Here is a 72,089-nt window from a genome sequence, read left to right on the forward strand (position 1 = left end):
ACGCCCCCTTTTTGGCATTTTTCAGCGCTCTTTGAAAAACTATTCCCCTTTTCCTTTGCTAAAGTTCCTTCGCTTGCCCGCATGGGTTGGCTCAGTAGCACTGTGCCATCATCCCGTTCACTGGGCGGCCCCTGATGGGGTCACCAGTGGGACCAATCTGAGAAGGAGGAAGCCACTGCCCCACCAAGGAGAACAGCTTCAACAGACAGGACGGAGGGAAAAGGCGAATATTCACCCAAACAAAGTGGGTTTGGATGAGGGGAGAGATTCTTCCCCACCGAAAGGCTAGCTCCTACCCCAAAGTCAAAACCGGAGGAGGTTTGGGTGCAGCTCTGCTTCTCTTGTGCTGACCACAGAAGAGAGAGAACTACAAGGAGGTGACCAGAAAACACCAGAAAAAGAGCGCTCTTCTGCATCTTGATGTTTGCTCTCCATCCACCCCACAGACAACAAGAGAGGAGAGGAGAAAGGGAAGGTTTCAGGTAGGGATGTTGCAGGAGTCTGAGAGGGGGGTGGAATTCAGTGCTCGCCCCCCGGGCCTATAAAGGGGGCATTTATGCCTGTGATCTTGTGCAAATGCCCCTTCGCAGCTGCCATTTATGCAACATTATTTTTACGGAGAAACCCAGGCCACGGTTTGCAAAACCGGCTCCAAAAAGGATGGGCAGCCCTGCGCTCACCAGGCTCTCGCCAAGCCGTCCAGGGGCTTGCGTGGTGTGGCAAGAGGACGCGGGCTGCAGCAGCGGCTCAGCAAGAGCCCAGCGGCCGTGGACAGGTGGAGGTGATTCTGTCAACCCCCGTTTCGGGTTGGCCACCATTCTTCAGAGCCAGATGCCAAACAGGCTGTGGAAGCCTGCCTGGAGGCTTCCCCTCACTCCAGTAAGGCTGGGCACGAAAGGAACTTGGCACAGCTGAGCTTCACTGATCAATTTGCTGCTTGCCCCAAACAGTGCCCCCCCCGGCACTGTTCCAAAGCTTCTGGACTGTGCCCCACGGGACTCAACAGATTCTGCTTCATCAACAAACCTCCAAGTTTTATTTATCTCCCATCCAGGCAGTCGGGGGGGGGGCACAAGGTTTGAGGGAGCCCTGCACAAGGTGCTGTCTTTCATAGAATCATAGAATAGTAGGGTTGGAAGGGGCCTACAAGGCCATCAAGTCTAACCCCCTGCTCAGTGCAGGAATCCAAGTCAGAGCATCCCTGACAGATGGCTGTCTCATTGTTAAGCACTCTTTGAGTCCAATTCTGTAGCCAACTGTGGATCCACCAGATCGTTGTTTCATCTAGCCCACTTTGAGCTAGTTTGCTCATCAGGAGATCATGGGGCACTTAGTCGAAAGCTTTGCTGAAGTTGAGGTATATTATGTCCACAGCATTCCCACGCTCCACAAGGGAGGTGACTTGATCAAAAAATGAGATCAGATTCGTCTGGCAGGATTTGTTCTTGACAACACCATGTTGGTTTCGAGTAATCACTGCATTGTTTTCAAGGTGCTTCCAGATGGATTGCTTTATCATCTGCTCCAGAATTTTCCCTGGGATTGATGTCAGACTGACTGGTCTGTAGTTCCCAGGTTCCTCCTTTTTACCCTTTTTGAAGATAGGGCCAACATTAGCCCTCGTCCAGTCATCTGGCACTTCCCCCGTCCTCCGTGATTTCTCAAAGAGAATAGACAGCGGTTCTGAGAGTTCTTCTGCCAGTTCCTTTATGACTCTAGGATGCAGTTCATCTGGCCCTGGAGATCTGAACTCATTCAAAGTAATGAGGTGTTCCTTGACCATATGCCTATCGATCTCAAGCTGCAATCCTGCCCCTTCAGCCTGTACTTCGCCTTTGCCAGGGGGGTCATAGACCCTCTTTTGGGAGAAGACTGAGCCAAAGTAGGAATCGAGCACCTCTGCCTTTACTTGGTCATCTGTTATCATTTTGCCATCCTCATTTAATAGCTGAACCACCATTTCTTTCCTCTGCCTTTTACTATGCACGTAGCTGAAGAAAGCTTTTTTGTTGTTTTTAACATCCCTCGCTGACCTCAGCTCGTTCTCCGCTTTAGCCTTCCTGACGCCATCCCTGCAATTCTGTGCTTCCTGCCTGTACTCTTCCTTTGTTACTTGGCCTTCTTTCCACTTCCTATATGTGTCCTTTTTTGTTTTCAGGTCATCCCTAAGCTTTTTGTGAAGCCGCATTGGCTGCTTCTGTTGTCTTCCACCTTTTCTTCTTGTTGGAATTGCTTGTGATTGTGCCTTGAGAATTTCCTTTTTTTAAAGCTCCCACCCATCTTGGACTCCTTTTCTCGTTAGCGTCGCTTGCCATGGGACCTTCCTGATCATTGTTCTGAGTTTATGAAAATCAGCTTTCCCTGATTTTCATAAACTGGACCCTGGACCAGCTGGTCCCTGGTAGTCCCTGGACCAGCTGGAGCAGCTTGCTCTGCTCTGCTCTGCTCTGCTCTGCTCAGCTGGGAGGCGGGAAACAGACTGAACCTTCCCGCCCAGTCAGCTGCTGGGAGTACTCAGGCCACACCCCTCCAATTCAGTTGGAGCTCTCAGAAGCTCCTGGTGAGCTCACAGCCAGTCAGAAGGATGAAGGGCAGCGCCCTGGGCTTCCTGCAGCCCACTTACCTCTTAGCCTCTGTCTCCTTTGTCTCCTTTGTCTCTTCAACCACTGCAACTCCCCTGGCCAAGACTTTCTTGGGATGGCGGAGAAATCCGCTGCGGATTCAAATAAGGCCCAATTCTCAAGAATCCAACCTGCGAAGTCTGCAGCAGACTGACTCCACTCACCTCTGGGTCTCTCAGATTTCCCACGGTGTGGCTCTCCTCTATTCTGAATGGTATGATCGGCTAATGGCGGCCACCATTAGCCAATCTTGGGGAAATGCAGTTGCATATTGTGTAGTTTATGGCATTTTTAACCATATAGCACTTCCTTCTATGTAAACTGCGGTGTAAATGGCCACAAATGGCACAGAAGGAAGTGCTTTTTGGCTGCAAATGCCATAAACAATGCAAGTTATGGCCTTTTTCCCCGTGAGTGGCTAATAGTGGCTGCCATTAGCCAATGGTGCCTTTTAGAGTGGAGGAGAGCTGCCCCGTGGGAAATCGGATGGACGCCGCAAGGCTGCAGGGAAATCGGCGGGGTCCCAAGCAGCCTGGATTTCCCCGCTGCAAACCTCCACCCGGACCAGACGTTGCACGGTTTGTACATCCCTGTGTCTGCACCCTACAGCTCCCTGGTGCTCCCCGAAGTCAGAATACCAGGAGCCATGGGCTGGACAGGTGCCATCCTCTGGGGGCAGGACCAGAGGAAGGCGCCTGGCAGTGGTACTTGGCTCAGAACCTAGAGCTGGGTGAAAAGGCTGCCGCTGCCACCAGCCGCATCTTCTGAGGACACGTCCGGGCTTCCATGCAGAGCATGTTGACGGCAGCGCCCAGGGGTGCTGGAGGAGCACAACGGGCGGTGGCTGCAGTGCTTGGCCTGGTGCCTCTTCACAGCAGCAGGGGGCCCTTCGTGGACCCGGCGTTGGCCCGCCACGCAGGGCACCCATGCCTAGCCTTCAGGCAACGCCCCCATGGCCAGGTCTCTGGCCGCCTTCTGCTGTGCGCTAGCAACTGGGGGTGGAGGCTGCTGCTGGCAGGGCCTGCATGCCAGTGTCCCAGAGACGTCCGGCTGGCCCTCGTCTGTGAGGAGGCTGCAGGGCTGGGTGGACCACTCGGCAAAGCTCCGACGTCCTTAGCCCAGTGGGAGTGCTGTGTGCCCCGAATTCCTTCCAGGCAGAAGTGCACAGAAGGTGATGCCTCCTGTGCTGGCAGCTGCAATTGCTGAGTTCAAGCACACCCACCTCAGGATGAAGGACGGGATTCCCTGACACTTTGGTGATGAGGCTCGACGTTGCGTCCCACCGTCACCATTCCTGCACTCTGCAGAAGCAGGGCGGTGACGTCTCAAGGGAGGCCCTGGCCAAATCTTGCCCAGCGGCTTGATGCTCTCGATCACAGTGATCTGCGCTGGCCTGGCGCCCTTGACATCATGGCAGAGCCTCACCCTGGGGGCGTGCAGGGGCAGGGAGCTGACTCCCCTCCTCCTTCAGGCTCCCTTGGCTGAAGTGCATCCTGGGAAGCAGGCACTGCCTCCTTCCGTCCCACGGGTGCTGAGGGCCACGGGGGGGGGGGGGTTTGCAGGAGTGGGCGAGGTCACCCTCTTAGGTGGCAGGACCCACCCTCCACACACACACCCCCACCCAGAGGCCAGCAGGAATCGTTCCTTGGTCGCCAGAGCTCGGCAGCGCTGCAGCCGGGCCCAGCAGGCGATGACGGCCCCGTGCAACGCACACAGCGAGGGGATCTGGCTGAAGTGGGAGGGGGCTCACTGGCCAGGCTTCAGGCAGGATCCTTTCCAAGCCCAGAGAGCTTCGGCTATTGGGCGGTATAGAAATGAAATAAATAAAATAAAAAAGCCCTCCCTGGAGCCCTGCTGCATGCAAAGTGGGGGCTCTGCCACTAAGCCACGGCCTCTTCTTCTGCATCATTTCAGAACCACGCTTGTGAGGTCAATGCCGTGTGTGTGTGTGTGTTTCCTGCCCCCTGCTCAGCAGTGGTAAAAGCACAAGCATGTTGGGAGCCTTAACAAAATGCCCATCGCTTAGAGCAGGGTTGGGGAACCTCCGGCCCAGGGGCCAAACTTGGCCCAACAGTCTGGCCCCTCCAGGCTGTGGGCTGCAGGTGGGCCCCCCGCCCTCCCTCTTCCCAAAGCCCTTTCCCCTCAGAGGAAGAAGGTGATGCTGCAGGCATGGGGGAGGCGGCGGAGCAGCAAAGATGGTGCCCCGCTGGGTTTTGCTGTTCCTGAACGAGGCTGGGGGGTGCAAAGACATCAGGGGGCAGGCCCCGCCCTGACCTCACAGGCAGCGCCCTGCCTCCTGGCAGCATCTGGGCCCAAAGGGTTGCCCTGCCCTGTCAAAGGATACATCAGTGCCAGTTTCTTTTGTGCAGTGAAATTGCAAAGGCAAGTGATGTGTGCATGTGTGATGGGGAATAGTTTCCCATTCTGTGTGGCAAGGCTGAGAAGAAGTGCAGCATGTTTGTTTGTTTATTAAATTTTTTAAACAGCCCAATAACTGCAGTTCTCTGGGCAGTATACAAATAAATTAAAACCATAAAACACAAATAGAAAACAGTAATAGACCAAACAGCACAGGATAAAATCAGAGTAAGACCAACAGCCAAGGATAAAATGGTGCAAAGATCTAAAAGAAAGGGTTAAACAGTTTTCCGAAGAGCCTGGGATCATAAGAAGGTCTTTCCCTGGCCTCAAAAGGACCGCCGCGGGGAGCACCGGGGCAGCCTCTCCAGGAAGAGCCTCCCACCCCCTCAGAAAGGCCTTCTTCTCCCCACTCACCACACTGGGTGGGGGCACCCAGAAGAGGGCATCCGATGGTGACCTTAGGGCCCAGGCAAGTGAACGTGGGAGGAGAGCCTGCTTGATGGATGGATACCATATTTCTTGTTGTCTTTTAACGTTTTGATATTTTATACAATTTCAATACTATTGACGATTTAATTATATTTTTTACTTCTGTATACTTCTATTTATAGGTTTTAACTGTACAAGTTTTAATATTGTAAATCTGCCTTGAGTCCCAGTATTGGGGAAAAGGCGGGATGGTGATGATGGTGATGATGGTCCCCAGGCCCCTTAGGGATCTGACGCCCTTTGGCAGGTATCCCAGGAGCGGAGTGGAGGAGCTCTCCTCTCCAGCTGGTGCCCCCCCTTTCCCAGGTCTCACCCGGCGGGCAAGAGGGAAGGGAGGCGTCTGTTTTGCAGGTTTGGTGGAAGCAGGCCTATCACCAGGCCCCCAGGAAAGGACAGCCATCCCTGCCCCCCCGCCCCGCTTGAGGGGGCTCCGGAGCGCTCGTCCTCTGTGAACCATCTGTGGAGAGGGTGGCTTGCGGGCGGCGCACAGCGCTGCACTCTAACCCAGCTCCTGTCTCAGAAAGACGGTCCATTTTTCTCAGTCTCTGGTCTTAACTGGGTTTCCCCATGTCCCAACAATGCAGAATTAGTTGAGAAGCCAGCAAAAGTGATTCAGCCAGAAGGAACAATTGCCGCTCACGCCCTTCGTTTTTCTGTTTGGCAGCTCACCAGAGGCTTGTCTGCTTGCTTCTGGCTACGGCTCCTTCATGCAAACCAACCACGCTAGCAACACCGATGGCGGCGGAGAAGGCGACTCTGCTTCCAGTCCAGCTAACGAAGCCAGAGGGCTGCAAGGGCAACGAGTCTGCCGTGCTGTCGCCAGCCTCTCGCTCTGTCCCTCGCTCTCGGCAGATGTGTGTCACACAGTGTGTGTCCCTAGGCAAGAACCCCGACTTCCTCCTGCTTCTCCTTGCGCATGGAAAGCTAGCGCGTCTGAGAGAAGGGCGGGCAGGGCCCTCCCGCTGCTGGCAGGAGACCCCACCCATTCCTTAGCCACCTGGGCATTTGTAAATCGGGGGGGCAGGAGGGGAGGGGGGCGTCCCACCCCGAGTCTCTATTCTCCTCTTCCTCGAAGGAAAGCAACTGTGCAAAGACTTCTGTACAGGCCCCACCACTTGGCCAAGGTGGCGTGAAAGTCTTCTGAAATGAGCCGTTTTGCAGGTAACACGTTTGCTTAAAAAACAAAACAAAAACACAAGCCAACCCCAAGGGCTCTTTGCCAAGAATATTAGTGCTTTGCTTGAAAAAAGTTCTCAAAGCAAGAAGACGTTAATTACCCAACAATTAGGAGCAGATTGAAAAGAAGCAGAAGAACAGTGTGAAATGTCAGCATTTGCAGGGCTCATGATTTCCTGTTTACTCATCATACACCTGGCCTATTATTCTAAATGTTCCTCCCCCATTAATTATGATAAAACCTTTGCAGGCAGAGCAGGAGTATTTGTGGCTTCCAAAAATAAGTGTTTTGAAAATATTTAGCTTCCGTGCATCAGGTGCAATTGTGTTGGCAGGCGTTCCCAGGTGGTTCTGTTGTGGCCGCCTTCCATCACAGACATGAGCGAAAGCTTGGATTCCAGGGGAGACAAATCACTCTTCCAGTAGACGTGATCTGGAACTGCCTTACACCCAGTCCAGTCAGTGCTCCGGTCTAGCCAAGCCCTGCTTGCATCAGCAGCCACTCCAAGGCTCCTGCTGCTCCCAGGAAGTCGACCTGGAGAGGACGCCAGGCGTCAAGCTGGGGTTCTGCCCCGGACTGCCCCCCCGCCACTGTCTTGTTGGTTTCTCTTGGTTGTGACTGTGGAGTAGGGATGTATGGATTTTGCAAAATCCATTCTGTCTGTGTTTTGCAGAATGTAAGCTGCCGTTCGTTCCATCATCTGCTCATTGGCAGAATTGGATATCTTCCCATTTCCTGAAGGTGCACAAATTTGCATTTCCACAAATTCGCAAATTCCCCCCCCCCCGGCTCAGCTCCCCCCAAAATGTGCATTTTCACGCTTTAGCCTTTGTGGAATTTGTACAGTTTTGGCTATCATTTTTTTAAATGTATTTTTCTACAACAAAATTTGTGTAAAATTCCAGAAAGTAAAAAACAAGAACTGGGCATGTTTCACCTTGAGAAGTTGGAGGGGAGATAGGATAGCGCTCTTCAAGTCCTTTAAAGGTTGTCACACAGAGGAAGGCCAGGATCTCTTCTCCATCATCCCAGAGTGCAGGACATGGAGTAATGGGCTCAGGTTACAGGAAGCCAGATTCCGGCTGAAGATCAGGAAAAACCTCCTGACTGTAAGAGCAATACGACAATGGAACCCATTCACTAGGGAGGTGGTGGGCTCTCCCAAGTTGGAGGCATTCAAGATGATGCTGGACAGCCATCTGTCAGGGATGCTGTGACTTGGATTCCTGCACTGAGCAGGGGGTTGGACTTGATGGTCTTATAGGCCCCTTTCAGCCCTACTATTCTATGATTCTAAGTGCATACTCCTTTGCCTTGTAGCCTGGAGACTGGCTTGCTTCTTTGAGCGACCTGGAGCTATTTCCCCTGGTGGTACTGTTATGGAGTGAACTAGCTCCCTCTTTGTCCTTGGAGATTGGTCAGTCTGGAACTGGCCTTCCCAGATCAGAGCATATGATCAGAGCATATGGACTGTAGAGTCCACCATCCTGTTTGCAGCATTGGCCAAATGGTCCTTGGAAGCCCACCAGGAGGACATGGAGGCAGGAACCTTCACCTGTTGTTTGACCCTGGCATCTGGCATGATCTCTGAAGAGGGAAGGTCCTTTTTTTGTTGCTATGGCTGGCAGACATTGACACTTCTACCTTTAATTCATTGAAATCTGTTTTCAGAGACATTGGAGCTTGTGACCTTCGCCATATCTTATGGCAGCAATTGGAATCCATTCCATGTTCCGTGAGGAAAGGCTTCCTTCTGTTTCTTCTGAGCCTATTGACAATCTGGTACATGAAATGAAGGTTCAAGTTTAGATAGTAGGTCTACCAGATTTCCTCTATCTGCATATTTGTTGGCTCACTCAAAGAATTAAAAAGGGCTAGTGATTCAGGAATCCACTTTGCAGAAGCCTTGCTAAGTCTTCTCCAGCAAGTCTTGTTCTTCTCTGAAGTTGACAGGTGTAGCCTTAATAACACTGTCTCTCAGTATGCCTGGGACAGATGTTAGGATGGTGGGATTTTGTGGGTCTCCTGGTCTTGGTGCTAGATAAGCCTTCTTCCATTAGCCTTCTTCCTCACTACTAACAAGGTTGATTTTAGTGCTAAACTACATATGTTGTGCTTACAAGAGCGATACTCTAGCTCACATATTCTCTTTAAGAATGCTGAAGTGATGTGAATGCCATCTGGCCTCAGCAACTCATTATTTTTTCATTTGCCAGTAAGTTCTAAAATGTCATCCTTTTGTCACCTCTACTTGAGATGTGCTCTCCAAAAATAACATTTCAAGTGAGGCAGTCCTTTCAACGTCTTCTGCAGCGAAGCCTCATTTGGCTCCCCTGCAGCTCCCCTGAATTCTTCCTTCAGTTTTCTTTTTCTACTTTGTCCATCTAATGCCCCCCCCCCCCCCGACTCTCTGGCTAGTTTCCTTCTTTGGCTATTTTCATATTAGCTTTTATTATTAGTTTTTGTATCTTTAGCCATCTTAGCCTGCCTTATGGTGAATTTAGATTTGGTTTGCTAGAGTCTGTGCTGAGATATTCTTAATTTCCTTCTTTCTTCTGTTGTTGCCTGAAGTCTGCCTTTTACGTAGAATGTAAGAAGAGTCTGAAGACCAAAGGTCCATTGAGCCCAACATCTTTTTTCAACAGCCGCATCCAGACCTCCACAAGGAGGGCATGATGAAGGTGCCGTTTAATTAAAGTGGTTGCAATTTGGACAAAGTGAGGTTAATGCATCCCTCTGGATAGACTGACCTCTTGCCCTGCCCTTTCCAGTTCTCTGCTTCTGTGATTTCACAAATATAAAAGCATTACCACAAGGAGTCTCCTTGGAGCATTTTGACAGTTTTTGCTAGTTTTGCTAGCCAGAGCAGAATCCTCCATACCTCATCACAAACAGCTATTTCAAAAGGAACTTGGCAAAGCAGGGCTCTCTATCTGAGAAAAATTACCACTGGAGGTGTTGGGCTAGCTTCTCTGGCTGCCCGGGGGCATTTATTTCCACAAAGAAAGGTTTCCAGCAAAATCTTTCCAGTTTCAGGGAGCAAATTGGTTGCTAAACAGCAAGAACTCTCCTGGGCCACAATTACACCCTGGCACTGTTGCAGCCCGGTCATTATTTCTCTCCTGGGTGTATTAAGAAATAAATATCTTTAAATGAGGTTGTCACCACCGCAATCATTTTCTGCCTTGCAGAGCCTGAAATAACAAGATTGCCCTTTAAGCGTCTGCAAAATTCTAGCATGGAGTTGTGATGCTTTTGAAACAACAGTGTAAAAACTACTTCTCTAGTAAAATGAGCCAAAATAGTTTGGAAAGTTTCAGGCCTGAAGAAGAGTGAAATGGCATCCAAAAACTGTATAGGGATATGTGAAGGGGGGGGGCTGGGGGGAGCAATTTAAAAAGCGAGCTTTCTGTTGCATTCCTAAGGGGACTTTTATTAGAAGGCTTCATTTATGCCCCTTTTGTGCATTGCTAAGGTGCAGTCTAATTCACCAAGTACTGGATGCCTGCTGAAATATAGCCACTGTGTTAGTGGCTCAGTCATACCTTCACCATACCCCAGTTCCTCCAAATCTACATCAGGACAGGATGTTTCCCACTTGCTGTGGATGCAAGAGGAGTAGGCTGAGGTTCCAAATAGCCTCCAGAGTCTCCCTGAACAGGCCTCCTGGTTTCCTGGGCCTGCTAGGAACTTGTCACGTGCCGCACTCACAAAAGGCCTGATCCACATTGTAAATCAGAGGATGAGTGGTTTCCTTCCACTGCTTTTTGTTCCTGATGTGTGTTTGCAGCATATGAGATTTCGCCAAAGCCGCTTGACCCTGTTAATAATACGGGGGTGGGGGTACAAATGTACGGTCCCCTCCCACACACAGACTGTGGTTCCATCCCATACACTCATGAGTCTCATGAGTCATGAAAGGAAAGTTTCTATTTTAATTCTGAATTCTGTTTTCAGCTTTTCTGAAATGGCACCATGGCCCCTCACCCTGGTTCTGACATTTTTCTTCAACCTAGCAAGCAGCCTAAAGAAGAGTTCTGCGAAGCTTGAGTACTATTTTCTAACTTTGAGGTTGATCCTCATAAAGGTATTATCCTGTTGGTGTTATTTTATTTATGTATTTTTATTCCAGTGAACCAACACAGCTGCAAACGTTTGATAAATAGACCAGTCCATTGAAAAGCTCTGCTTTTCTGGCCTTCTTCTGGCCCCTGGACCGCCTGCAGTTCTACCGGAGTGGTTGCCATCTGAAACGGCATTCAGTTTCTGCCACAGCCACTGGCAGCTTGCAAAACATCCAGAGGGCTGTAATACACTTCAGCAAAAATTAGTGGCAGGTGTTTATTTATTTATTTATTTATTTATTATTATTATTATTATTATTATTATTTTGTAAATCTCAATAAACTGTGGGGAGTTTGGACTCTTTTCAAAAAGGAGAGCTGATTTTTTTTTCTTCCAGAAACAACATTTGAAAAGGGAAATCCTCAGGAAGATCCATAGGATACTTGTGAACAAGACATTTACTCACATCTCTTAGGGACCTGTGAATTTTAGAAGCAGCACTGGCTCCCACTGTCCCTGGGATCAATTTCTCCCTCCTACCAGCCACCCCTCCTTCCCTCCCACTTATGCACAAGGAACTCCAGGGCTGGTAGTTCTTGGGGAAGCAAGTCACACAGGGAAGCATAAGTATCTCTGCCTCCCAGATCACAAGTCCTAGTTTAACTGTGCAAGCAGCTCTCTCTCTCTCTCTCTCTCTCTCTCTCATCTCGACAGAGAGCAGATCTCATCCTGACCTGCTTCTAATTGCTTCTTCTCTGAGCCAACAATGTGATGTGGCTGCAAAAAAGGCAATGTGCCTCATAGTCTGGCTTTCTTCCTACATGTGTCTGAAGACTATTATTGGGTGCTATTAGAGCTGTTCCCTCTGTTGCAGTGCATGAGGTCCACGTCCATTGTTACCCCCAACTTTACATCATCCTTCCCCGTCGGATTCAGTTTAAAGCCCTCCTGATGAAGTTCTTCATGCTGTGTCCAAACACATTCTTCCCATCCTTTGTGAGGTGCAACCCGTCCCTTGCCAACAGCCCATCTTCCAGGAAGTATAGCCCGTGGTCCCAGAATCCAAATCTCTGTCGTCGGCACCACCTTCGTAGCCAGTCATTCACCCAGAGTATTTTTCATTCCCTTTCTATTCCTCTTCTAACTACTGGAAGGATGGATGAGAAATCTATCTGGGCCCGAAAGTTCTTGAGATTCCTTCCCAAAGCTTCAAAGTCTGATGTAATCTATTCATAGCTCCGCTTGGCAGTAGCATTTGTTCCTGCATGGATGAGAAGAAAGGGATACCTGTCAGTGGGCTTTATGAGTGCAGGCAACCTTTCAGTCACGTCTCTAATCCGTCCTCCCTGGAGAACATATCTGGCGAGTCCACGGGCCTTCGCAACATGCTTGGGTCTCGATCCCACGCAGCAAGGAGTCTCCCACTACTACCACTCTTCTTGTTGTAGGCCTGGGTTTCATCGCCTCTGTTTGACTGACCTTCAGCCTCTTGCTCACTCTCATGTAGGTTCCCCTGTGATTCGTCCTCTGCAGGCTGTCCTCCAGTCTCATCTGCAAGTACCTGGAATCGGTTCCACAGCTGCACTGCTTCCACTGGTGCAGAGTGGTGTCTAGTTCTTCTTCTCCTGTCACCCTTGTCCAAGGAGTATCCTCTACTCCATTTTTCTTCACCTCAGCATTTCCCACTGCCTCATCTAGCTGTTGCTCTTCAAGCTTCTGGTCTGCCCTTTGCTGCTGTAGTTCCTCCATTCTGTCCAAGAACTCTTCATGTTCTCTTATTCCCCAGAGCATCGACAGTCGCCACTCCAGTCCACTTACTTTTTCTTCCAGCAGCGTGATCTACTTGCACTTGTTGCAGGTGTGGGCCATGTTGTTCTCCGGCAAGAAAACAAACATTGCACACACCTTGCAGGTCACCACCACTGGAGAGTCTTGTCCTTCCATTGCCTCTTTTCCCTTTTTGTGTCTAGCTCTGTTATTGTTCTAGACTAGCTTGAGCTTGCTCCTCTACTCACTAGAGGTTAAAAGCAGAGTCCCACTGGTGTGAAAGTGTGTGTTGCAAGACAAATAAATGGGGAAAAAGTTAGTTAAAAAAGAAAAAAAATGTTAGGGGCCTCCCCCTTGACCTCCCCTGCCAAACTCCCCTGACCAACTCCTGTTTGCTCCCCTGTTCGCTTGCTCTGGTTGCTCACACTCTGGGAGCTTGCCTGCTTCTGTAGTCCCTGGAGCAGCTTGCTCTGCTCTGCTCTGCTGGGAGGCGGGAAAACCTCCCAGCTGAGTATAGAAGTATAGCTTCCAAATCCCGGGAAGTCCTAGTTCCCCTCTACTCAGCCCTGGTTAGGCCTCACCTGGAGTACTGTGTCCAGTTCTGGGCACCACACTTGAAGAAGGATGCAGACAAACTAGAGAGGGTTTAGAGGAGGGCAACAAAGGTGATCAGGGGACTGGAAACAAAGCCCTATGAGGAGAGATGGAAGGAACTGGGCATGTTTAGCCTTGAGAAGACTGAGGGGTGATATGATAGCGCTCTTCAAGTACTTGAAAGGTTGTCACAGAGAGGAAGGCCAGGATCTCTTCTTGATCATCCCAGAGTGCAGGACATGGAATAACAGTCTCAAGTTACAGGAAACGAGATTCCAGCTGAACATCAGGAGAAACGTCCTGACTGTGAGAGCAATACGACAATGGAACCAATTACCCAGGGAGGCGATTGGCTCTCCCACGCTGGAGGTCTTCAAGACGAGGCTGGACAGCCACCTGCCAGGGATGCTCTGACTTGGATGCACTGAGCAGGGGGTTGGACTCGATGGCCTTATAGGCCCCTTCCAACCCTTCTATTCTATGAAGGAGCTTTTATCCTGGTATTGACATTGGTTACTAGTAGAGGTTTGCAGGTCCTTTAGATGATGTTGTCAACCCCGAGGGCATCTCCCACACAAAATGACCTTTATTCCATTTTTTTAAAGAGCAGAAATAATGAACTATCAAATTACAGTGCTTGAGTTCTACTTGAGTTCCCTCGTGAAAAGAGGAAAACCTGCAGCAAGAGGACCTGGACCAATGAAACGTATGGAAGATTCAGATAAGGGGGAATGTGGGGGGGAGCACATGTAAAGGGAGTCGTCATGATCCTGCATTTAAAACGGAGCCAGAAAGCCCCATTTTAGATGTGGGATTTTAGGCTAGTGTAGAGATTCTCAAGTTCTGGACAATAGGTACACACATAGAGGAACATACATTTGCAGAAATAGCCTCAAGCGTGATCTGCCATTTAGCATCCATGTTTTCCCCTGCAGTAATGGGGCTGCAGACTGGGCTGGCCCCCAGTGGATCCCCCTGCCTTTGACTTCCCATGGGCAGCTGGCTGGCCACTGCGTGAGCATAATCCTAGCCTAGGTGGACCCTTGGCTTGATCCAGCATCAGGGTTCTTCTTATGATCTTGGTTTAAAATTTCCTGCACAAACTCTCTTCCTCTTCTCTCTCTCTCTCTCTCTCTCTCTCTCTCTCTCACACACACACACACACACACTCCTTCCTCACTGCTCATAATGCCACTTGTTCAGCTTCAACTCTGCTTCTGCTGGGCTCCAGCAAATCTCACAAGACGTGAACACCCCACGTAGATCCACAGCAATCAGTTTGCTTCAGCACCTTGAAGCATGATCTACAAAAGAGCTTCATTTCTTTTTTCTTAATGTAAATGGACTTTATCAACTCTAAGTCAGCCCTTAAAGGTCTGCTAATTTTTGTCATTGAGGAAATGACACACACAGGGCTTGGGGCCAAGGAGTTTTCTAAGCCATTAAAAGCAATCTCAGCAGGGGTGGAAAACCAGTTGCCACAGGGCTCAAGCAGTCTGGAGGAGAGGAGGGAGACAGGCGTCAGGAGGGCACAGGCTGTTGTGCTTGGCACTGGGTGCAGAAGGCAATGGACAGCAGCGTGAGCATCACAGAGCCTGTGCGAAGCAGCGTCCAGGCTGCTGGCTCCTGTCGGCTTTCCCTAGTTGGTTCTGCAGCATTGGTGGGAGTTCTGGCAACAGTACTCTTGGTGAAGTTGCTGAGTAGGAGAGAAGAATTCTCCTGACCGCTTGTTTTACTTGTCAACGTGAAGAGTAGGACTGCCTCCTCCCTGTCCTGGCCCAGATGTTGGGCAATGGCATAGGCCGAAGCAGCTGACAGCAGGGCACAAAGCGAGGAGGAAGGCAACATGGAAGGGCATGGGTCATGGCTGGCTTGGGGGAGGCTCTTGCCTCGCCAGGGGGGGAGCTTCTGGGGAAATCACAACTCCAGTTCTGCGCACCACTCTCTACGGTAGTGCTCTCATGTGTTCTGCTATGAATCTTTTTATTCTTTCACACCCTGGAATAGGCTTTTTCTGCAAAAAGGCCCCCACAATTGGGCACACAGAATTCCCATCATGCAATCCCACCCACAGCACAGACATTTGCCAGCAAGGTGAGGTCTACATCTGGTGCTTCCCCTGCCCCCGGATCACTTGGTGAGCTCGGCAAAGGCACCAAAAATTGGTCCTAAATCCTGTGGTCTGTCAAAAGTCTCTTCCTCCGTCTCCTTCTGATACTCAACAGGTACATATTAAATTGGTTAACTGCTCCGTGGAGTACCGCAAGTACCATTTCAGTCGGGCTTCAGGCCTGGGCACGGGACAGAACGGCCTTGGTCACCTTGGTGGATGATATGAGGAGGTCTCAGGATAGGGGTGAATGCTCCTTCCTTGTTCTCCTCGACCTCTCAGCGGCTTTTGATACCGTTGACCACGGTATCCTCCTGGACCACCTGGAGGGGTTGGGCATTGGGGACACTGTATTGCGGTGGTTCCGGTCCTTCCTCTCCGGCAGGTACCAGAGGGTAGCACTGGGAGAGGAGGTTTCGGACCCGTGGCCACTTACTTGTGGGGTGCCACAGGGTTCCATCCTCTCCCCGATGCTATTTAACATCTATGTGAAGCCGCTGGGGGCTATCATCAGGAGGTTTGGGGTGCGGTGTCATCAATATGCGGATGACACGCAGCTCTACCTCTCGTTCAAATCTTCACCAGGGTTGGCCGTAGAATCCCTGTCCATATGTCTGGAGACGGTGAGTGGCTGGATGGGGAAGAACAAGCTGAACCCTGACAAGACCGAGGTACTTTTGGTGGGAGACAAGAGGAGGCTGGGGGATGTTGACCTGGTGTTGAATAGGCTACGGCTGCCCTTGAAAGACCAGGTCCGCAGCCTGGGGGTCATTTTGGACTCCCAGCTGTCCATGGAGGCTCAGGTGTCAGCTGTGAGCCAGACAACGCTGTACCGACTCCATCTGATACGGCGGCTGCGCCCCTTCCTTCCTGACCATCTGCTCCCATCGGTAGTACATGCCCTGGTCTCCTCTCGTCTAGACTACTGTAATGCACTCAACGTGGGGTTACCCTTGAAGATAGTTTGGAAGCTGCAGCTGGTACAGAACGCGGTGGCTCGCCTGATTAAAGGCAGCTGCCGGCGAGATCACATCACTCCAGTGCTGAAGGAGTTGCACTGGTTACCAGTTGTTTTCCGGGCCAAATTCAAGGTGTTGATTTTGACCTCTAAAACCCTATATGGTTCCGGCCCAGCCTATCTTAAGGAGCATCTCCAGCTACACCAGACAGGCTGCTTAACAAGATCAGCCTTGGATGGTCTTTTCTCTGTCCCATCAGCCGGGACAGCTAGACTGGTGGGGACGAGGGAGAGGGCCTTTTCTGTGGTGGCCCCCACTCTGTGGAACTCACTCCCTAGGGAACTCCGCCATGCCCCCTCTTTAATGAGCTTCCGCCACACATAAAAACATGGTTGTTCAGGAAGGAATTTGGGGTGGGTTAGGGTATTTTTTATGATGTTTTTAATGTAGAATTTATTGTTTAAACTGTTTTATTGTTCTACATAGCCCAGAGTGGCTGAGTGACTAGCCAGATGGGCAATGAATGAATAAATGAATGAATGAGAGAGAGAGAGAGAGAGAGAGAGAGAGAGAGAGAAAGAAAGAAAGAAAGAAACATCTCCGTTAGAATTTGAGCAGCTGTAAGAATGTGTTCAGGAACCCACAGAGGGATGTTTAAGTATTTCACTATTGCACAATTTTGTTGGTAAAAAAGCAGCAGCAGCAGCAGCACACACTGGTAAGTGCAGGAGGTGCGCATACTTGCCCCTGCCCAGAAAGTAGCAACACCGAGGTGGGTTGAAAGAGGGGAAGGGCGAGCAGAGGGAATCTTGTCATGCTCCACCCACAGATGTGGAAAGGGCAGAATGGGTTATACTGTTTGCTATCTGCCCAGAAGATAGCTGCATTTGGGAGGAATAAAAATATAGAATTACAGAATAGTAGGGTTGGAAGGGGCATATAAGACTGTTGAGTCCAACCCCCTGCTCAATGCAGGAATCCGAGACAGAGCATCCCTGACAGGTGGCTGTCCAGCCTCCTCTTGAATGCCTCCAGTGTGGGAGAGCCCACCACCTCCCTAGGTCATGGGTTCCATTGTCGTGTTGCTCTAATAGTCAGGAGGTTTTTCCTGATGTTTGGCCGGAATCCTGCTTCCTGTCACTTGAGCCCATTATTCCATGTCCTGTACTCTGGGATGATTGAGAAGAGATCCTGGTGCTATCCTATCTCCCCTCAGGTTTCTCTTCTCAAGGCTAAACATTCCCAGGTCTTTCAGTCTCTCCTCATAGGGCTTTGTTTCCAGTCCCCTGATCATCTTTGTTGCCCTCCTCTGAACCCTCTCTAGCTTGTCTGCATCCATCTTAAAGTGTGGTGCCCAGAACTGGACACAGTACTCCAGATGAGGCCTAACCAGTGCTGAGCAGAGGGGGACTAGTACTTCCTGGGATTTGGAAGCTATGCTTTTATGAATGCAGCTAAAAGAGCATTTGCCTTTTTTGCAGCCACATCACATTGTTGGCTTATATTCAGCTTGTGATCGACAACAATTCCATGATCCTTCTCGCTTGTAGTATTTTTGAGCCAAGTCTTCCCCATCTTGTAACTGTGCATTTGGTTTCTTTTTCCTAGGTGCAGAACTTGGCATTTATCCCTATTCAATGTCATTCTGTTGTTTTCTGCCCAGTGCTCCAGTCTATCCAGATCACTTTGAATTTTGTTTCTGTCTTCCAGGGTATTAGCTATCCCGCCCAATTTTGTGTCATCTGCAAATCTGATCAGCATTCCCCGCACCTCCTCCTCCAAATCATTAATAACAATGTGGAAGAGCACTGGGCCCAGGACTGAGCCCTGCGGTACCCCACTCGTTACCTCTCCCCAGTTAGAGAAGGTCCCATTGATAAGCACTCTTTCAGTCCGATCCTGTAGCCAACTGTGGATCCACTTGAGAGTTGTTTCATCTAGCCCACTTTAAACTAGCTTGCTAATCAGGATTTCATGGGGCACTTTGTTGAAAGCTTTGCTGAAGTTGAGGTATATTATATCCACAGCATTCCCACAGTCCACAAGGGAGGTGACCTGAACAAAGAATGAGATCAGATTAGTCTGGCAGGATTTGTTCTTGACAAATCCATGTTGGCTTCGAATAATCCCTGCATTGTGTTCAAGGTGCTTCCAGATGGATTGCTTTATCATCTGCTGCAGAATGTTCCCAGGGTTGATGTCAGACTGACTGGTCTGTAGTTCCCAGGTTCCTCCTTTTTGCCCTTTTTGAAGATAGGGACAACGTTAGCCCTCCTCCAGTCATCTGGCACTTCCCCCGTCCTCCATGATTTCTCAAAGAGAATAGACAGCGGTTCTGAGAGTTCTTCTGCCAGTTCCTTTATGACTCTAGGATGCAGCTCATCTGGCCCTGGAGATTTGAACTCATTCAAAGTAATGAGGTGTTCCTTGACCATATGCCTGTCGATCTCAAGCTGCAATCCTGCCCCTTCAGCCTGTACTTCGCCTTTGCCAGGGGGGTCATAGACCCTCTTTTGGGAGAAGACTGAGCCAAAGTAGGAATTGAGCACCTCTGCCTTTTCTTTGTCATCTGTTATCGGTTTGCCATCCTTATTTAATAGCTGAACAACCATTTCTTTCCTCTGCCTTTTACTATGCACGTAGCTGAAGAAAGCCTTGTTGTTCCTTTTAGCATCCCTCGCTAACCTCAGCTCAGCTTTCGCCTTCCTGACGCCATCCCTGCAGTTCTGTGCTGCCTGCCTGTACTCTTCCTTTGTAGCTTGGCCTTCCTTCCACTTCCTGTATGTGTCCTTTTTTGTTTGCAGGCCATCTCTAAGCTTTTTGTGAAGCCACATGGGCTTCTTCTGTGTCTTCCACCTTGTTTTCTTGTTGGAATGGTTTGTAATTTGCCTTTAGGATTTCCTTTTTTAAAAACTCCCACCCACTTTGGACTCCTTTTCTCGTTAGAGTCGCTTGCCTAAGGAGGAAACTGAGTATAAGAAAGAACTGAGAATGACCCATTAACAGAAGCACTGTGCCTCCTGCAATGTGGAAGGTGCATTGCAATCCCACAAGCAGCAATAAGTGGGACAGCAGGGACGTCTGAGGCTCTCAGGACGTCGCCTCATACTGGGTCAGTCCAGTGGCCCATCTCACCTCATATCACCAATGTGGACTGTCACCCATGGCTCTCTGGGGCTTCAGGCAGGAGTTTTTCCAGCTCTACCTGGAGATGGATTGAACCAGGGGCCTTCTGCGTACAAAGCAGGGGCTTTGCCATGAAGCTGCAAGCCCCTCCCCAGTCCCTCCAAATTCTAGGGAGAAATTCCGATGAGGACAATTTTGGAAGCATCCCTGGAAAAACCCTGCAGGGAGGGATATAGACAGGACATGGGGGCAAAGAGGTGTGCTCGTAGTCATGTCTGAATTTCGTGAGTCTCAAGAACAACTATGATGAGATGAGACTTATATACTACATCCCCTCTGCAGTGCCTCACACCGGGCCCCACACATTCACCACCACGCAGAAACCCCCTCCCTCCTGCCAGCTCACAGCAGTAGGCTTCAGGAAACGTCCCTTAAACGAAGGCTTTAAAAAACTTGATTCCTGCATAGGGGCTTTTTTCTGGGGGATGCTGCAGGGGAGGAAAGGGCACCCGAGGGAACAGCAGTAAGCAATGGGGGTGCTCAGAGTAGCCGTCAGCACTATGGCCGGGCTGTGGAACAACCAGCCCAGAGTCTCCTTCCCTGGAGATTGTAAGGAAGGCCACTCCAGCATTACTTCTGCCAGGAGGGGCTTAATTATTCTAGAGATTTTCCAGGGCCCCTAGTATTTCTCTCAGCCCAGTGTCTTTTGACATTATCAAAATCATGCAACGCTTAAAAAAAACAAACTCACTTTTAAATGGATGGCGAGGCCCTTTTCTTGTGTAAAATCAAAGGCTTCTGAACCATTTGAGTCTGAGGCAGCCATTCCAAATAGCTCTGCTCCAGCAGAGAACAACCCCTGTTTCATAGGGGATTTGCCGTAAAACAATTTCCAAACAAATAGATTGATTTCTTGGGGTGGGTATATGGCTTGCAGACCCTTTCTGGATTGTCCCACACCTGGCGTTGTTTCCTATATTCTTTGCAATGTTGTTATGTAAATCTATTTCCCTCCTTCCAGCTGAGCAAAGCAGAGGAAGCTGCTCCAGCTGGTCTAGGGACTATAGAAGCAAGCAAGCTCCCAGAGAGTGATCAATCAGAACGAGAAAACAGAGCGAGCAAACAGGATTTGGCCAGGGGAGTTGCGGTGAAAGAGGAGACAAAGGAGACAAAGGCAAAGAGTGGGACTCTGTTTTTAACCCCCAGTGAGTACAGGACCAGGCACAGGCTACTCTAGAACAATTAGAAAGCTAGACACAAAAAGGACAAGAGACTATGGAAGGACAAGACTCTCCAGTGGTGGTGACCTGCAAGGTGTGTGCCATGTTTGTTTTCTTGCCTGAGAACAACATGGCCTACACCCGCAACAAGTGCAAGTTGATCACGCTGCTAGAAGAAAAAGTAAGAGGACTGGAGCAGCAAGTGTCGGCCCCCCAGGGAATAAGAGAACATGAAGAGTTCTTGGACAGAATGGGGGAACTACAGCAGCAAAGTGAAGAACAGGAGTTAGAAGAGCAACAGCAAGCTGAGGCAGAAGAGGAAATTCATTGGAAAAGGGTGACAGTTAGGAGCAGAAGAACTAGACACCACTCTGCACCAGTGGAAGCAGTGGAGCTATGGAACCATTTCCAGGTACTTGAGGATGAGACTGCAGCACAGCCTGCAGAGGAAGAATCACAGGGGAACCTACATGAGAGTGAGCAAGAGGCTGAAGGTCAGTCAAACAGAAGCGATGAAACCCAGGCCTACAACAACAAGAAGAGAAGACTGGTAGTAGTGGGAGATTCCTTGCTGCGTGGGATCGAGACCCAAGTATGTCACAAAGACCCGTGGACTCGCCAGGTATGCTGTCTCCTGGGAGGACGGATTAGAGACGTGACTGAAAGGTTGCCAGCACTCATAAAGCCTACTGACAGGTATCCCTTTCTTCTCATCTATGCGGGAACAAATGATAATGCCAAGCAGAGCTCTGAATAAATAACATCAGACTTTGAAGATTTGGGAAGGAATCTCAAGAACTTTCGAGCCCAGATAGATTTCTCATCCATCCTTTCAGTAGTTAGAAGAGGGATAGAAAGGGAATGAAAAATACTCTGGGTGAATGACTGGCTACGAAGGTGGTGCTGACGAGAGAGATTTGGATTCTGGGACCACGGGCTATACTTCCTGGAAGATGGGCTGTTGGCAAGGGACGGGTTGCACCTCACAAAGGATGGGAAGAATGTGTTTGGCCACAGCATGAAGAACTTCATCAGGAGGGCTTTAAATTGAATCCTATGGGGGAGGGAGATGTAATGTTGAGGGTAACAATGGACGAAGGCTCATGCACCGCAATGGAGAGAACAGCTCTGATAGCGCCCAATAATAGTCTTCAGACACACGTAGGAAGAAAGCCAGACTATGAAGCACATGGTCTTCGATGTCTGTATACTAATGCCCAGAGTATGGGAAACAAACAGAACAAACTTGAACTCTTAATACATGAGGGAAATTATTACTTGAAAGGTATAACTGAGACTTGGTGGGATGACTGCCATGACTGGAATACAGCAATTAAAGGATATAACTTGTTCAAAAAGAACAGGAGGAACAGAAAGGGAGGTGGGATTGCACTGTATTTGAAAAATACATATCTCTGCACAGAAATCCAGGAGGAGGAGCTTGGTAGCCCCGAGAGCATCTGGGTGAAAATAAATGGAGCAAAGAATAAAAGGAACCTGGTGGTTGGAGTCTACTACCTAGGGAGGTGGTGGGCTCTCCCACACTGGAGGCATTCAAGACGAGGCTGGACAGCCATATGTCAGGGATGCTCTGACTTGGATTCCTGCACTGAGCAGGAGGTTGGACTCGATGGCCTTGTAGGCTCTTTTCAACCCTACTATTCTATGATTCTATGATTCTACCAGCCACCCAATCAAAGAGAAGACGAGAATGAAACTTCTGAAAAGCAAATAGCCAATGTTTCAAGGAAGCATGATGTAGTAGTCATAGGGGACTTCAATTTCCCCGATATTTGTTGGGAGACAAATTCTGTAAAACATGGCCCCTCCAGGAAATTCCTGACTTGTGTTGCTGATAACTTCCTCCTACAGAAAGTAGAGGAAGGAACTAGAGGATCGGCTATCCTTGACTTGATCCTAACCGACAGAGATAACTTAGTGGATAAAGTAGCAGTTACAGGAACTCTGGGGGAAAGCGACCATGTTATACTTGAGTTCTTGGTTCTAAAGGAAACAAAAGCCGAGTATAGCCAAATGTGTACCCTGGATTTTAGGAAAGCTGATTTTAATAATCTCAGAACAATGATCAGTAAGGTCCCATGGCATGTGACTCTAACAAGAAAAGGAGTCCAAGATGGGTGGGAGTTTTTAAAAAAGGAAATTCTCAGGGCACAATTACAAACAATTCCATCAAGAAAAAAAGGAATCGTTGTAGATCACAAGCTGAATATGAGCCAACAATGTGATGTGGCTGCAAAAAAGGCTAATGCTATTTTGGGCTTCATTAATAGAAGCATAGCTTCCAAATCTCAAGAAGTACTAGTTCCCCTCTACTCAGCACTGGTTAGGCCATCTGGCATACTGTGTTCAGTTCTGGGCACCGCACTTTAAGAAGGATGCAGACAAGCTGGAGAGGGTTCAGAGGAGGGCAATGAAGATGATCAAGGGACTGGAAACAAAGCCCTATGAGGAGGGACTAAAAGAACTGGACATGTTTAGCTTTGAGAAGAGAAGACTGAGGGGAGATAGGATAGCGCTGTTCAAGTCCTTGAAAGGCTGTACCAGAGAGGAAGGCCAGCATCTCTCCTTGACCATCCCAGAGTGCAGGACACGGAATAATGGGCTCAAGTGACAGGGAGCCAGATTCCGGCTGAACATCAGGAAAAACTTCCTGACTGTGAGAGCAATACGACAATGGAACCCATTCCCTAGGGAGGCGGTGTTCTCTCCCATGCTGGAGGCGTTCAAGACGAGGCTGGGCAGCCACCTGTCAGGGATGCTCTGACTTGGATTCCTGCGCTGAGCAGGGGGTTGGACTTGAGGGTCTTGCAGGCCCCTTACCACCCTACTGTTCTGTGATTCTGTGATTCTCCCACTCTCCAGTGTTGCCACAACAAGCCTGCAAGGCCATCGTGGCACCTTGAGCCACACATGTCAAGTACACACTTGGGTACTTGAAAGATGGAGAATTGGAGTGGGGGTTGGGGTTGGCTGAGGGCGGCAGAGCCAGTCCTGCCGTTCTGCACTGGATATTGCACTGAGCGTTCCTGACTGGCCATAACTGTGCAGATCCCTCTGGCACTATTTCAGTATTGATAGCAAAAATGGTGATTGCTGAAGACAATGCCATTTAATACATGAGCCAACAACTTCAATGTAATGTGGGAATAAATTTAAATTGGAATCAGCAGAGACCCGTGTTAATTATGCAGGCCTAGCAAAATTAATCATCTTAGGCAGGCAGGGTATAGTGCTTGCTGTGTTAACACTTGCAGCCATCCTTTCAGCGCTTGTTTTAAGTAAGTGCATTGAAGAATCTATAAATATTTTGCATTTCAGAACTCACCATTTCCCAAAAAGCTATGTGGAGCAGCACATTATGAAAGAGGTGCGTGTAAAACATTAATGTTCTTGAAGAGAATCACAGCCTCTGCTTTAAGTTATCTCCCATTTATGCATATTTTCAACACATTTTTTCCATTAACAGTTATTTGCATTTCATGATATTACTTTTACAACCCCTTATAACCTTGAAAGACCTTAGTGCCCTTAAATAAAAACAAACTCTTTACTCACCCTTAGAATACAGGGCTTCCATGGCGTGACCCAATGCGGGGGACAGGTTCTGAGAAGGCAAAGAAATGCTAGAATATATGAAGAGCAATTTATCAGGAAAGGGACATGGCTGTTCTGCATCTGAGATGAAAGCCTGGTCCCCAGCTAGGGCATTATAGGTCAGAACCAGCACTTTGCCTTCTGCCCAGAAACAGACCGGTAGCCAGTGAAGCTCTTGCAACAGGGGCATCACTGGACCTGGACCATCCAGCTGCCACACTGCCTGCATCCGCTGTGTGGTGACAGGGTCGGGGGCAGGTCGGCGGGAGTTTCTGCACTGTAGAGCTGGCACAGAGGCCGGCTGTGCCTTGCAATGGAGACTGGAGAGTCATCTTAGCATGTTGCTTAAGCCTGTTCCTCTCTTTGCATTAATTGTTTTTATTATTGTGTTTAATAAATGTTCACATTTTACATTGTTCAAAGAGCACGCTGGAGACTCAGCAGTGTCTCTGTGCAGAACAACAAAAAAATTGGATTAGTAAGTAAAACCCAAAGTGCGATTCAGCATCTCCGTCTCCTGTAATTGCAAAACAAACCAACAAAAGCATGGAGCTGGCAGCCCACCTTCCACTGGGAGGGAGGGATGAGGCGGATCAAGCACCACTCAACCCTTTCATTCCGGCTCAAGTCCAGAGACACCCGAGGCCCCACCAAACGTGGGGCACAGCTGCGGTGTTGTGGTGGGGATTGGCCGCACAATGTGTGGGCTTAAAAACAAACAAACATTTCTTTCACTTTTAGTGTACGAAGAGGTATGCCTCTGCATCCCTAGGGGGCTCCCCATGTGTGTAGAAGCCCCCATCTTATTTTGGGGTGCCCCATTTCACTCCCAAACTGATAGGTGTGTGATCACCCAAGTTTGATATTAGTATAGGTGGTGGTGGTGGTAGTGATGGAGGAGGAGGAAGAGACGGAGGGGGACAGGGAGGAGGAGTGGGGCTGCTCTGAGTAGCTTGGGGAAAGGCAGGAGCGAGCGAGCGAGCGAGCGAGGGAGCTGTCGGGCTCTTTTGCATCTTTTCCTTTACGTGCGCGTGCGCGTGCTACACATGAGTCCAGATAATGTAGTGGGCAAAGCGCTGCTCAATTTGTTTGTATACTGTGGAGCAAAGCGAGCCCAACGTGAGGCATCTGAGGGGCCTTGCCAGGGGCAGAGGTGGGCAAGGTGTCAGTGGGACCAGCAGCACCAGTAGCCAGGCTGGCTTGTCCCCGGTCCAGATCGTGCATCTTGGTCTAGGGCAGACCTGTTTTTAGAGGTAGCGTGTATCCCATTCGGGCGAAGAGAGCCTGAGGTCATTGGGTGTGACGCTGAATAGGAAAATACTGGGGGAGAGGGGTTACTTTGCACTTCAAAAAAACCTACACCAGAGAGTAGGGATCGTGACCTTCTACTAACCTCCTCTGAAACACCTAAATTCTCTGATTATCCCTTTATGACCTTTGGTTTGAGTTTCTGAGAACAGTGCATTTTACCTGCACCTAGCACAAAAACCACTGGGCCAAACTAGCTGAGACCTGGCAGGTAGGATCAGCCCCACGGGGGCTGCCGAGTTCCAAGATTTCATGTACGTGTCATAAAAACTGAAGAAGTTATGGTCGTTTCAGTTTTCCAATCCAAGTCAATGGGAAAATGTAAAATCTGAATAATCTGGATATCCAAATCTCACTTCGGATCCAAATCTGAAGTGAACTGGATTGGGTCCTAGTCAGTCCAAGGTGCAGCGGGGCCAATTCAGAAGGTCCGAATCAGCATCCAAAGTGAATTGGGGGGCGGGGGTTAAAACAGCCCTATTTTAAAACCAACCGATTTGCTTGCCTCCTCCTTACATCTTCTTGTTGCATTATATATATTTCATTCATTCATTCATTCACGTGACATATGCCACCTTATCTGCTAAAAAGCCATCAAGGTGGTGTACAATAATTTAAAACAATAAAACCATTTTTAAACCACCACCACCCCAGAACACTAAAAATAGTAAAAACATTAAAACTGCACGTTTTGAAAGGCCAGATATGCCCTCACCCCGGCGCCAGCTTGTCTGGCAGAAAGGGGGGGGCATTGCGGGCGGGTGGGGTGACAAGACGCAGGGGCCTCTGACTGGTGCACCCCAGTGGCACCACCATGCAGGGAGGGGCAGGCTGAGCTGCCTTGAACTCAGCTCCCCCTCCCAATCTCAGCCCCCTGGCTCCACGGGCTAGTAAGAGCTCAAGGCTCGCCTGGAATCCACGAGGGACTCCTGCCTGCTGGAGACCGGCTTCCTGTCGTTCCAGCCACCTGGACTCAGCATGCTTCTGCGCGCCCAAAAGCTTCTCTTCAACACTCGCGGCGGGTCTCGCCCGCTCCGGCGCGGCTCCCTCTGGGACGGCGCCTGCCGGCCGTCTCGGGAAAGCCAACGTTGCTGGCGTTACAGGGAGTGTCGCGGGGCCAGTCTCTGACGGCAGCTGCCTCCGGGGCTCCGGAGTTTTTCCGTGATACCGTGCCCGCCCCCCCCTCGCCGGCTCTTCCCTCCTTGCTCGCTCGGCGCGCCTGCCGCGGCTCCGGGTTGGCCGGCGGTGCGGCGGCGGCGCACGTGTCTGAGACCCATCCTCCCCCGCAGCGTGAGTGCCTCGGCGTGAGCACCAGTGGTGGTTCCCGGTGTGCGTGCCCGGGTGTGGCGCTCGTGATCCTCCTCCTCTGCGGGGGTGCGGGCGGGGGTGGCGCGCGCTCGCCCACCCGCTCGTTTCCCTGCCGGCCCGCCAGTCGGCTGGCCGGCTCGCCGGCCCGCCGGCCCGCCTGACGGCCGGCCTGTCCATCCGGCCACCGGCCTCCTCCTTGCCCGCCTTCCCACTGGCCTCTGGTGGCTGCAGCCATGTGCTTGCGGCGCCGTGGCCTCGGGAGTGTCAGTACTGGGAGGAGTGGCGGCGGTGCGTGTTGAGTGCGGCGCCGGTGTTTGCCGGCACCGACTTCTCTGTTCATGCGTCGGCACTCTCGGCGGCGGCATGCCTGCCCCCCCCGCTCCTTCCTCCGGCAGGCATCTGTGCCAGCTGGTCGCTGCCCGGGGGCTCGGGACACCCCCCCAAAATAAATAAATAAACAAATAAATATTTAATTAATTAAATTGTGTAGAAGCTGCGGCTGCCTGTTAGGCACCTGCCTCTGTTCCCGGGCCAGGGCACCCTAGGCTGAGGGCGCCCGCGCTCTAGTGCGGCTCCTTTGCCACACCTCCTGAGCACTGATCTCCTATCTAAATGGTAGTAGCGGCGCTCCCATCTTCTCAGGCCTCTCGGTCTCAGTCTTGAACTCGTATCTGCAGATCTTGAAGTCTGCGGGGTGGCTGCCTGTTGCCCGGGGTGCCCAGTTGCTTTCATATTTCTTCGGAGAAGAGCTGTAGCTCCGTGGTAGAGCACCTGCTTTGCATGCAGAAAGTCCCAGGTTCATTCCCCGGCTTCTCGGCCCTAGCTTTGTGGTCTGGAGGTATATGATGCAGGGTTTCTGAAGCTGAGCAGGGCTGGGCCTGGTCAATAACTCAATGGGAGACTGCCTGGGAACCCCGTGTATACCACCTTGAATTACATGATATAAGAAAGGCATGATATAAATTACATTTCAGCTAGGGATGGGAAAGCCTCCTATCTGAAACCTTTTAGCTTAACTCACTTTCTGCATCATGCCTCCCAAGAAGGGCCAAGGTGGTAAGAAAGGGAAAGGGAAAGGGCGGGCCCCTCGCCCCTCCCCAAAAGACGGCTGCCAAGGCCTGATTCTGAGTCTGATGAGGACGCAGACCCGGTATTGGCATCCATTCTTTCTCATTTGGAAGCTGCTGAGCGTTCCTCAGGGATCCCTCCCCTGGCCAGGCCTAAAAAACCCTCGGTGGTCCAGTCCAAGCGAACGTGACAGCAGACCCAACGCTCGCTGCTCCTGTCTATTTCAGCTCACCTGGACACCATTGAGGCCTCCACCTCGCCTTCACAGGTTCACCATGGCAGCACTCCACCACTGCAGGCAGTCTACCTTCCTGCAGCATCTCCGTCAGCAGTGGTCCAAGCAACATCCTCCTCCTTGTGGTTTTCGCCCAGGCGACACACCACAGCTGGAGGCGGTCCACCCTCATGGGCATCTCCATCAGGTGGTATCGTCTGCAAGTGGTATCGTCTCCCTTGCTCCCGGGGACTCGGACACGGCTGCTCTGGATATGGGTGAGATGACTGCACCTCGCCGCACTTGTCCAGACGGGTGACCTTCAGGGCCGTGGGGTTGCCGCCTTAGCTTACCTCCCTGGGGCGGCTGTCCCTCCCAATGTCATCTCCCTATATGATGCCTGGGCCGCCTGCAGCTCCGTCAGTCACACCTCACAGTAGCCCCAGCCGCTTAACGCAGCATCTTACAGGGTTTTGCTCGATTAATTTAGGATCCCTCGCCTGCCCCTGCCCACTCGGGCATATCAGATCCCTACGCGAATATGGCAAGTTGTAATACCACCAGGGCTTCTCCTTCTCGTAAGGGCTTTCACCTGAGGAGGTGTGTGATTGGCTTATGTCGAGGCCTTGCGCAGAAAGGCCACCATTGCCCTTCTCTGCGCAGGGACCTGTTGGACCAGGACCTTTCACTCCAATTTTGACTCCTTCCCGGCCGGGTTCGGTGACAGATCTGGCAGTGGCCACGTTCACCAGGCTGTCTCCCGCACTGGCCCTCAGCCTATGGCGGGTCCGCTGCGTCAGCACCGTTGTCTGTGCTAGGAATACAGCCCCAAGGGCACATACTCCCAGGACAGGTGCCGTTCCATCGTGAGTGCTCCCTTGTAGTAGTCAGCACTCGTGCACCTCTTGCCCAATGCCTGGGGATGGTAGGGTCCCCCTTGGAAAGGCCGAGGTGGTAGGAAGCTCTGGTTGGCCCATGCCCGGTTAGGTTGCGCTGCTACTCCGGCTTTAAGACGATACCCCAACTGGGGGAACATGTCTTAACTTGAAACTCGGTTTTATGCTAGGTTCTAGGACTCCTCCCCCCTTTCTCTAGGTCAACATAGGCCATCCTTACCTCATAAGCAACATTTCTCATCACCAGGCATCAACAAGTTCTTGAGAGGTTAACAAGGCAGTGCTGGCAGAAGGGTTTTAGCCCCCTCCCTTTTTTCCATACCCCGCTATCTCCTCCAGGGATCTCCCTTCTCGAAAGGGTACCCAGGAAATCCTCTAGGGAGTTTATCCTGATTCGTAACCTCTCTTCCCTGAGGGCCAGTCTGTTAATCATGAGATCCCTGATCATCTGTGCTTAGTGCGATACACCTCTTCGATGAGGCAGCTGTCTTGGTCTGGGATCCCGACCACGGGTCCCTGATGGGCATGTGCTGCATGGAGTCCAAAGATGGTGGTCAATGTTATGACCTAACGCAAGTATTGCTCCCCTTTCCTGTTACCTCGGTGTCCCTTAGCTCACAAAAGGCTGAGGGCCTGTCTCCCACATCAACATGAAGCCAATCTGATACCCTTAGGTGTTATTCTCGCCTCCCTCAGGACAACTTTCAGGTCCTTTAGGCACAGCTCCAAGCAGTTATACATCTTCCTAGGGTTTTCCTTTGGGGGGCCATGCAAGATATTGTAGGGCATCTTCTTTTCACAGTTTGGGTAGCGGCCCCTGACCGTGCCTTCTCGCGCCGGCTCAGTTTGGGCAGTGCAGGGACTGCGGCTGCCGCACCATCGAACCAGGATCACTTCTGCTGTGCGCATGTATCCATGTGCATGGCTTCAATTTAGTAGGGCTTTAACGGCACCTCCTTCCGGAGGTGTGAGCCTCTCCTCAAAACCGGACTGCGGATTAACATGGTTCCGCTGCTACCCCAGGGGGTTTCAGACTCTTAGGGCAGGTCCGATCGTGCTGTGGGGAGTGGACTGTTGTAGAGTGGAGGCTGCCGCCACCAAGCACATTTTGGATGACCTTATAGCCAAGTCAGTAAACCCCCCCCCCTCGGTATGACAACACGTCCACGTTATTCATTCTGCGTCCTCCTGAATTTGGAGGATCATGTCATGTGTCAGTGTGTTCGTGCTCCAGAGTCAGTGTTACAACATCTGGTTCTGGGTCCACTATGTGCCGGGTTGTTGTTGTTGTTGTTCAGTCGTTCAGTCGTGTCCGACTCTTCGTGACCCCATGGACCATAGCACGCCAGGCCTTCCTGTCCTGCGGTCTCTCCCGGAGCGTGCTCAAGTTCATATTCATTGCATCCGTGATGCTATCTAGCCATCTCATCCTCTGCCGTCCCCTTCTCCTTTTGCCTTCAGTCTTTCCCAGCATCAGGGTCTTTTCCAGGGAGTTTTCTCTTCGCATTAGGTGGCCAAAATATTGGAGCTTCAGCTTCATTATCTGTCCTTCCAATGAGCACTCAGGGTTGATTTCCTTTAGGATGGACTGATTTGACCTCCTTGCAGTCCAGGGGACTCGTAAGAGTCTTCTCCAGCACCACAGTTCGAAAGCATCAATTCTTCGGCGCTCAGCCTTCCTTATAGTCCAGCTCTCACAGCCATACATTACTACTGGGAAAACCATAGCTTTGATTAGACGGACCTTTGTCGGCAAGGTGATGTCTCTGCTTCTTACTATGCTGTCTAGGTTGGCCATAGCTTTCCTCCCAAGGAGCAAGCGTCTTTTAATTTCATGGCTACAGTCACCGTCTGCGGTGATCTTGGAGCCCAAGAAAGTAAAATCTGTCACTGCTTCCATTTCTTCCCCTTCTATATGCCAGGAAGTGATAGGGCCAGATGACATGATCTTCGTTTTTTTAATGTTGAGTTTCAAACCAGCTTTTGCACTCTCCTCTTTCACCCTCAACAAGAGGCTCTTGAGATCCTCTTCGCTTTCTGCCATTAGGGTGGTATCGTCTGCATATCGGAGGTTGTTGATAATTCTCCCGGCAATCTTAATTCCGACCTCTGATTCATCCAACCCGGCGTTTCTCATGATGTACTCTGCATATAAGTTAAATAAGCAGGGTGACAATATGCAGCCTTGTCGTACTCCTTTCCCAATTTTGAACCAATCGGTTGTTCCATGTCTGGTTCTTACTGTTGCTTCTTGACCCTCGTACAGGTTTCTCAGGAGACAGGTAAGGTGGTCTGGTACCCCCATCTCTTTGAGAATTTGCCACAGTTTGTTGTGATCCCCACAATCAAAGGCTTTAGCGTAGTCAATGAAGCAGAAATAGACGTTTTTCTGGAATTCTCTTGCTTTCTCCATGATGCAGCGAATGTTGGCGATTTGATCTCTAGTTCCTCTGCCTCTTCGAAACCCAGCTTGTACTTCCGGTAGTTCTCGGTTCGCATACTGCTGAAGCCTAGCTTGTAGGATTTTGAGCATCACCTTGCTGGCATGTGAAATGAGCGCAATGGTGCGGTAGTTTGAACACTCTTTGGCGTTGCCCTTCTTTGGAATTGGAATGTAAACTGACCTTTTCCAGTCTTGTGGCCACTGTTGAGTGTTCCAGATTTGTTGGCATATTGAATGCAGCACTTTAACAGCATCATCTTTTAGGATTTTAAATAGCTCGGCTGGAATACTGTCATCTCCGCTAGCTTTGTTGTTAGTCATGCTTCCTAAGGCCCACTTGACTTCACTCTCGAGGATGTCCGGCTCAAGTTCAGTGACCGCACTATCATGGCTATCAGGGACATTCAGATCTTTCCTGTATAGTTCTTCTGTGTATTCTTGCCACCTCTTCTTAATCTCATCTGCTTCCGTTAGGTCCCTGCCTTCTTTGTCCTTGATCATGCCTGTCTTTGCACAAAACGTTCCCTTGAGATCTCCGATTTTCTTGAAGAGATCTCTAGTCTTTCCCATTCTGTTGTTTTCCTCGATTTCTTTGCATTGTTCATTTAAGAAGGCCTTCTTGTCTCTCCTTGCTATTCTCTGGAACTCTGCATTCAGTTGGGTATATCTTCCCCTTTCTCCCTTGCTTTTCGCTTCCCTTCTTTCGTGAGCTACTTGTAAAGCCTCATCAGACAGCCTTCTTGCATTTCTTTTTCTTTGGGACGGATTTCGTTGCTGCCTCCTGAACAATGTTACGGACCTCCGTCCATAGTTCCTCAGGCACTCTGTCTATCAGGTCTAATCCCTGAAATCTATTCCTCACCTCCACTGTATATTCATCAGGGATATGATTTAGGTCATACCTGAAAGGTTTAGTGGTTTTCCCGACGTTCTTCAATTTAAGCCGAAATTTTGCAAGAAGCAGCTCATGATCTGAGCCACAGTCAGCTCCAGGTCTTGTTTTTACTGACTGTATGGAGCTTCTCCATCTTTGGCTGCAAAGGACATAATCAATCTGATTTCGATATTGACCATCTGGTGATGTCCATGTGTAGAGTCGCCTCTTGTGCTGTTGGAAAAGAGTGTTTGCTATGATCAGCATGTTCTCTTGGCAAAACTCTATTAGCTTTTGTCCTGCTTCATTTTGTACACCAAGGCCATGCCTGCCTGTTATCCCGGTGATTTCTGGACTTCCTACTTTAGCATTCCAATCCCCTATGATGAAGAGGACATCTTTTTTTGGTGTTAGTTCTAGAAGGTGTTGTAGGTCTTCATAGAACCGATCAACCTCAGCTTCTTCGGCCTCAGTGGTTGGGGCATAGACTTGAATTACTGTGATGTTGAATGGTTTGCCTTGGATTCGTACTGAGATCATTCTATCATTTTTAAGATTGTACCCCAGTACTGCTTTTCCCACCCTTTTGTTGACTATTAGTGCTACTCCATTTCTTCTAAGGGATTCTTGCCCACAATAGTAGATATGATGGTCACCTGAATTAAATTCGCCCATGCCTGTCCATTTGAGTTCGCTGATTCCCAAGATGTCGATGTTCAATCTTGCCATCTCATGTTTGATCACCTCCAGCTTACCTTGATTCATTGATCTGACATTCCAGGTTCCTAAACAATATTGTTCTTTACAGCATCGGATTTTCTTTTCACCGCCAGACACATCCACAGCTGAGTGTCCTTTCGGGTTTGGCCCAGCCGCTTCACTCTTTCTGGCGCTACTTGGAAATACCCTCTGCTCTTCCCCAGTAGCATATTGGACACCTTCCGACCTGAGGGGCTCATCTTCCGGCGTCATATCTTTTAGCCTTGTGATACGTTCCATGGGGTTTTCTTGGCAAGAATACTGGAGTGGGTTGCCATTTCCTTCTCCAGTGGACCACATTTTGTCAGAACTCTCTGCCATGACCTGTCCGTCTTGGGTGGCCCTGCACGGCATAGCTTATGGCTTCACTGAGTTACGCAAGCCCCTTCGCCACAACAAGGCAGTGATCCATGAAGGGGATGTGCCGGGTTAGGCAAACCCAATTGTCATTGCCTTGTCATGAAATTAGGTCTACGTCTTCCGGGCCTTATCCCCCGCGGGTGCTCCATTCCCAGATCCCATCCTTGCAGTACTATGGGAGACCGGGATACTGAAGCCAGGCATGCCATCCTGCATTCCATGGCTCTCCGTACAGGAGCCACCTACGACACAGCAGGTAGGGTGTGCCGCGCATTAGGCAAAGCTTCAACAATAGGATTCATGGCCCTTACCTATAGATCATGGGCCGCAATTTGCGCCTCCTTAAGGAACAACAGACTATCTGGGATCATAAGTCGCAAGCTGGCCATTTAGCCTTCCGGCCCACAATGGTGGGATTCACTGACTTCATGTCAGATTTTAGGGATCGGCGTGCAATATAGGGTTGGGCACAGATGTTGCCTGCTTTAGTAAATTAGCCACCCTCTCTCTCCGGATACCCTTTTCGGGCTCCGGGGGTAATGGCCCTCCATTTGAGCTTTCCAGTAAGACGTTTCCCTTTTCCACGTAGCAGCCTTAACGGCCTTCTTCAACCCCCCCTTAGGAATTCAGGGTTGGTCTGGGCTCCCAAGGCCGACTTGTCCCGGAGGGCCTTGATATGCTTCAAGGTACAGGTCTGGCCCAATGTAACCCATTTACATATTTGGTGATCAAACTGATCGGTATGGCAAGGGCACGGCAGTGGCCCACGGCCAAATGCAAGTCAATGGGTTATGCCCCGTCGGCACCTTATGGGTTTTATGGAATGCCGTGGGTCTGAGGAGGGGCCTCCGTTTTATCACTTCAATGGCTTACTTTTGACATAAAGGCAATTTGGACAGTTTGTACATTAGCTCTACCCTGCTAGGCCTAGGTAATTTGCAGTTCAGAACCCACTGTTGTTACATTGAAGCAGTCTCCATGGTAGCCGCTGGAGGTTTCTCTCTCAGGCAGGTTATGGCATTTTGAAAATGGGGGCTTCACAGCGTTCCGGCCTGCGTTCACGAGTTGTCCGCTTCTTCCTGACACAATTTTCGCTTTGCTTGCCCTAATGTGCTTATTCCTTAGACCAGCCGACTCGTCGTACGCCGGTACAGGTGCTCTTACATGGGCACGTTATGATGTATGGAGCTGCATGAAGGGCTTGTATGTCATCTTCAGACTTCAGCTTCTGTCACCCCGTCACATTAAGATCCAGTGGCTTCACAGACATGGCATACGGTGGGAATCCCCTCCTCACTCTGTTCCACCAAAGTTTGTCAATCTTCCTCCGCAGGTCCAGGTGCTGCACATTGAGAGGAATGACTTCGGCTGTAAGCCAGGTGAGGACCTGATCGAACAGCCCTTGGTTGAGATGCAGGTGGTCCGGCATACCTGGCTGGAAGTAGCCTATTGCAGCCCTCACTGCTCCCATGGATCAATGGGAGGGAATGGAATGACGTTGCCAATGGCAGGGCACGTCTGAAAGTGCACAGAGAAATGGCTTACGGCCTGTGCGAATGAGGCGATGGATGCACCACCTGCCAGGGAATTCTGTGGACATGGAGGGAGCATTACAGGACGGACGGTGTCCGCCTGTCTCATGTAGTGTATAACATATTTCTGTCTGATCTGCAAAGGGGCCTGCGGGAAGTTCTTCTGCGCAGGTGGGGGGAGTTTCACAAGCTCTAGGCTTGTGACTCCTGTGGCGGCTAGGACGGGCAAAAACAGGAAAGTAGGGATGGTGTGCATGCAGAGGCACCTTATGGTGACAGGTGACGCCTGAGGCCCCCCGAACGGGTTGTGTGGCTCGGCGGGGGGATAAGGGTTGCCTGGGAGACCAACCCTACTCACTCACCCAGGTGTGCGGCACCGGGTTGGGGGTGACACCGGAAGGTCTACCTCCCCCAGAAGGGGCAGTCCCGAGGGATGGCGAGATCACCGCCACCCCTCAGGCTGGGTGTGTTTTCGCCCAAGAAGTGCCAGCTAGCCACTGACACAGTTAGATGCCCGTCCTAGTTACCCCTTTGCAGCTATTTCAATAAATGTGGCCCAGTTTTCAACCCAAGCTTGTTGTCTGCGTCTTCTTTAACCCATCTCTGCTCGCAATGAAAAGATGGCCCTTTGCAGCCTTCTAAGGGCCAAAAGAGTGTGTGGGCCAATCATAGTTCACGAAGGAGTGCATTCTATAGTTTGGGGAAAACCCAGGAGGAAGGCTGTTCATGCGTCCCCGACAAAGGGGATCGGTGGAGAGTGATGCCCTCAAAAGAGCTTCTCCTGCAGATCTTAGTACCTGGGGGAGGGGGGGTATTCTCCAAGGCTGTGTTTCCACGACACCAGAAGGAGAAGCTAATGGAGGAGGACTGGATTTTTAAAAAGGAATCGGCTTTGCTGCGAGCAGGGCTCCATGAGCAGATTCTCCGGACCAGTAAAAATCGCTTCACAGCACATACTTCCTGGTGGGGTGGGGCTTGGAGTGAACATCACATGACTGGCAGGGGCTGCTCAGCCAATAAGAGAGGCTCCCCCCTTTTTTGCCTTTCCCCTGAAAGTCCAGATGCACCTGCATTTCAGGAGCAAGCCCCACTGAGCACAATGGGAGTTACTTCTGAGTAGACACACATATGCTTGTGCTGGGAAAGGCATGGGGAGAGGAGAACACAAAGACTGAAACCAGCCCTAGGGATATACGAAATGTACTTACCGTTCTGATCTGGGGCATCCGCAGCGGGGGGGAGGCGCTCTGTCCCTCCCCCCGGAATCCCCGCCAGCTGGCTCCGCTCCGCAGCAACTCTGCGGAGCCGCCGGCCAGGGCCGCCTGCAGCCGGATTCCAGCCAAGACGTGATGGGCTACTTAAGTATTTACGTAGCCTATCACAGCAAAAGGCAGGGACGCAAATGGAGGCTGCTATGCTTATCATGTTGTACTTGAGTTCTTGGTTCTAAGGGAAGCCAAAGCCAAGTGTAGTCAAACACGTACCCTGGATTTTAGGAAAGCTGATTTTAGTAAACTCAGAACAATGATCAGGAAGGTCCCATGGCAAGCGACGCTAGCGAGAAAAGGAGTCCAAGATGGGTGGGAGCTTTTAAAAAAGGAAACTCTCAAGGCACAATCACAAGCAATTCCAACAAGAAGAAAAGGTGGAAGACAACAGAAGAAGCCAATGTGGCTTCACAAAAAGCTTAGGGATGACCTGAAAACAAAAAAGAACATATATAGGAAGTGGAAAGAAGGCCAAGCAACAAAGGAAGAGTACAGGCAGATAGCACAGAATTGCGGGGATGGCGTCAGGAAGGCTAAAGCTGAGAATGAGCTGAGTTTAGCGAGGGCTGCTAAAAGCAACAAAAAGGCTTTCTTCAGCTACGTGCATATTAAAAGGCAGAGGAAAGAAATAGTCATTTTATTTATTTATTATTAAATTTATGGCTCAAGTGACAGGAAGCCAGATTCCGGCTGAACATCAGGAAAAACTTCCTGACTGTTAGAGCAATACGACAATGGAATCAATTCCCGAGGGAGGTGGTGGGCTCTCCCACACTGGCGGGTTCAAGACGAGGCTGGACAGCCATCTGTCAGGGATGCTCTGACTTGGATTCCTGCACTGAGCAGGGGGTTGGACTTGATGGCCTTGTAGGCCCCTTCCAACCCTACTATTCTATGATTCTATGATCCTATGTAGCCTATCACGGCAAAAGGCAGCCACACAAATGGCAGCAACGACAAGCCGGAGCCGCATTCGCTGCTGCAACCGCCACCGCTGCCGCATCTGCTGCCAGGTAGGTTTGCCCTGGGGGGGATTTTGGGTGGTGGTGGTGTGGAGGCCGTTCTGCCACAGACTCCAGGGGGCCGGATTCCAAAGAATCCGGCCTCACTGGAGTCCGTGGCAGATTTCTCCAACATCCCTAACCAGCCCCCATTTTAACCCACAGGACCTCATTCACCACAATGGGAGTGACTTCTGAGGAGACAGTGATGGGTTTGTTGTGGGAAAGAGACCAAAACCAGCCCCCATTTTAATGCACAGAATCTCTATAAGGAAGCTGTGAAGGAGTTATGTCCTAAGGCAATGGATCAGAGTCTCGCTCAATTGCATTTAAGGAATTGGGCTTTGATATGTGCCGTGTCGATTGAGGGCCTTCTCTGTTACCTCTGTGGGCACTGAGGGGGCAAGCCTTATTCAGCTCAATGTGAGGAAACACCCCTTGACCAGGGTCAGGGTGAAAGGCACACCCCTGGGCAGGGCTGGCACACCCGAACTAAATGCGGGGGTTGGGGTGCACAGCAACTATACCACTGAGAACCTGACTTGAGGAAGAGAATCAGACATTAAGCAGACGCAGGAAATCTGGTTGTTCCCTGATAAGCTCCAGGGCGGCTGCCAGATGGCCATGATGGCATCTATCCCTAATGACCTCAACACACAGCCGGCTCGGAGTAAATCACTGGTGGAAGCACCCCCCAAGACAACAGAAGAAGATGGAAAGAGAAGCCAATTGTGGCTTACCCGAATTTTTCAAGGAGCCGGCTTTGGTCCACACAGGGCTCCATGAGCAAGTGTATCGCACCAGTAAAAGTTGCTTCATGAACATACAGTACTTCCGGGGGTGTGTGGGGGTTGGAGTGAACGTCATCTGATGGGCAGGGGCTGCTCAACCAATAAGAGGCACTCCCTCCCTCCAGGCTCTCCCCCCCCTTTCACCTTTGATAAAATCCCAGGAGGTTTCCTCCTGTGTCGCTACATAAATCACTCTCCTTTTCTGTCCCCGCCAGCATTATTTACTCAAAGAGCAATCACTAAAATAATACCGTGTGTTCCTTCCCCTGAAACTGAGGATGCTGGGAACAATCTCCTTCTCTCCCCACCCCCGCCCTCCAGCTTAAGGAACAATCACCAAAAGAACACAATGTTTTTTCTGCCCTGATCAGCCAAAGATTGATTGATTGATTGATTGATTTAAAATAGTTCTTGGCCACCTTTCAGGGCAGAAGCCCTCCCAGGGTGGCTTACAACAATAAAATACATAAAAGCAGTTAAAATATTAAAAGTGATAAAGACATAAAAACAATAAAAGCCAACAATTAAAACAACAATTAAAACCAACAATTAAAACCAACAGTAAAACCAACAATGATATTAAGAGCAGCAGTAGCTGTTGTATTAATAGAAGGCCAAGGTAAAATAATATATTTTCAAGGCCTTCTCAAAAGTCTGCAGTGACGGGCATGGCGGACCTCCGACAGCAGCTTCTTCCAAAGATGTGGGGCCATTGCAGAGAAAGCCCTCTCCTGTGTGATCACCCACCTGACTGCTCTCACAGGTGGGCAAATGAGCCTCTCTTTCTGATCTTAAAGTGCGGGCAGGCTGATATGGGTGTAGGCGGTCCTTTGAGTAACTTGGTCCCAAACCACTTAAGGCTTTAAAGGTCAAAACCAGCACTTTGAATTGGGCTCAGAAATGCACCGGTAACCAGTGCAGCTGGTGCAGTATAGGCGTTATATGATCAAATCGCCTCGCCCCCACCAATACTCGGGCAGCCGCATTCTGCACAAGCTGGAGTTTCTGAACCATCTTCATGTCAGCTTCAGTCTTCTGAACCATACCCCCACATATGGCGTACTACAGTAGTCCAGCCTGGACGTGACTAGTGCGTGGATAACTGAGGCAAGGCCCGTCCTCTCCAGATAGTGCCGCAGCTGGCATACCAGCCTAAGCTGGCAAAAAGCACTCCTGGATATCGCAGCCACCTGGGCTTCCCCAGTTAGTGCAGAGTCCAGGAGGACTCCCAGACTGTGCACTTGGTCTTTCAGGGGGAGGTAACCCCATCTAAGACAAGTTGTAAACCTAGTTGATGTGATCAACTGAAGGTTCGAAGCTTCAAAGCTTCGACATTAAGGCTCCTGAATGCATTATTTCAATTCATGGGAATGTAGTAACTCTGGGGGTGCGCATTTTGGGGACAAGCATCATTGACCACAATGGGAGTTACTTCTGAGTTACTTCTTTCCCAGCACACATGTTTGTGCTGGGAAAGACAGAGGGGAAATGAAGGGATGGGAAACCAGCCCCCTTTCTAACCCGATGCTGCACAGGATCCACTGATGGAAGGTGGAAGTAGTTACATCCAAATGGCAATAAACCAAACAACAGAGAATCACAGCTGTGGGGTAAGCGCTTTACAGCCTTTAGGGAACCAGTGCTTTAAAATCTGCTATTTCAATTGAGGAGGATCTCTGTAAATGCTACTGTGTGCACATTCAGGGGACAAACCTCATTGACCACAATAGGAGTTACTTCTGAGTAGACACTAATTGGTTTGTGCAGGGATGGGAAACACCCAGGAAACATCCCTTGACTGGGTCATGGTGAGAGGCACACCCCTGGGCAGGGCTGGCATCCCCGAGGTAAATGCAGGGGCTGGTGCACACAGGAACTATACCGAGGAGAACCCGACTTAAGGGAAAGAATCGGACTGTCTCAGGAAATCTGTTTTTTTCTGTGATAAGCTCCGGGGTGGCTGCTGGACAGCCACGACATCATGTATCCCTAACAACCACAACACGCAGCCAGTCCAGAGTAAATCACTTATGGAGATGCTCCCTGGACATCTTCCTAGTGAGACAGGTGGTCCCTCACGTGGCCAGGCCCTCAGCCACTTGGGCCACTAGAGGTTAAGACCTACACCGTGAATTGTGTCCAGAGAGCAACTGGCAAGCAGTACAGGTCTTTCAGGACAGGTGTGATGTGGTTCTGATAATGTGCAGCCGTTAGCAGCCTAGCTGCTGCATTTTGCACTCATTTTCAGTTGTCTCTTGTTCCTTTTGCCCCAGTCAATTATTTTGCACATGGTTATGGGGCTGCTTGCAGACCTGGGTCCAGGGCACATCTAAAGTGCACTCATTTTCCTGACCTTGTTAGGAGCTCGGATAGTTTGGGTTCCTTTGAGAGTAAGGACTCCAGGTTTGGGGCAGGGGGATAAGATTTTTGTGGAAGGGTGTTATGAGAAAAACATGTAAACCCAGTGCAAACTGTGTTTAAAAATGCACAGCCCTCTAAGGAACTCTCCAATGGAGAGAGAGAGACAGAGAAGGAGAGAGAGAGAAATCTTAAAAGAAATGTGCTTAACGTAAGTATAGTGATTTAATAAGCTATTTAAATGAGAAAAGGAATCTTTTTTAAAAAAGAAAAGAAAGGTGATCCAAACAGCCAAAAGTCAATGACAGCATAAATTCCAGCGTTATCTGTAATAGGTCCACCTGCCTGAGAGGGGATTTGAGGAGTTAGAAGCCACAGAAATGAAAGCCAATAATAAGGATGTATTTTGAAAATACATTAGAAAGTACTAAAGGCTGACAGAGAATTTGAAGGGCCATTAGAGAAATCAAGTGAGAGTGGAGCACTTAAGAAAGACCGAGATATTGCTGGGAGAAACTAATGGAACTCTTTCCATCTCTCTCTCTCTCTCTCTCTCTCTCCCCGCCCCCCGCTCCAAAGAGGACTCAGGAGTGGGGATACACACCCCAATCAGTGATGTATAGGTGGTGTGAGAGCAAGCTGGGGCTTCAAACAGATACCCACAAGGCCAGCGGGAGCAGACAAGAACACACCAAAAGAGCTCCTCGAAGGTGCTGGAGGAAGCTCAGGTATAAGAACACTGGCATGGGGCTAATGAAGTGTGACGGTGTTTACAGGGTCCTGTGTTGACCCTAGAAAACAGGTCAGACCGTTAACCTTATTTCCGCAACAGGTGGTTCGGGAGGAAACAGGTGGTTCTCAGCTTGGTTCCAAATCACAAAACGAGGCCATCACCTCAGGTTGCTCCAGCCTGGTTGGCAATGGGATGCCCCATGGAGCTTAAACCATGATGAGGGGCCCTGGAGCCACCACAACTTTGGCTAAAAACAGATGAGATAGAGAGCCGTGCCCATGGGGCTTCTTCTTAAGAGTTCCCAATTCATCCAGGAATCTAGAGTTCAGCTCAAGACTTTGTGGTGGCCACTTCCCACTGCTCTAAGCTTCCTGTGGGACCACCCCACCCTTTTGACTCAGATCTGACAATTCGCCCATCGGTGAGAAATGCAGCAATTCTTCATAAAAATGGGTGTTTTGTTCTTGTTTTTTGCACCTCTCTTCTACCACCTCCTTGTTATGGGCAAACTCTCCTTGTCTCCTCCTTCCCATGGCTTAATTTGTGCCAAAACTTCACCAGGATTTAGCCAAATATTCTATTTTCAATACTGGAGCTAGGTTATGAGGAAAGTACCTCTGAGCATGTACAAAGTGGCTTTCCCTCACCACTGAAGGAGTCCATGCAGAAAGGAATAACACGAGTTGAATGGGGTAGGAAGTTCATTAAGCCTGCAGTCCCACATTCACAACTCAGGAATGATTTCTAAGTAAATATGCAGCAGATCATGCTGCAAACCTCCCCGCAAAAGCAGCTTGGGATGCAATCCTGTGTACACTTTCTGGGCATAAGCACCATTGAGGCGATTGGCTCTCCCAAACTGGAGGCCTTCAAGACGAGGCTGGACAGCCATCTGTCAGGGATGCTCTGCCTTGGATTCCTGCAATGAGCAGGGGGCTGGACTTGATGGCCTTGCAGGTCCCTTCCGGCCCTACTATTCTATGATTCTATGACACAACATACCTGTAGCTGAGTAGTCATGCACAGGTTTGAATAAGTGAGCAGTATTGATTAAACTTAGTCATTCTAGTCAGATTATGTGGATCCATTTCAATCTGGCTTCAGGCCTGGGCATGGGACAGAAACGGCCTTGGTCGCCTCGGTGGATGATATGAGGAGGGCTCTGGATAGGGGTGAATACTCCTTCCTTGTTCTCCTCAACTTCTCAGTGGCTTTTGATACCGTTGACCACGGCATTCTCCTGGACCGCCTGGAGGGGTTGGGCATTGGAGACATTGTATTACAGTGGTTCCAGTCCTTCCTCTCCAGCAGGTACCAGAGGGTAGCACAGGGAGAGGAGGTTTCGGACCCGTGGCCACTCACTTGTGGGGCGCCACAGGGTTCCATCCTCTCCCCGATGCTATTTAACATCTATGTGAAGCCACTGGGGGCTATCATCAGGAGGTTTGGGGTGCGGTGTCATCAATATGTGGATGATATACAGCGCTACCTCTTGTTCAAATCTTCACCAGGGTTGGCCATAGAATCCCTGTCCAAATGTTTGGAGGCGGTGAGTGGCTGGATGGGGAGGAACAAACTAAAGCTGAACCCTGACAAGACCGAGGTACTTTTGGTGGGAGACAAGAGGAGGTTGGGGGATGTTGACCTGGTGTTGAATGGGGTACGGCTACCCTTGAAAGACCAGGTCCGCAGCCTGGGAGTCATTTTAGACTCCCAGCTGTCCATGGAGGCTCAGGTGTCAGCTGTGAGCCGGACAGCGCTGTGTCAACTCCATCTGACACGGTGTCTGTGCCCCTACCTTTCTGACCATCTGCTCCCATCGGTAGTGCATGCCCTGGTCTCCTCTCGTCTAGAGTACTGTAATGCGCTCAACGTGGGGTTACCCTTGAAGACAGTTTGGAAGCTGCAGCTGGTGTAGAATGTGGCAGCTTGCCTGATTAAAGGCAGCTGTTGGCAAGATCACATCCCTCCGGTGCTGAAGGAGTTGCACTGGCTACCAGTTGTTTTCTGGACCAAATTCAAGGTGTTGGTTTTGACCTTTAAAACCATATATGGTTCCAGCCCAGCCTGTCTCAAGGAGCGCCTCCAGCAACACCAGACAGGCCACTCAACAAGATCAGCCTCGGATGGCCTTCTCTCTGTCCCATCAGCCGGGACAGATAGACTGGTGGGGACGAGGGAGAGGGCCTTCTGTGTGGTGGCCCCCACTTTGTGGAACTCTCTCCCTAGGGAACTCCGCCATGCCCCCTCTTTAATGAGCTTCTGCCACGCACTGAAAACTTGGTTGTTCAGGCAGGCATTTGGAGTGGGTTAGAGTATTTTTAAGAAATACATTGTTTTAATGTGTAATTTTACTGTTTTAAACTGTTTGTACTGTTGTACATTGCCCAGAGTGGCTGGGTGACCGCCCAGGTGGGCGATTAAGAAATTTAATACATTAAATAAATAAATAAATACATACATACATACATAAATAAATAAATTCCACTGCTGGATAATGGCAGCTGACAAACAAAATAGTCCCACATTCCTTCCTCTGCAACTCTGGGTGCTTGCAGATGGAGGGGTCCTAGGCATAGCAATTCGAAGGCACTGTGCAGATGGAAGAAGTGGCAAGAAAACATGGGAGAGTTACGAGTAGAAGATGACTACTTCTAGATTCCCCTCCCCCCAATAAACATCCATGAATGAGGCAGCGAGATGCCACCATAAAAGCCTAATTTGGAAGCATCCCATGTGAGAGCTCACTTTTCCCAAAGAGAGGGTGAGGAGTTGAAAATAAAATTATCTTGTCTGTTTGGATAAAGACAAATATTTTATTTATTTATTTATTCATTTCATTTCTATGCTGCCCAATAGCCGAAGCTCTCTGGGCAGTCTACAAAAATTAAAACCAAACGGCACACAATAAATCAATTTAAAATATACAGAACATTAAAACCACAATATAACAATACAACCACAATAAAACCTAGCAGCAGTGCAGGCATTTAAAATACAGTTTTAAAACAGCAAAGCTAAAAGTCTAGAAAGCTAAAATGCCCAGGAAAATAAAAAGGTCTTCACCTGGCGCCGAAAGGAATACAACGTTGGTGCCAGGCGAACCTCCCTGGGGAGCTCATTCCACAGCCGGGGTGCCACAGCAGAAAAAGCCCTCCTCCTAGTAGCCACCCGCCTCACTTCCTTTGGCAGGGGCTCACGGAGAAGGGCCACTGATGATGATCTTAAGGTCCGGGCAGGCACACATGGGAGGAGGCGATCCTTCAGGCAACCTGGCCCCAAGCCGTTAAGGGCTTTGAATGTTAACACCAGCACTTTGAATCGGGCCCGGAAATGGACTGGCAGCCAGTGCAGCTGAAAAAGTACTGGCATAATATGAGCTCACTGGCCAGTCCCTGTTAACAATCTTGCTGCCCTATTTTGGACCAGCTGAAGTTTCTGGACCATTTTCAAAGGCAGCCCCAAGTATAACACATTGCAGTAATCCAGACAAGAGGTTATCAGAGCATGGATAACTGTAGCTAGGCTATCTCTGCCCAGATAAGGGTGTAGAGTTCAGTTCAGAACCTCTGTTACCCATCAACCTCCCCTCTTGAGAATTCCTGAAGACAAGCTCTGGATGGAATAAAGAAGAGAAAGACCAGGATATGGGAGGGAAGAACAGGAGGAGAAGAATGGTGATTGGCAACGGAGGGGGAGAGAGAGAGAATTCCTGAAGGTAAGTGACTCCTTTCAGGAGGATAGCACTGTAAAGGAATTTGGGGGTGGGTTGAAGGGGGGCTGTATACAACTTAATTGCCATTATGGTGAGGTGGCTGGGGAATTTGTCTTGCTTTCTTAAACTATAAAAAAAAACGTAAAAGTCCCGTGCCTGCTGGAAGCACCATGATACGCTCTGCACACAGCCTCCCCAGGACTTCCTGGGTCATGTAGTCTTGGCCTTCCTTTTGATATAATCTTCTGCCTGCAGCTACATGTGAGAAGTTAAAGTGGAGGGTGGTGGTGGGGAGAAGTTTGTTGAGACCAATTAAATCCTTTGCTGAGCTGAAAGCATTGAGCTTCTGCAGAAGCCAAAAAGTTCCAGTTTGAGGCAGTTAAAATCAGAGGCTGTGTGAAATACCAGTACTTCACAGGGGGGTCTTCTTGCCCTCCCCCTCCCTCTCCAAATATTCATTGTAACCAAGCTCCCAGCAGTGGACATGTAAGAACAGAAAGGGAGAGGCAATAAAACAATGAGCAGACTGCAGAAGGAAAGGTGGCAGTGTCTTCTGTAATGTAGATGGCCTTTATGCTACACCCCGACTGATCTGCTAAGGGAGTGATTCCAAAGGTCTCCTTGCCAATGCAAGGCTGCTGGGCTCAGAGGGAAGAAGCAGGCTTGTATTAAGGCTGATAATGTAATTGGCAGCTCAAAAGATTCGGGGCACAGTTCAGAAGATTGGGGCACATGCCTTGGTGTGCATAGTATAACAACACCCATGATGCTGTCACACCTCCCTGAGCCACCTTTCAACCCTATGGCACCAATTCATGGTTTCCTGGGGGCACTCTGTGTGATAAAAGAGGGGATAGCCAGAAGCCACATGGCTTCACAGAGCCAGTGCAGCCAGTCTCCCTCTGCTTGTATATTTGGAGCACATCTGGAGGAGAAGACATCCACTCCCTAATTTGCATGGTGCTTCCCTAGGGTGGCTGTGAGCTGGGCCAGGCCTTCTCCTGGCTAATTAATCAACTTTGGTTTTTCCACTAACTTAAATCAGCCTCTCTGACTGCAGATCTGGTGTAATTGAGAGGGGAGTCTGCACCTTCCCCCTCTGTCTGGCTAAGTGACTAATTACAATTTCCATATTTAATTATCATCAGTAAACCATTAAACACCCACGGCAGACAAGCCATGCTCTGTGCCCACCTTATATTTGATGCTTTTGACATCAGTATGCAGCTCCCTCTCCAGTGGAAACACGTTTTCACACAAGAACAACTACCCTCAGATAAAGAGGATTTACAATGTTGAAAGGGCCTGGCTGCATCGTCTGCAAACGCTTTCACCTTTCCAAGCCAGTGGCTCAGGCAGACGGAGCAGTGCCCTGGCATTGGCAAAACAACATTGTGCATCTCCAGTGAATATTTCCCTGTGATGCAAATGAGCAAAACATTGCAGCTTTATCCATCACTTCCTAACAATGCAATGGTTTTAGAGGCATGATGTTATTTTCCCTGAGCGCTTTTACAAAATTAACACAGAGCTTCATTGACAATCCATTTTTTCTTAAATTTCCTGTGCCTTTGTAATGCTGTCACAGACTATTGCATGTGATGTAGTAGTAATGGGGGACTTCAATTTCCCCGATATTTGTTGGGAGACAAATTCTGCAAAACGTGGCCCCTCCAGGAAATTCCTGACTTGTGTGGTGGATAACTTCCTCCTACAGAAAGTAGAGGAAGGAACTAGAGGATCGGCTCTCCTTGACTTGATCCTAACCAACAGAGATGACTTAGTGGATAAAGTAGCAGTTACAGGAACTCTGGGGGAAAGCGACCATGTTGTACTTGAGTTCTTGGTTCTAAGGGAAGCAACAGCCGAGTGTAGTCAAACGCGTACCCTGGATTTTAGGAAAGCTGATTTTAATAAACTCAGAACAATGATCAGTAAGGTCCCATGGCAAGCGATGCTAGCGAGAAAAGGAGTCCAAGATGGGTGGGAGATTTTAAAAAAGGAAATTGTCAAGGCACAATTACAAACCATTCCAACAAGAAGAAAAGTGGAAGACAACAGAAGAAGCCAATGTGGCTTCACAAAAAGCTTCGAGATGACCTGAAAACAAAAAAGGACACATATAGGAAGTGGAAAGAAGGCCAAGCTACAAAGGAAGAGTACAGGCAGGTAGCACAGAATTGCAGGGATGGTGTCAGGAAGGCGAAAGCTGAGAACGAGCTGAGGTTAGTGAGGGAGGCTAAAAGCAACAAAAAGGCTTTCTTCAGCTACGTGCAGAGTAAAAGGCAGAGGAAAGAAATGGTGGTTCAGCTATTAAATAAGGATGGCAAAATGATAACAGATGACAAAGAAAAGGCAGAGGTGCTCAATTCCTACTTTGGCTCAATCTTCTCCCAAAAGAGGGTCTATGACCCCCCTGGCAAAGGCGAAGTACAGGCTGAAGGGGCAGGATTGCAGCTTGAGATCGATAGGCATACGGCCAAGGAACACCTAATGACTTGGAATGAGTTCAAATCTCCAGGGCTGGATGAACTGCATCCTAGAGTAATAAAGGAACTGGCAGAAGAACTCTCAGAACCGCTGTCTATTTTCTTTGAGAAATCATGGAGGACCGGGGAAGTGCCAGATGACTGGAGGAGGGCTAACGTTGTCCCTATCTTCAAAGAGGGCAAAAAGGAGGAACCTGGGAACTACAGACCAGTCAGTCTGACATCAATCCATTTGTCAAGAACAAATCCTGCCAGATACATCTGGATCAGGTCACCTCTCTCGCAGACTGTGGGAATGCTGTGGACATAATATACCTTGACTTCATCAAAGCTTTTGACATAGTGCCCCATGATATCTGTCAAGGGCTCCTTGGAGGGCTCTCAGTCTAATCCAGTAGCCAAGTCCAGACACAGACAAAGGGATTCTTTTCAAAGCTTTATTCTTCTTTTACAACTTAACAGCTCTACAGGTAGCAACTAGATCTGAGCAGCAGCATCCCTATGCCCTAAGTTAGAACAGTTGGTCCCCGTTTGAAGGGCAATTACTGGCAGACCCCTGAATATAAGGACTAGGGAGAATCCCTCCCCTTTTCCCTTGGATCCTCTGGGCGCAACCGTTCTTTGAGCGCGAACCATTTGGCGCTGCTCTCTGCGTCTGCGCCGCGCATCCCCCCCAGTCTGCTATCTGTGCTGAGTCACTCCCTGGACTGCTTTCTAAACTAGGAATGTGGGTGGGAGGAATCTCCGTCAGCTGTTGGTCCTAGGAAAAAAGGAGTGCGCTCCTCTCCCAAAGGAGCGCCTGCTCTTCCTCAGCATCAGAACTACTCTGCGATTCTATGGGCTCAATGTCCACCCCGACATCATCCTGATGAGCAAACTAGCTCAAAGTGGGCTAGATGAAACCACGATCCGGTGGATCCACAGTTGGCTACAGAATCGGACTCAAAGAGTGCTTATCAATAGGACCTTCTCCGACTGGGCAGAGGTAACGAGTGGGGTACCGCAGGGCTCAGTCCTGGGCCCAGTGCTCTTCAACATTTCTATTAATGACTTGGAGGAGGAGGTGCAGGGAATGCTGATCAAATTTGCAGATGACACAAAATTGGGCGGGATAGCTAATACTTTGGAAGACAGAAACAAAATTCAAAGTGATCTGGATAGACTGGAGTGCTGGGCAGAAAACAACAGAATGGCATTTAACAGGGATCAATGCCAAGTTCTGCACCTAGGAAAAAGAAACCAAATGCACAGTTACAAGATGGGGGATACGTGGCTCAACAACACTACAAGCGAGAAGGATCTTGGAATTGTTGTCGATCACAAGCTGAATATGAGCCAACAATGTGATGTGGCTGCAAAAAAGGCAAATGCTCTTTTGGGCTGCATTCATAGAAGCATCGCTTCCAAATCCCGGGAGGTACTAGTTCCCTCTACTCAGCACTGGTTAGGCCTCATCTGGAGTACTGTGTCCAGTTCTGGGCACCACACTTGAAGAAGGATGCAGACAAACTGGAGAGGGTTTAGAGGAGGGCAACAAAGATAATCAGGGGACTGGAAACAATGCCCTGTGAGGAGGGACTGAAAGAACTGGGCATGTTTAGCCTTGAGGAGAGAAGACTGAAGGGAGACAGGATAGCGCTCTTCAAGTCATAGAATCATAGAATCATAGAATAGTAGGGTTGGAAGGGGCCTACAAGGCCATCGAGTCCAACCCCCTGCTCAATGCAGGAATCCAAGTCAGAGCATCCCTGACAAATGGCTGTCCAGCCTCGTCTTGAAGGCCTCCAGTGTGGGAGAGCCCACCACCTCCCCAGGTAATTGGTTCCATTGCCGTATTGCTCTGACACTCAGGAAGTTTTTCCTGATGTTCAGTCGGAATCTGGCTTCCTGTCACTTGAGCCCATTATTCCGTGTCCTGCACTCTGGGATGATCAAGAAGAGATCCTGGCCTTCTTCTCTGTGACAACCTTTCAAGTACTTGAAGAGTGCTATCATATCTCCCCTCAGTCTTCTCTTCTCAAGGCTAAACATGCCCAGTTCTTTCAGTCTCTCTTCATAGGGCTTTGTTTCCAGTCCCCTGATCATCTTTGTTGCCCTCCTTTGAACCCTCTCCAGCTTGTCTGCATCCTTCTTAAAGTGTGGTGCCCAGAACTGGTCACAGTACTCCAGATGAGGCCTAACCAGTGCTGAGTAGAGGGGAACTAGTACTTCCCGGGATTTGGAAGCGATGCTTCTATGAATGCAGCCCAAAATAGCATTTGCCTTTTTTGCAGCCACATCACATTGTTGGCTCATATTCAGCTTGTGATCGACAACAATTCCAAGATCCTTCTCGCTCGTAGTGTGGTTGAGCCACGTATCCCCCATCTTGTAACTGTGCATTTGGTTTCTTTTTCCTAGGTGCAGAACTTGGCATTTGTCCCTATTAAATGCCATTCTGTTGTTTTCTGCCCAGCACTCCAGTCTATCCAGATCACTTTGAATTTTGTTTCTGTCTTCCAAAGTATTAGCTATCCCGCCCAATTTTGTGTCATCTGCAAATTTGATCAGCATTCCCTGCACTTCCTCCTCCAAGTCATTCATAAAAATGTTGAAGAGCACTGGGCCCAGGACTGAGCCCTGCGATACCCCACTCGTTACCCCTCCCCAGCTTGAGAAGGTCCCATTGATAAGCACTCTTTGAGTCCGATTCTGTAGCCAACTGTGGATCCACTGGATCGTTGTTTCATCTAGCCCACTTCGAGCAAGTTTGCTCATCAGGATATCATGGGGCACTTTGTCGAAAGCTTTGCTGAAGTCGAGGTATATGATGTCTACAGCATTCCCACGGTCTACAAGGGAGGTGACTTGATCAAAAAATGAGATCAGATTTGTCTGGCAGGACTTGTTTTTGACAAATCCATGTTGGCTTCGAGTAATCACGGCATTGTTGTCAAGGTGCTTCCAGATGGATTGCTTTATGATCTGCTCCAGAATTTTCCCAGGGATTGATGTCAGACTGACTGGTCTGTAGTTCCCAGGTTCCTCCTTTTTGCCCTTTTTGAAGATAGGGACAACGTTAGCCCTCCTCCAGTCATCTGGCACTTCCCCGGTCCTCCATGATTTCTCAAAGAGAATAGACAGCGGTTCTGAGAGTTCTTCTGCCAGTTCCTTTATGACTCTAGGATGCAGTTCATCTGGCCCTGGAGATTTGAACTCATTCAAAGTAATGAGGTGTTCCTTGACCATATGCCTGTCGATCTCAAGCTGCAATCCTGCCTTGAAAGGTTGTCCCAGAGAGGAAGGCCAGGATCTCTTCTCCATCATCCCAGAGTGCAGGACATGGAATCATGGGCTCAAGTGACAGGAAACCAGATTCCGGCTGAACATCAGGAAAAACTTCCTGCCTGTAAGAGCAATACGACAATGGAACCCATTCCCTAGGGAGGTGGTGGGCTCTCCCACACTGGAGGCGTTCAAGACGAGGCTGGACAGCCATCTGTCAGGGATGCTCTGACCTAGATTCCTGCACTAAGCAGGGGGTTGGACTCGATGGTCTTGTAGGCCCCTTCCAACCCTACTATTCTATGATTCCATGATCCTTTGATAAGTGCAATAAAATAATCGCTGATTGACTATAACCATACTGGATGGGTCATTCTCGGGGAAAGAAGTTGATATTGAGCAGCTGTCTGAAGATCAAGGCTGAAGATGCCTGGCTATGGGCAGCACATTCCAGAGCTTTGGCTATTGGGCGGTGTAGAACTGGAATAGATAAATAATGAAATATTACAAGCTAACCTCAGGAGCATGCAGCTCCAATGGAAGTATTCCTCCTGTGCTCGATAAGTCCTGGGCTCGTTCAGCAGGGCTGCTCTTATGTTCTTATTTTATTTATTTACTTAAAGGTGTTATGATATTGTCAGTTTTACTTTAAATCCCTTTGCCAAGGATCCATGTCACGGAATTTGCCTTTTTCATAGCTACACACAATGAGTTGATGTATTCACTGAGCTGTGCACTACCACTCCAAGAGGTTTTGTGTGTGCAGACAGTCCCTCCCACTTCAGATCCTGTCTCTGCATTATGTAAAGTCAAGATTTTTCCTACCCAACACGTATTTTCACTTACTTACATTGAACTGCATTTGCCAGAGAGATCTTTCTGGACCTCTTTGCAGTCTGTCTGAGTCTTCACATCCTGAGCAATTGGGTCACCTTCAAACTTGGCCACGTCATTGCTCACTCATGATGCCAGATCATTTATGAACATGGGAAGAATCATGCTGGATCAGAGCAAAGGTCTATCTTGTCCGCCATTCTGTTTACACATTGGCTGACCAGGAGTCCCAATGGACAGCTGAAAAGCAGGACACGAGCGCAACAGCACCCTCCCGCCCTGCTCCCCAGCAACTGGTGTACCTAGGCACACTGCCTCTCACACTTGAGGTAACATGTAACCACCAGGACTAGTAGCCATTGATAGCCTTGTCCTCCAAGAATGTGTCCAATCCTCTTTTAAAGCCATCCGAATGGGTGGCCATCACTATGTCTTGTGGTAGCAAATTCCATAGTTTAACTATGCACTGTGTGAGAAGTGCCTCCTTTCATCTGTTCTGAATCTCCCACCAATCACCTTCATGGGATGACCCTGGGTTCTGGCATTATAAGTGAAGGAGAAAGCTCTCTCCCTATCCACTTTCTTCATACCATTACGATGCATAATCTTGTACACTTCTACCATGTCTCCCCTTACTTGCCTTTTCTCCAAGCTAAACAATCCCAGCTGTTGTCATCTTCCCTCACAGAGGAGTTGATCCAGCCCCTTGATCATTTTAGTCACCATTTTTCCACACTTTTCCAATGCCACAATATCCTTTTTTTTAGGTGTGGTGACCAAGAATGTACACAGTTTTCCAGGTGTGGTTTTGGGTCCTATGCATACTGTAGCATCAGTCCCCAAACAGAACCTTATTTACATTTCTCCATTGCAAAAAGTGTTTCTGCTTCCCGCTCCACCATCTACCAGCCCATGGGAGGGCTCATTCTCTCCTCCTGAGACTGCTGTTGGAAGTCCATTGTGTACAAGTTCTACCAGATCACCGTCCACAAGCTGGATTACACTGTCAAAGCACTCTGCAAGGCTGGAGAGGGAGGACAGGACTGCAGAGAATGGAGAGGAGGAGAAGGACCCCGTGAGCCGCCTTGGGTTCCTTGCAAGAGGAGAAGAGGTGGGACAGAAATATAATAAATACATAAATCAGGGCAAATATGTTTTCAAAAGGAGATGGGGAAGGCCTCTCCTTGGGGATCCTTTAGTTCAGGCTGCCTTGCCTTGCCATGGCACTGAAGGATCCGTTGGGGAGCCCCCGACTCAATGATTTCCCAAGATAGTCCTGCGGGACTGTTGGTCCTGTGGGCACTGGCAGTTCCATCTCTTGGGGCTAGGAACAGCCCCTGGTGCACAGGGAGGCAGATGTGCTTTAGGGCAGGAATGAGCAAAGTGAACGTTTCATGTCAGCCCCTCTTTCCCCAGAAGGAACTCCTTCCTTGTTGTGTCCTTTTGCAATGCCAATTTCAGCTTTGTAGCAGCACATGCTGCCTGCCAATTTCTAGCTTATTTTGCTTCGAACAAATATTACATCTAATTTTCCACTGTAATCCGTTTAATTGCTGGAAGAATCGAAACAGCTGGCTGGCAAGACTTTTAAATGCAAAGCATCCATGTCTTGCTGTCAATAATAGCTTACTGCTCTGTGAGGAGGAATGGGAATTTGAGACAGTTGATGTGTTGGCTGACAAGAAAGCTGCAGGATTGTCAGGAGATGCAGAATTCCTTGTTTGGCTACATTGACAGAGCAATGGGGGACAGATTTGTTTGGTTCGGTTTTTAATTCGAACTTACCTATTTCACAGTTTTGAACTATTATGCAAACTAAAACACACTTATCCTTTGACATCCACACTTCTCCAAATTTTTCAATGTTCTGTAATTTTTAAAAAATGCACACAAAAATGCATATTTTGGGGGAAGTGCACACAGAAGTGTACATATTAGTAAATGTAACATTCAGAAATGCATTCTAATATGAAAATTGCTTGCAAAAAATGTGACTATTTGGCAAAATTGCATTAAAATGCATGTATTCAGAGAAATGTGCACAATGATGCATCGGCATTTCCATGCAAACTTCTCAGAAGGGTTGTCTCCTCCCACATATACTTGCCCGAACCCTGAGACCATCCTCAGAGGTCCTCCTCCGGGTGCCCTCTCTGAATGATATGAGGCAGGAGGCTACTAAGGAGAGAGCCTTTTCAGTGGTGGCACTGTGGATGTGGAATGCCCTCCCCAGAGAGGCTTGCTTGCTGTGTACATAGTGGTCTTTTTGGTGCCAAGGGAAAGCCTTCTTCTTTCCCCAGGCTTTTTAGTCTTTCAGGGTTTTGTTTTTAAACCATTTACACCTACAATTTTGCATAAACTGAGCTATTTATGGCCACTATTGTGTGCAAAATGGTGATTTCTGTAAAAGGCTTACCCGCTATTTTACACAGAATGGCGTCTCGTGGACAAGCGGGATGCCATGAGCTCTTGCTGGGTGCCCGCAGACCATCCGGTGGCTTGCCCCACAAGCCCGCCAGAGTGGGGCAAACCACGGGAGCCTGGCAAGCGGCGCACAGCACAGGGGCAAGGAAGTTTGCCCATCCCTAATTTTATGTTTTTAAGTCTTGGTTCGTGAACTGCCCTGAGAACTTTGGTATAGAAATGTAATTAATACATACATACATACATACATACATAAATGGTGTTTAAAAAAAAAATCTTGAGATTCAGGACAAACTCAACTTATGACTGGAAAAAGGAGAAACTTGAGAGAAACTGAAGCTGACAGCTCTGTCCCTCCCTCCATTGCCATGAAGGTGAGCCATGCAAGCGTCGAACAACGTCTGTCCCATGGCCCTGTCCCAAACGCCTAATGAACAAAAGGCAGGCAAGAACTAAGTGGTAGGATGCTTCTGTGGGTTCTGCCCAGGGCTTCTATAATGTCAAGGATATTCTTAAATGGGGAAACAAGGCTTATTTTGGGGAAAGAGAAGAAAATATCAGATCATATATATTAGGCCAAAAATAGAAGGCTGGCTCTTTCTAGCTGGCCAACCTGGTCCCAGCTTGGAGCGTTATGGCTTTGTGCAGAATCTCACAGACCTAGTAAAGCATTTCAAGCAGACAGAAATGCTCCTCCCAATCTAGGCAGCTTAAAAACATGGAATATGTCACGGTCCCACCTTGGCCTCTAGGCTCATGATCCAGAAAGCCAAGGGAAGCATCCCTCAGCATGGACAGCTGGTGGCCAACCGCAGGCACCGAACAACAAGACCAGCCCCAGAAGGCGTGTCACGGCATCCTCACCGGGGGGAGAGATGTTTCTGGAGGCCCTTTCCCTCCCCGTTGTGCAGACAGGCCCTCTGCAAGATGAGGAGTTACACCATGTACAGCACACCTACGTGCGCCTCGAGGAGCTCCATTATCCCCTCACGGAGGATGTAGATGTACACTGACAAAGCACCTTGACGAATGAGCCTCAGGTGTGGCATAAAGAAGCTGAGCAGCGTGTCTGTCGTGGGGCCGCTCCTTCCGCAAAACAGAGCTGAGGGGAGGGAGGGAGGGAGGGGGAGGCACTAAAGCTCAGAGAAAAGGACTTGGCACAGCTGCTTGTGAGGAGACGAGGGGTGCCTGGACCGGTGGAATAAATGGAATAAAAGGGATTGCCATGCCTGAGAGCTTGTGCGGCAGACTCACGGCTAGAGGGGGCTCAACGGTTGGTTTTTCAATTAAAAAATTAACTAAAAGGAGTTGTTTTGCCATGCAGGTGAATTGCTGACATTAGGAAAGGCACAGAAAGCGTACTGGAAAGAGGATTAAAATAAAAGTCGGTTGTCAGGAGAGAACTAAATTTAGGGCATTAACTGGGCAGATATTGGAAAGAGGCACTAGTTAACCTTCTGAAGCCACAAAGTCCTATTTGGTCCTCCTCACCAGTGAGTTCACCCCATGCTGGCTTATCCTAAGATGATGAATTCCATGGTGAGCTCCTCCTCCTCTGCCTCCTCCTCCTCCTCCTCTTCATCATCATGGGAGAGCAGCCGTAGGTCTGCATTTATTTCAATTTTTTATTTTTTATTTGCAGTATTTGTATACTGCTCCACATCAAAAGATTTTGGAGTGGTGAACAGCAAAGATAAAAGAATAAAACACAATGTTAAAACAATTAAACATTTTAAAAGAAACAAGTTTGGGTGAGACCAAATTTAATAAACTGCAGCTAGTCACTCAAGGGAGGCTTCCTGAAATAACAGTGTCTTCAGGAGGTGCCAGAAGCAGCACAACATTGGCGCCTGCCTGACCTCCACAGGCAGGGCGTTCCACAGGAAGGGGCCACCACACTGAAGGCTCTCTTCCTGGTGGACTGCAGCTGGGCCATGGGTCCATGTGGAACCACCAGGGACATGCCCTCTGATGGCCTCAGTGACCAGGCAGGTTGGTAAGGAAGGAGGCGCTCTCTCGGGTATCCTGGTCCCAAGTTGTTTAGGGCTTTGTACACTAGTACTAATACCTTAAACTTGGCCCGGTAGTGAACAGGTAGCCAGTGCAGTTCCCTCGGCAAAAGACTTGCATGCTAAAAAGGGGCCGCTCCTGACAACATCCAAGCTGCTGCATTCTGCACTAGCTCCAACTTCCAGACCAGCCATAAGGGCAGCCCCCATATAGCGCATTGCAGTAATCCAGTCATGAGGTTACTCCTGCCTGTACCGCCATGGCCAAGCTATCCGTGTCCAGGAGAGGCCGTAGCTGGTGAACCAGCCACAGCTGGCAAAAGGCACTCTGAGCCAGCGCAACCACTTGGGCCTCCAGCGACAATGATGGATCTTAGAGTACCCCCAGACTATGGACCTGATCTTTCAGAGGGAGTGCAACCCCATCCGGAACAGGCAATGAGCCTATCTCCTGGACCCCCGAACCACTCATCACAGGGCTTCTATCTTGCCAGGATTCAGCTTCAGTTAACTGCCCCTCATCCAGCCCACTACTGCGTATAGGCACAGCCTCTCCTGATTCAGATGTCACAGAGAGACAGAGCTGTGTGTCATCAGCATAGTGATGGCACTTGGCTCCAAATCCCCTAATGACTGCTCCCAGCATATAGGTGTTAAACAACATTGGGGACAAGATGGCACAAGATGGCAATTGAGCTATAGCAGCACCCCATAGCTCAGTTGCCAAGCGGTCGAGGAATAGTCACCCAGTGTTACTCTCTGAAAACGGCCCTGTAGGTAGGACCAGAACCAGTGTAGCACAGTGCCTCTAACGCTCATCCCACAGAGTCGATCCAGGAGGATACCATGGTTGATGGTATCAAAAGCCAATGAGAGGTCGAGCAGAATTAACAGGGTGGCACTCCCCCCGTCCTCTCCCAATAAAAGTAATCCATCAGGGTGACCAAGGCTGATTCAGTCCCGTAACCAGATCGAAACCCAGACTGGAATGGGTCTAGATATTCAGTATCCTCCAAGAGCACCTGCACTTGCTCTGCCACAACCATCCCAAGTACCTTCCCTAAGAAAGGATTATTTACGCCTGGATGGTAGCCATAGAATGATAGAATCATAGAATAGTGGGGTTGGAAGGGGCCTATAAGACCATCGCGTCCAACCCCCTGCTCAGTGCAGGAATCCAAGTCAAAGGATCCCAGACAGGTGGCTGTCCACCCTCATCCCTTCAGCTTGTACTTTGCCCTGGCAAAGGCGAAGTACAGGCCGAACAGGCAGGATTGAAGCTTGAGGTTGATAGGTATATGGTCAAAAAACACCTAATTACTTTGAATGAGTTCAAATCTCCGGGGCCAGATGAACGGCATCCTAGAGTAAAAAGGGAACTGGCAGAAGAACTCTTGGAACCACTGTCTCTTATCTTTGAGAAATCATGGAGGACAGGTGAAGTGCCAGATGACTGGAGGAGGGCTAATGTTGTCCCTGTCTTCAAAAAGGGCAAAAAGGAGGAACCTAGAAACTACAGGTCTGACATCAACCCCTGGGAAAATTCTGGAGCAGATGATAAAGCAATCAGTCTGTAAGCACCTTGAAAACAAGGCAGTGATTACTCGAAGCCAACATGGATTTGTCAAGACCAAATCCTGCCAGACGAATCTGATCTCATTCTTTGATCGGGTCACCTCCCTTGTGGACTGTGGGAATGGTGTGGACATAATATACCTCGACTTCAGCAGAACCTTCAGTCTCTTGCTCACTCTCATGCAGGTTCCCCTGTAATTCTTCCTCTGCATGCATCCTCCAGTCTTATCCTCAAGTACCTGGAAACGGTTCCACTGCCTCCACTGGTGCAGAGCGGCTTCTAGTTCTTCCGCTCCTGTCACCCTTTTCCAAGGAGTATCCTCTACTGCATTTTTCCTCACCTCAGCATTTCCCTCTTCTGCCTCAGCTTGCTGTTGCTCTTCAAGCTTCTGTTCTTCACTTTGCTGCTATAGTTCCACCATTCCGTCCAAGAACTCTTTGTGTTCTCTTATTCCCTGGAGGGTCGACACTCACTGCTCCAGTCTTCTTACTTTTTCTTCCAACAGCATGATCGACTTGCACTTGTTGCACGTGTAGGCCATGTTGTTCTCAGGCAGGAAAACAAACATGGCACACACCTTGCAGGTCACCACCACGGGAGAGACTTGTCCTTCCATAGTCTCTATTCCCTTTATGTTTCTAGCTTTCTGATTGGACTGGGATAGCCTGTGGTTGGTCCTCTATTCACTGGAGGTTGCACAGTTCACTGAAGGTTGCAAATGCACAGTTACAAGATGGGTGATACATGGCTCAACAACACTACAAGTGAGAAGGATCTTGGAATTGTTGTCGATCACAAGCTGAAGATGAGCCAACAATGTGATGTGGCTGCAAAAAAGGCAAATGCTCTTTTGGGCTGCATTCATAGAAGCATAGCTTCCAAATCCCGGGAAGTACTAGTTCCCCTCTACTCAGCACTGGTTAGGCCTCATCTGGAGTACTGTGTCCAGTTCTGGGCACCACACTTGAAGAAGGATGCAGACAAACTGGAGAAGGTTCATAGGAGGGCAACAAAGATGATCAGGGGACTGGAAACAAAGCCCCGTGAGGAGGGACTGAAAGAACTGGTAATGTTTAGCCTTGAGAAGAGAAGACTGAGGGGAGATAGGATAGCGCTCTTCAAGTACTTGAAAGGTTGTCCCAGGGAGGAAGGCCAGGATCTCTTCTCGACCATCCCAGAGTGCAGGACACAGAATAATGGGCTCAAGTGACAGGAAACCAGATTCCGGCTGAACCTCAGGAAAAACCTCCTGACTGTTAGAGCAATACGACAATGGAACCAATGACCTGGGGAGGTGGTGGGCCTTCCCACACTGGAGGCGTTCAAGACGAGGCTGGACAGCCACCTGTCAGGGATGCTCTGACTTGGATTCCTGCACTGAGCAGGGGGTTGGACTCGATGGTCTTATAGGCCCCTTCCAACCCTACTATTCTATGATTCTATGACAAGTGGCCCTGTCCAGTCCCACACCTCCACAGGGAGAGAGCTAAGCTTGCAGGAAAAGCCGAGCACCCATGATGGGGTGGGAGGCATCCTGGGTGAGGATGATGAGTCACTTCAACCCTCTCATCCTTACAAACAGGCCCTACAAGGCATCTGCGTTAATAATTCCCCTTTACAGGGAAAAACGAGGCTGGGAGATAAGTGAGACTTTATAGGTCAGCAAAGATTTCAGCCCTGACCATCCTTCTCCAATGTTCTCTCCAGTTAACACCTCCACCGACCCCATCTCACCACCACTTAGGCTTGTGGAATCTCACATCCATCGAGGACGGGGAACGAAGCCATTGAGATGAAGACCTTTAGGGATGCTGGCCAGAAGCCCCCTTAACAAAGAGATGTGGAATTGCCCCGTGGAGACTGTGCCCTTTCTGCTGCTGTTGCTGCTGGTACAGATTCAGAGACAGGATTCTGGCAGCCTCCGTACAGGTGCAGGAAGCCAACTTCTTTTCAAAATAAATTGACAATTAGGAACAAGGCAGGGCATCGGTTGAAAGCTGGGAGAAAAGAAAGGTTAGGCAGATGAACACTGCTAAAGCTTTATTTGGTGCTGCTGCTGTCATATGCCCCTGGAGCCCCCCACAGCTTGCATGAACCCGGCACCATAACAAGCAGATGGTCCTTGGCATCCGTGCTGACCTTCGCTGCAGCGCTCAGCTTGAGTAACCAGTTGTGCGAAGTCCATTGAAGGACCCCCTTTCCCAGAGGCCCCACGTCACCCCAGCATAGTGGAGCTCAACCTCTCCAGGACCCACTTCCCGCTCTCCAGGACGTGCTTGCTCCGTGGCCCTCTTCCCTCCTGGCCCGCCCAAGACTGCAGGCATCTGCTGGACAGCAAAGAGGGCTGGTGCAGGGCTGGCCGGGCAGGCGCACCCTTCTTCCCCGGAGGGCTGGGCCCCGTCCGGCGAGGCGCTCCGAGGCCTCTGGAGGAGAACAGAGAGGCTCTGGCTGCTCCAGCAGTGGGGAGGCGGCGGTGCTGGTGGAGGCGGCGGTGGCGCGGAACGGCGGCGGCTCCGGGGGAGAAACAGCCGGGCGGACCCTGAGGCAAAAGGCCACTGCCTCAGAGGCGCAGGTGGTCGTGCTGTGGGGCGCCTCCTGGGAGGGATCTGGCAGGGACCCCAGAGGCGATCTGGGCGCACGTCACACGCGCAGATGAAAGCGCCCCCTCGTCCAATTCGCCTGGGGATCGGAAGCAGCTGCGGCAAGCTGCGCCTCCCCGAAGCCCCTGCGGATGCTTCTGCGCTCTCGTGAGGGGAAGAGCAGCCTCCAGCTGCCACGGTGGTGGAGGACAGGCAATCCCCAGAGGCCAGGCCCAGGCCAGGGGGCCCGTGGGAAGACACTGGAGGGGGCGGGAAGTGCGCCGGCCTCTCCCTCATTGTGGGCTCGTGATGAAGTGTGTCTGGGGTGGGCAGGGAATTGCCCTGTCACCGCCTCCCTCGTAGTCCATCAAGAAGGATCCAAGCAAGATCAAGGGGGCAATCATAATTTTTGCATGCAGATTAAATGGTGGGGTGGAATATGTCTTGGCGATCAAAACAGGAGGCAGGCAAAATGGAGAAGAGTCATTGCAAAGCTGCAAGGACCCTGTTGGATGAACTGGGCATCTGGAGAAAGGAAGACAAAAGGTGTGCAGAAGGAAACGCCGTGCCTGTAGTCACAACGGCATATCTCCGCTTATTTAGCATTATGGCCTGACCCATCCTGGATGCAGGGGGTTTATTCGTTTAAAGGGTTTTTATCCCACTCCTCAGTCAAAAATGGTCCTGGAGCAGCTTATATGTAATCAGTAAAATAAGGCAGCCCTGGCTGGCTGGCCGGCAGGCAGGCAGGCATTCATTCATGACGTTTCTATATTGCCCAACAGCTGAAGCTCTCCATGTGATTCAGAACAGTTAAAACCATAAAACAGAGCAACATGATAAAACATAATATAAAACTTTTAAAACTACAGTATAAAACCAGAATACAAAGCAGCACAGATTGAAAACAATTAAAACTCAAGAACTTAAAATGCCTGGGAAAATAAGACCTTCACCTGGTGCTGAAAAGACCATGCTGTAGGTGCCAGAGAAGGGCCTCCAACAATGATCTTAGGGCCTGGGCAGGAGTATATGGCAGAAGACCCTTCAGGTAAGCTGGCCCCAATCCATTTAGGGCTTTGAATTTTAACATCCGCACTTTGAGTGTGGCCCGGAAATCGACTGGCAGCCAAGGCAGATGAAAAAGTACAGGCATAATACAATCATATTGGCCAGTCTCCATGCAGAATCTTGCTGTGGTGTTTTGGACCAGCTGAAGGTTCCAGACCATTTTCAAAGGCGGCCCCAGATATAACACATTGCAGTAATCCAGATGAGATGTTATCAGAGCATGGATAACTGTTGCTTGGGTATCTCTGTCCAGATGACGATGTAGTTGGTTTATCAGTCTAAGCTGATAAAAGCTGCCCTGTGCCACCAAGTCCACCTGTGCCTCGAGTGACAATGCTGGATCCAAGAGATTCTATGTTGCATCCTGCACTGAGCAAGGGGTTTGGCTAGACAGCCCTCAAGGCCCCTTCTGACTCTATGGTTCTAATGGCCCTGGCTTACTTGGAGCAGCAATCCCATGACTGGCTGTTGCACAGCGGCTTTGTGGCATCTCCTCTGTGTATGTCTTTATCCGGTCCTGGAGGACACAGCATGGGCACTACCTGGCTAGTAGCAGTTCTTCAGGGGTCTCTGACGGGACCTGTCTAGCCCTTTTCACAGGGGATACCCCCAACAGCTTGTCTGCATCCTTCTTAAAGTGTGGTGCCCAGAACTGGACACAGTACTCCAGATGAGGCCTAACCAGTGCTGAGTGGAGGCGAGCTAGTACTTCCCGGGATTTGGAAGCTATGTTTCTATGAATGCAGCCCAAAAGAGCATTTGCCTTTTTTGCAGGCACTTCACATTGTTGGCTCATATTCAGCTTGTGATCTACAACAATTCCAAGATCCTTCTCGCTTGTAGTATTGTTGAGCCACGTATCCCCCAACTTGTAACTGTGTATTTGGTTTCTTTTTCCTAGGTGCAGAACTTGGCATTTATCCCTATTAAATGTCATTCTGTTGTTTTCTGCCCAGCTTCCCAGGTTCCTCCTTTTTACCCTTTTTGAAGATAGGGACAACGTTAGCCCTCCTCCAGTCATCCGGCACTTCCCCCGTCCTCCATGATTTCTCAAAGAGAATAGACAGCGGTCCTGAGAGTTCTTCTGCCAGTTCCCTTTTTACCCTAGGATGCCGTTCCTCTGGCCCTGGAGATTTGAACTCATTCAAAGTCATTAGGTGTCCCTTGACCATATGCCTACTGATCTCAAGCTGCAATCCTGCCCCTTCAGCCTGTACTTCGCCTTTGCCAGGGAATCATAGACCCTCTTTCAGGGGGTCTTTTTAGCCAATGTAGGAATTGAGCACTTCTGCCTTTTCCTTGTCATGTGTTATCATTTTGCCATCATTTAATAGCTGAACCACCATTTCTTTCCTCTGCCTTTTACTATGCACGTAGCTGAAGAAAGCCTTTTTGTTGCTTTTAGCATCCCTCGCTAACCTCAGCTAGTTCTCCGCTTTAGCCTTCCTGACGCCATCCCTGCAATTCTGTGCTACCTGCCTGTCCTCTTCCTTTGTAGCTTGGCCTTCCTTCCACTTCCTATATATGTCCTTTTTTTGTATTCAGGTCATCTCGAAGCTTTTTGTGAAGCCACATTGGCTTCTTCTGTAGTCTTCCACCTTTTCTTCTTGTTGGAATTGTTTGTAATTGTGCTTTTAGAATTTCCTTTTAAAAAAACTCCCACCCATCTTGGGCTCCTTTTCTTGTTAGCATCGCTTGCCATGGGACCTTACTGATCATTGTTCTGAGTTTATTAAAAACGGCTTTCCTAAAATCCAGGGTACGCATTTGACTACACTTGGCTTTTGCTTCCTTTAGAACCAAGAACTGAAGTATAACATGGTCGTTTTCCCCCAGAGTTCCTGGAACTGGCTGCTACTTGATCCACTAAGTCATCTCTGTTGGTTACGATCAAGTCAAGGATAGCTGATAGTCTAGTTCCTTCCTCGACTTTCTGTAGGAGGAAATTATCTGCAACACAAGTCAGGAATCTCCTGAAGGGGCCATGTTTTGCAGAATTTATCTCCCAACAAATATCAGGGAAATTGAAGTCCCCCATTACTACTATATCATGCTTCCTTGAAACGTTGGCTATTTGCTTTTCAAAAGTTTCATCCTCGTCTTCTCCTTGATTGGGTGGCTGGTAGTAGACTCCGACCACCAGGTTCCTTTTATTCTTTGCACCATTTATTTCAACCCAGATGCTCTTGATGGGCTACCAAGCTCATCCTCCTGGATTTCTGTGCAGAGATATGTGTTTTTCACATGCAGTGCAACCCCACCTCCTTTTCTGTTCCTCCTGTTCTTTTTGAACAAGCTATATCCTTCAATTGCTGTATTCCAGTCATGAGAGTCATCCCACCAAGTCTCAGTTATACCTATCAAGTCATCGTTTCCCTCCTGTATTAAGAGTTCAAGTTCGTTCTGTTTGTTTCCCATACTCTGGGCATTAGTGTATAAACATGGAAGCCCACGTGCTTCATGGTCTGGCTTTCTTCCTACATGTGTCTGGAGACTATTATTGTGAATGAGGGGGAGCCACTCCCACCTACCCAGGGGAGTTTTCTTGACAGCCGATGCCAAGTGTCATTTCGTGGACCTGAAGTGCCTCCCAAGGCACATGGGACAAGAACGTTTACTTGAAAATAGCCTCCTGCATGTAGAGAGCTGACATTCATGGCCAGGGAAGGGGCTGCCTCACCAAGGATCCTCTCAGACAGACTGGGGAGCTTGGCTTGGGGCCACTCTCAGGCCAGCACCTGGATGCCAGAGGCTGTCCTGTCTCAGGGCACAATGGCATTGTGGAAGAAGCTTCCGTGAGTATCGCTTCATATCTGTATTCCATGAAAAGCAAAGGAGGCTGTGCTGGTCAATGGCTATCAGTGGCTACTATTCCTGATGGCTATGTGCTACCTCCAGAACCAGAGGTGGTATGCCTATGTACACCAGTTGCTGGGGAACATGGGTGGGAGAGTGCGGTTGCGCCCATGCGCTGCTTGTGGGTTCCAGTTGACAGCTGGTTGGCCACTGTGTGAACGGAATGGTGGACTAGATGGACCCTGGGTCTGATCCAGCATCAGGGCTCTTCTTATGGGCCATGAGGAAAAAAATCCCAAATCCACAGCAGGGTAATGTCTTTATTAGAACCCATCAAGCTTTTGAGTTCCCTTTGTTCCAGGGCCTCTTGTCAGACCTGGCTTTGTTTTTCCTTTCAACCAGCGCAAGTCCCATTGAGATGATTGAAAGTTGGCTGGAGGAGGAGAGGCCTGGGCAGAAAGGCCAGTTACACCCCTTGGGGCAGAAATCTTGGCTGGCTGGCCAGACTGGTGGTTCTGTGTGTGGTGCGTTGAACCCCTCCCTCCTCCCTGCGATGTTCCACATTCATCTAGGCCTTTTCAAGTTGGGTTAACAATAAGGGGGAGGCAAACAATGAATAAAGAGGTGAAAAATGGAAGCCCTTTGTCTTTAGAGAGTGAGCACATATTTCCACTGTGATCCTGCCAAGGAGGGAGAGAATGGTAATTAGGGCAGAGAAAGTGGTAATCAATTAACAGATATTCTTTTAACCTGCAAGTAGTTCAGCGCCAGAGCTATTTGCAGATACGTTTGTTATGCAAATTTCCTCAAAAATAGCTTTTATGTAATGGGGCACCTTTCATCTTTTTCCCTGCTTGCTTCAGTATGCCCCCTTTTAAAAGCCTGTGGAAAGGATGGGAGAGATTTGAGGTGGGGGTGGGGAGTGAATCTGGGAATTTCCAAGAGTTGCTTCCTTCACCCCTCATTCCTGGGAGAACAACTCCAGAAAACCACTTTTGCCTGGGAGAACAACTCCAGAAGCAATCCCCAGTATTTTGTATGTATATCATAACCAATAATATTTCCCAGTTTGCACTGCTTTAAAAATGTTCAGAGCCTATTACCGTGGGTTTAGAGAGAGTCTCCCTGCTGTACGTTGATAGTACGACATAGCTGAATAATTTGTTCAACTGGCACACTCGTTTTTTTAACCTGCTTTTGGCCTGATGTTAGTAAAATGTTTCCCCTTTGTTGTAACTGCTAATCAAGAATAAGCTTTTCAGATTTTGTAGAGCAACTCCCAGATTCCTGATCCATGGCCTTGGCATCCCAGGATGGGGTGAACCAAGGCTAGGGAAAAATGTTCAGCCCGAGGGCCACATTGGGTCTAGGCAGCGACATGGGGGCAGGTCATATGCCAGCAAGAGGCAGGGGATACAGCCCTGCACTGGTCTCAGATCAAGCCATGTCCCAGGAGCGAGGGGGGGCAGCACATGACCTGTGGGCAGCATTCGGGCCCTTTTGCCCCTTGCTGCAGCCCCTGCCACTCCCACCACCCTCCCAAATTGTGCAGTTTTTTTTAATGGCATCTAGTTTGCTGCCATGTTGATCCTTTTTCGAAATAAGCTGACTGAACGACTGAACAACAACAACAACAACAACCCTGTTGGCACTCTGTAGTCACTCCAGGGCCATTCCACCACCCCCCGTGCCATGCTGGTGGGGAAAATATGGCCCATGGGGGGCGGGTCTGGAGGGCAAAAATGACCCCCGGAACTCCCAAAGTTGCCCACCCCTGCAGTAGTGGGTCAGAAAATGCAACCCATTGAAGATCAATGCTCTTAAGTGCTGACATTAACATTCAAAGCCCTAAACAGCTTTTGTTCAGTTGTTCAGTCGTGTCTGACTGTTCGTGAACCCATTGACCACGGCACGCCAGGCCTTCCTGTCCTGCGCTCTCTCCCGGAGCGTGCTCAAGTTCATCTTCATTGCATCGGTGATGCTATCTAGCCGTCTCATCCTCTGCCGTCCCCTTCTCCTTTTGCCTTCAGTCTTTCCCAGCATCAGGGCCTTTTCCAGGGAGTTTTGTCTCCGCATTAGGTGGCCAAAATATTTGAGCTTCAGCTTCAGTATCTGTCCTTCCAATGAGCACTCAGGGTTGATTTCCTTTAGGATGGACTGATTTGACCTCCTTGCAGTCCGGGGGACACGTAAGCGTCTTAGAATCATAGAATCATAGAATCATAGAATAGTAGGGTTGGAAGGGGCCTACAAGGCCATCGAGTCCAACCCCCTGCTCAATGCAGGAATCCAAGTCAGAGCATCCCTGACAGATGGCTGTCCAGCCTCATCTTGAATGCCTCCAGTGTGGGAGAGCCCACCACCTCCCCAGGGAATTGGTTCCATTGTCGTATTGCTCTGACACTCAGGAAGTTTTTCCTGATGTTCAGCCGGAATCTGGCTTCCTGTAACTTGAGCCCATTATTCCGTGTCCTGCACTCTGGGATGATCAAGAAGAGATCCTGGCCTTCTTCTCTGTGACAACCTTTCAAGTACTTGAAGAGTGCTATCCTATCTCCCCTCAGTCTTCTCTTCTCAAGGCTAAACATGCCCAGTTCTTTCAGTCTCTCTTCATAGGGCTTTGTTTCCAGTCCCCTGATCATCTTTGTTGCCCTCCTTTGAACCCTCTCCAGTTTGTCTGCATCCTTCTTAAAGTGTGGTGCCCAGAACTGGACACAGTACTCCAGATGAGGCCTAACCAGTGCTGAGTAGAGGGGAACTAGTACTTCCCGGGATTTGGAAGCGATGCTTCTATGAATGCAGCCCAAAAGAGCATTTGCCTTTTTTGCAGCCACATCACATTGTTGGCTCATATTCAGCTTGTGATCGACAACAATTCCAAGATCCTTCTCGCTCGTAGTGTGGTTGAGCCACGTATCCCCCATCTTGTAACTGTGCATTTGGTTTCTTTTTCCTAGGTGCAGAACTTGGCATTTGTCCCTATTAAATGCCATTCTGTTGTTTTCTGCCCAGCACTCCAGTCTATCCAGATCACTTTGAATTTTGTTTCTGTCTTCCAAAGTATTAGCTATCCCTCCCAATTTTGTGTCATCTGCAGATTTGATCAGCATTCCCTGCACCTCCTCCTCCAAGTCATTCATAAAAATGTTGAAGAGCACTGGGCCCAGGACTGAGCCCTGCGGTACCCCGCTCGTTACCTCTCCCCAGCTTGAGAAGGTCCCATTGATAAGCACTCTTTGAGTCCGATTCTGTAGCCAACTGTGGATCCACATGATCGTTGTTTCCTCTAGCCCACTTCGAGCTAGTTTGCTCATCAGGATATCATGGGGCACTTTGTCGAAAGCTTTGCTGAAGTCGAGGTATATGATGTCTACAGCATTCCCACGGTCTACAAGGGAGGTGACTTGATCAAAAAATGAGATCAGATTTGTCTGGCAGGACTTGTTTTTGACAAATCAAAAACAAGTAATTTGGTCCCAACCCATTTAAGCTTTAAAGATCAAAACAAGAACTATAAATTGGGCTCCGAAACATACTGCTAACCAGTGCAGCTGGCACAGTATAGGTGTTATATGATCTAATTGTCTCGCCCCTACCAACACTTGGACTGCATTCTGCACCAGCTGAAGTTTCTGGATTGTCTTCAAAGGCAGCCCCACGTACAGCACATTGCAGAAGTCCAGCCTGGATATCACTAGTGCATGGATAACTGAGGCAAGGTCCATCCTCTCCTGATAGCATTGAAGCTGGCGTATCAGCCTAAGCTGGTAAAACGCACTCCTGACTAACCTAAGTCCCATTCATTTCAATGGGTCTACTCTAAGTAGGACTAACATGGGCTATTACCCCTGGACACTGCAGCCACCTGGGCTTCCCTAGTTAGCGGAGAGTCCAGGAGGACTCCCAGACTAACCACTTGGTCTTCTCCAGCACCACAGTTCGAAAGCATCAATTCTTCGGCGCTCAGCCTTCCTTATAGCCCAGCTCTCACAGCCATACGTTGCTACTGGGAAAACCATAGCTTTGATTAGGCGGACCTTTGTCGGCAAGGTGATGTCTCTGCTTCTCACTATGCTGTCTAGGTTGGCCATAGCTTTCCTCCCAAGGAGCAAGCGTCTTTTAATTTCATGGCTACAGTCACCGTCTGCGGTGATCTTGGAGCCCAAGAAAATAAAATCTGTCACTGCTTCCATTTCTTCCCCTTCCATAGGCCAGGAAGTGAGGGGGCCAGATGCCATGATCTTCGTTTTGTTAATGTTGAGTTTCAAACCAGCTTTTGCACTCTCCTCTTTCACACTCAACAAGAGGCTCTTTAGATCCTCTTCGCTTTCTGCTATTAGGGTGGTATCATCTGCGTATCTGAGGTTGTTGGTAATTCTCCTGGCAATCTTAATTCCGACCTGTGATTCATCCAACCCGGCGTTTCTCATGATGTATTCTGCATATAAGTTAAATAAGCAGGGCGACAATATGCAGCCTTGTCGTACTCCTTTCCCAATTTGGAACCAATCGGTTGTTCCATGTCTGGTTCTTACTGTTGCTTCTTGACCCTCGTACAGGTTTCTCAGGAGACAGGTAAGGTGGTCTGGTACCCCCATCTCTTTCAGAATTTGCCAGAGTTTGTTGTGATCCACACAATCAAAGGCTTTAGCATAGTCAATGAAGCAGAAATAGACGTTTTTCTGGAATTCTCTTGCTTTCTCCATGATCCAGCGAAAGTTGGCGATTTGATCTCTAGTTCCTCTGCCTCTTCGAAACCCAGCTTGTACTTCCGGTAGTTCTCGGTTCGCATGCTGCTGAAGCCTAGCTTGTAGGATTTTGAGCATCACCTTGCTGGCATGTGAAATGAGCGCAATTATGCAGTGGTTTGAACACTCTTTGGCGTTGCCCTTCTTTGGAATTGGAATGTAAACTGACCTTTTCCAGTCTTGTGGCCACTGCATTGAGTGCAGCACTTTAACTGCATCATCTTTTAGGATTTTAAATAGCTCCGCTGGAAGACTGTCATCTCCGCTAGCTTTGTTGTTAGTAATGCTTCCTAAGGCCCACTTGACTTCACTCTCGAGGATGTCTGGCTCAAGTTCAGTGACCGCACTATCATGGCTATCAGGGACATTCAGATCTTTCCTGTATGGTTCTTCTGTGTATTCTTTCCACCTCTTCTTAATCTCATCTGCTTCTGTTAGGTCCCTGCCTTCTTGGTCCTTCATCATGCCCGTTTTTGCTTAGGGCCAGGTTATCTGAAGGATCATCTCCTCCTATGTACCTGCCCAGACCATAAGATCATCTTTAGGGGTCCTTTCCCAGGAGCCCCTGCCAAAGGAAGGGAGGCGGGTGGCTACCAGGAAGAGGGCCTTTTCTTCTGTAGCACACCAGTTATTTATTATTTTTATTTATTTATTTATTACATTTATATCCCGCCTTTTTTCCTCCAAGGAACTCAAGGCGGCGTACATAATCTTCCTCATCCATTTTATCCTCACAACAACAACCCTGTGAGGTGGGTTGGGCTGAGAGTCTGTGACTGGCCCAAAGTCACCCAGTGAGCTCCCATGGCCGAGTGGGGACTAGAACCCGGATCTCCCGACTCTCAGTCCAGCACAACACCACACTGGCAGCTCCCTAGAGAAGTTTGGTTGGCACCTACATTGTGCACTTTCCAGTCCCAGGTGAAGACCGTTTTATTCTCCCAGGGATTTTAGCATTCTAGTCTTTTAGCTCTGCTGTTTTAAATTTGTTACTGTATTTTAAATCTCTGCATTGCTACTAGGTTTTATTCTTGTGGTACTTTTATACTGTAGTTTGAAGCTTTTATGTTTTATATTGTTTTTATGCTGTACTTGTGGTTTTAATTTTTGTGAACTGCCCAGAGAGCTTTGGCTTTTGGGTGGCATAGAAATGTAATAAACAAATAAATAAATAACAAAATTCAAAGTGATCTGGATAGACTGGAGCGCTGGGCAGAAAACAACAGAATGACATTTCACAGGGATAAATGCCAAGTTCTGCACCTAGGAAAAAGAAACCAAATGCACAGTTACAAGATGGGCGATACGTGGCTCAACAACACTACAAGCGAGAAGGATCTTGGAATTGTTGTCGATCACAAGCTGCATATGAGCCAACAAAGTGATGCGGCTGCAACAAAGGCAAATGCTCTTTTGGGCTGCATTCATAGAAGCATCGCTTCCAAATCCCGGGAAGTACTAGTTCCCCTCTACTCAGCACTGGTTAGGCCTCATCTGGAGTACTGTGTCCAGTTCTGGGCACCACACTTGAAGAAGGATGCAGACAAACTGGAGAGGGTTCAGAGGAGGGCAACAAAGATGATCAGGGGACTGGAAACAAAGCCCTATGAAGACACACTGAAAGAACTGGGCATGTTTAGCCTTGAGAAGAGAAGACTGAGGGGAGATATGATAGAACTCTTCAAGTCCTTGAAAGGTTGTCACAGAGAGGAAGGCCAGGATCTCTTCTCGATCATCCCAGAATGGGCTCAAGTGACAGGAAGCCAGATTCCAGCTGAACATCAGGCAAAACCTCCTGACTGTATGAGCACTACGACAGTGGAACTAATTCCCCAGGGAGGCGGTGTTCTCTCCCACACTGGAGGCATTCAAGACGAGGCTGGACAGCCACCGGTCAGGGATGCTCCAACTTGGATTCCTGCATTGAGCAGGGGGTTGGACTCGATGGCCTTGTAGGCCCCTTCCAACCCTACTATTCTATGATTCTATAAAAAAACAAGATGATCAACATACGTTCTTATTCAGAAGGCTCCCTGTGCCTTTTACAGAGATGCTAATCAAGCAGAAATTCAGCCACTCAACCTTCCCCAAACCTTGAGATACTGTGATAAGAGCGTCTGCTGCTCACTGTTTCCTGTCATGCCAGTGATATTGCAGTTTACCAAGAACCTGAGTCAAATGGGAAAATGCAGAGGCAATAAATGGAGTTGCTTCCATTCAATACAAAACAGTGAGGGAAGTCGCGTGTGCGGATCCACTTCTTCCACTCTGTCTTTCGGAAGCCTTGCCTCAGAATCTGAAAGGTGGCCTGCAAAATCACATACTCACGCTCAAACCCTACCACGATTTCTCTTCTTAAGAGCATCTTAAGTCTCTTAAGAATGCTGCACGACTGACTCCCTGGCCGAGGTGCTTGAGGTGGTCTCTGATGTGCGTGTACAGTCCCCTAACTTACTGTTGTTGGGGGACTTCAACGTACATTCGGAGGCCATCCTCACAGGAGCACCTCGGGACTTCATGGAGACCATGGCCTCCTGGGAGCTGCACCATATTCTAACTGGGCCCACCCATGTAGCCGGTCATGCACTAGACCTTGTGTTTGTTTCTGGAGAAGCAGGGAGTGATCTGGAAGTCGGGGGTATATCCACCACCCCCTTGTCATGGTCAGATCACTATCTGGTGACGTTGGACTTCTCGGTTCCACAACCCCTCCGCAGGGGTGGAGGACCCATTAAAATGGTCCGCCCCAGGCGTCTTATGGATCGAAATGGATTCCTGAACGCACTTGGGGATTCTCTGGGGCACGCCAACGGCCACTCGGTCGAGACCCTGGTGGGTGGCTGGAATGCCGCAATCACTGGGGCATTAGATCGGGTGGCTCCGAAACGCCCTCTCCCCCTGAACAGGGCTCGGACTGCACCATGGTTCAATCTGCGGTTACGAGCTCTGAAGCAGGAGGTGAGACGGCTAGAGCGCCGGTGGCGGAAGTCTCGCTCCAAAGACGATCAGACACGGGCTAGAGCTGTATCTTCAGCCTATCACGTGGCGGTGAAGGCAGCAAAAAAGGAATATTATGCTGCCTCCATCGCGTCTGCAGAGTGCTGCCCCAGGAAGCTGTTCCAAGTGGTCCGGAGCCTGGTCGGTCCTGTGGCTCCGGAACCACTGGAGCATTCTAAGGCCTCCTGTGAGGCTTTGGCAAGGCACTTTACAGATAAAATTGATCAGATTAGGTGTGTTACTCTGCACGCTGTGGATACAGTTAGTGAGCAAGAGGCAGCCTGTGGCAAACCGGTTTTGTGGGATCGGTTCCAGCTTCTTCCTCCTGATGAAGTGGACAAGGTGCTTTCATCTGTAAGGCCGTCCACCTGCTTACTTGATCCTTGCCCATCTTGGCTCATTATGGGCTGCAGAGAGAGGCTGGGTGAGGGGATCAAAGCGGTGGTGAACGCCTCCCTTGAGGAGGGAGTGATGCCATCAGCCCTCAAGGAGGCAGTGAGAAGACCACTCTTAAAGAAGCCCTCCTTGGATCCTCAAGTTCTGAACAACTTTCGCCCAGTCTCAAATCTG

Source organism: Heloderma suspectum, chromosome 1, assembly GCF_057233095.1.
Source record: "Heloderma suspectum isolate Gila_16-S chromosome 1, 16-S_ref, whole genome shotgun sequence".
NCBI lineage: Eukaryota > Metazoa > Chordata > Lepidosauria > Squamata > Helodermatidae > Heloderma > Heloderma suspectum.